At 43.7% G+C, this 72,089-nt stretch overlaps 1 protein-coding gene across 1 annotated transcript; it reads left to right on the forward strand.

The window, feature by feature from the left end:
• Positions 1 to 19,981: 19,981 nt before the first annotated feature.
• LOC135398540 (uncharacterized) lies at positions 19,982 to 22,845 on the forward strand. Its single transcript, XM_064629939.1, has 5 exons — positions 19,982 to 20,186; positions 20,827 to 20,876; positions 21,877 to 21,949; positions 22,033 to 22,198; positions 22,700 to 22,845. Exons 1-5 carry the CDS (start codon positions 19,982 to 19,984, stop codon positions 22,830 to 22,832), a joined length of 627 nt encoding a protein of 208 aa, XP_064486009.1. The 3' UTR covers positions 22,833 to 22,845.
• Positions 22,846 to 72,089: the final 49,244 nt, after the last annotated feature.

Genomic DNA, 72,089 nt, shown 5'->3' on the forward strand with positions numbered 1-72,089 from the left:
CATCAAAAATGTGTGCCATAGAGAACGTACTGTTAAAGTTAAGGCCACCAATTTCATTTACCCGTCTGCCTCGATCTCTAAGGGAATGTAAAGACTGGAAGGCAAATGAATGGAAAAACTGGTAGTTGTTTTATGGTCCACTTGCGCTAAAAGGCTCTCTTCCTGCAAGATATCTCAGGCATTTTGAACTTTTGTCTCAAGCAATATTTACCTTGCTGAAAGAAACCGTCTCAAAGGAGGACATAGATTGTGCTAACGAGCTTCTAGTACGATTTGTGTTCAATGCTCAAGAGCTATACGGCAAAGGATTTATGACATATAACATGCACCAGTTACTGCATCTGCCGAAATGTGTTTCGAAGATGGGTCCACTTTGGGCACATTCTTGCTTCCCTTTCGAGAGTATGAACGGCAGGCTCGTGAGACTGATAAGCGCAGCTAAAGGTGTCCCTCTGCAAATCGTGGAGCGTTACTACCTTCAACAGAAAGTGCAGTATCTACACTACACAAGTCTAATGTCTGATGCTGCAAAGACTGCTTGCGTGAAAATAACGAAAAGTACTGATCCTACCCTGTGTTCAAGTGACTGCATCAGGAAGATATCTTTCCGTAGCCCATCTGTGTTGACACTCACACCACAAGAGACTGCCCTCATAAACGAAAAATTTGGAACTCAACGGTGGACATGCAATGTGTTTGAGAGAGCCACGGCAAATGGGACAACGTTTCATGCAAAGTCCTACACTCGACCAAAAAAAAACCTGCACTTCTATTGTCATTACCACTACGCAAAAGAGGTACGGCAGGATCGCAAAGGTATTGGAAGTTCTGTGTGAAGGAGAAAGAAGCTGCTGGCTTATCGTTGACTTAATAACAGTATCAAGCACCTCACTTTCCCATCTACATGTTGTTCGTGACTGTAGTGCCGGACTGTGTTTACGCAAACCATGTGACGCCAATGTGTGCCTTTTCATGGAGGTTCACGGGATGTATTACATCTCCACCATTCCAAATCAATTGGAAAGTGACTGAGGCACCGTAATTTCACGCATATTAGCCGCGGCTTATGTGCGATTTTTTTTCCTCAGGGGCGCTCTGCGGCTTACCCAGCGGTGCGGGTTATCTGATTACTATTTTTTCCTGGTATTTTCCCCATACCCCACTCTTAACGAAAGGGCCAACAGTGTCTCTGGAAAAGCATTGCCCTGCCGATGCACGAACAGTGCGTAACAGGGATGGGTCCACATTCGAGTAGGTTGATCTTCCCGGTGCATTCCCATTTTCTGGAAGACCACTGAGCCATCATCCATGAAAAACGCCCAATAAGGGCACAATCCGATCTTTGTAGAACCACGGTCTCTCAAGTAGAACTCCAGAGCTGACCTCCTTTGTTGTACACTATGGACCACAGGGGTTATGACCTTCTCTATGGTCTCCTTTGTTGCACAAATCAGTAGTCTCGTATTGCCCACAGCTTACCTGCCAGAAAATTTGCCAAACGTTCCTAAAAAGACGTCCTGCGGCTTATCTGCGGTGCGGCTAATGCGCGTGAAATTACGGTACATCATGGTACATCAAAGTACAGCATGGACACGTCTCAAGGTGTTGTGTTGCAGAGGCTGCATGTAAGAACAAGCAATTGAACCGCTTTTTGAAGAAGCTACATTTGCATAGCCAACAACCTGACCACAAGAAACACAGTCATAGAGCAGAAATTTGGAGCTCAACAGTTGAACACTCCACTGTGTCAGTGTTCTGTAGTCAACCTGCTATGTAGCGCCATAGGCTCGTATGTACCATAAGTTGCACGGCTTGTAGTGTACAATACAGTGTATGATGAAATTGAGACATAAATAAGAATACTCGTACATTTCACATATATAGTGACCTTTTATTGCCAGTAGGCATGTCAATGCACACTGAATTTTAATGTAAAAAGCAGTCGATCAGGTTCACATGCTTGTCGGAGCTGGAAGGTGCACCACATTCTCAGAGATCCTACGAGCTTACATACACTGGTCGGGGGGGACCACCGCCCTAACAAGACGAGTTGAAATCAGGTATAGGGTGAGCCCTGTAGGTTGTACTTTTCCCCTTTGAAGACCCCCCACATCCCCCTCTCCGATCTGACCTCTAAATCCTCCCATGACTTTGGTATGTATGTGATCACATAAACCCCCTTTTGTGTTCTTTCGACCTCGTACAGGTCCCCAGTGAGGGTCCAATGTGCATACCTTTGTGACCCATTTGACCCATTTGAGACCTCACACAAACTCATTCCTGTCTTCGCTGGTGTCACATACAACATCATTCACCATATGTGGGATCCAATCCAACAATATTAAACCTCATATCTGAATCATAATGGATTCTATGTTTTTGTTTTTTTTATAGGGAAAGGCCACTGATTGGCCGGCTGGTTATGCATAATTTCTACAACATCGCAATTTCATTGATCTTATGCCCGGTGTTGTGTGAATCATCTCAAACTGTGGGCGCTATGGGGAGCTGTTGGAGCCTGTCCTTACGTTTCTCGCTTCTCTTTGTTGCGGGCGTTGGGATAACACCTTGTTGGAAATTCCTACTTGACTCCATATGGTATTATGACACCAGGTCCTACATGATGGAGGAACCTACATACAAATAGGATCCCCTTCAATTGTGGGACCTACATGCAAATGCGATCCTACATATAAACAGGATCTGATTTGATTGTGGGACCTACATTGGGATCTACAAGCAAATAGGTTCCTACATACACGCTAAAATGGCGTAATACCAAGTCTCTCGTGGTGATCCTGTATAATTTGTGCACCCTATTGCGCTGTGTATATTAGGAACTATCAAATCATGCAGCTTCTATATTCTTTTATTGATATCGTTCAACATCCCTCTGACATGTTTCTTGAACAATCACATTCTTGTCTGTACAGCGTCTTAGACACCTTTACAGATGATGCTATATGATAGCTCTAAGATATATTTCTTGGAGGCATCTGAAACAATAAAGCGAGTTAGGAAGCGAGTTTTAGCAAGGGATAATACATTATGTGTCACATAAAATGTGCCAAAACTTGTGCACCACGGGTTAACCAGACTTCCCGCATATGCTGTTACGTGGGTCCAAAGACAATTGTTTTTGTTTGCTACCAGCCATATATAACTCAATAAGATCAATTAACTATAGCAACTGGGGCTACAGCAAAGGTGTCAGTAAGACATTACCCGAAGAGGGTGAGAACCCAGGCAGAAATCTGGAATGGGACCATTTCAAAATGGTTTAACGAACTGGTCCCACTCTGGTAATGGTCCCACTCTGGTCCCACTTGCCAAGTGGTCCCATGAGGGACGAGTTCGTTAAACCACTTCATAATGGGACCACTCTGGAGTGGGACCACTTCAAAGTGGTTTATTGGACAGGTCCCACTTTGAGTGTGTCCCACTTAGTGACTGGGACCAGTTGAAAGTGGAACCAGCTTCACGATGGTCCCACTTGAAGTGGAACCAGTGGAATTGATCCAGTGGTCCCCTCTGGCTAAGTGGTCCAGGATCCGGCCACTTAGCAGCTAGGACCACTGAATGCATGACCGAAAATAATGCGTAGAAATGCACATATTTCTCAAGTAAATACCGTTTCTTCTGCTAAAAGCATACACTGAGCAGAAAGAAATAATCAATACATCTCTACATGTTCATACTACGTAGTATAAGTCTGATCACTCACTGTGTCTTGACAAAGCATACGCCTGACTGTGCGATGCACTCACGGACCACACGGAGGTTTCGTTCGTTGGCCACCTCACATCTTGTATTTTCTTAGAAAAGATGACATATGACACTCCTGTTTTCCATGAAGGTCGCGACACCCCCTTCCTCTTCACCGTACGTTCGGAATCTTCTTATCCTGTTTCTCTTCAAGTTCCTCCTAAGTTTCGAAAACGAAACGCCTATTTAATAGTAATCAAAACATCTCGGTCATCACTCATACCTGCAAACATTCGCGACGTGCAGTCCGATTGGCGTTTCACAGTGCGTTTTGCCCCTACGCCGTTTAGCTCTTTCTTGGCGTCAAAACTCTTCCGGGAAATCGACAATGTGTTGCACAGGAACCATTGTCATCGCACTGTCTTACAAAGCCCACTAAAACACACGTAAATACTGCACAGGAGATACACCACCCTTGCGACGGCAACTGAAGACAAAACCAACTTGCTGCGACCCGTCCAAGTTCCAACTGCCATGCCACCTGCCACTCTCACCTCTCGCCCTCTCCTCTCCCTCTCGCCGTTTGAAGTTTGAATTTGTAGCCGCCGTAGCGTCTTCACATTGCATCAGCCTCTGCAGTTACGTTTTCTTTCGTTTTTTCGTTGTCTTTCTTCTAGTTATTTAGCTTAATTTTTGTTGTTGTTGAGATGTATTTTTTTATATTTCTCTGGTACTTAATATGTTATGATATTCACCTCAGATGAGAATGTGCACGAATTGGAGTTACAGGGATACAGCATATATTTGATCGCAGAAGCCGCACCTGGACAAACAGCAATAAAAAGAGATCATGCATGTGCTAAAATAGATCAGAGTAATAGATAAAAAAAAGAACCAGAAGGATATATGGCAAGTGTGAACAAGATGAAATCTCAAAGGGGGAAGCTGGGAAGCTGCCCAACTTGGAGTCTCAAGTGACCATTCTAGGAACAACGTGGTACCTGTGAGGCTCCAGCTGGAACTTCTGGAACCATCTGAGCCCAGAATGGAACCCGCTTAAAGCCAGAGTAGGAACCACACACCACTTTGGCACCCATCTGGGCACAGAATGGAACTCGCTTAAAGCCAGAGTGGGAACCACACACCATTTTGGCACCCATCTGGGCCCAGAATGGAACCCGCTTAAAGCCAGGGTGGGAACACTGCACCACTTTGGGACCCATCTGGGTCCAGAATGGTACCCGCTTAAAGCCAGAATGGGATCACTAATGCCACTCGGGGACCCATCTGGGACCAGAGTGGAACCCGCTTAAAGCCAGAGTGGGACCATTAATACCACTTGGGGACCCATCTGGGACCATTCAACTGCAAATGAAACCACTTGGGGACCATTCGAGAACCAGTCCTGATTTCTGCCTGGGAACAATGCACGTTGAGTTGTATCATCCGCGATTATTACATTCTGTGCATATTCCTTCCACACTAAAAAAAGGAAGATCTGTATCTTTAGAGCACCAGTACCCTGTATCATGGACGCTGAAGCATCACACGAGATATCTTCAACCTGATGTTAAGAGATGATACAGGTTAACCAACAGAGTAAGAGCACACTGAGATTACAGATGGAGAATAAGGCAATAGGTAACAATAGGGTAATAATCGCACTGAGCGGACAATGTTATAGGAACCCACATGCTAGGAACGTAGATGGGTAGAAATCCAGCGAACTGGTAGAGATGTAGGAAGGGAGTTGCCTCAGGACAGAAGCCGTCGATATTTCGAACAGAGACTGTTCTTCTTCTGGGAAGAAGAACAGTCTCTGTTCGAAATATCGGCGGCTTCTGTCCTGAGGCAACTCCCTTCCCACATGCTAGGAAGAATACCAAGCAAAAGGTGCACGAAACATGACACTACTGGCACACAACTAACCTTGAAATGAAATGAAATTTATTTTATCTTTCGAATGGAAAAGGAACAAAAAGCCTAGTGGCTTGACAAGGCTCCTTTCCCAGTGTACAGCAACAGCAACAATTTTACATAGAAGAATATGGTTTAGCCAAAACATTTAAAACATAAATACAGTCAAAAAGGCTGAGAAGTCAGACAGAAATAAATTCATCACACACCTTATCAATAATAAGTCAACTGTGAATTAATTATGGTCTTGAAAATACTGCACTAATTTATACCTACTCATAGTCAAAGGGTTCAGAGATTTACCAATATATTGGTTAAAAACAGAGGCAGACGTGTAACAAAGTGATTGCTTGCCATAATTTGTTCAGCATAGCGGGACAAGCCACCGTTCACGACGTAGTTCATACGGCGGTATATATGTTCTCAAATTGCACAATTTCAAGAAGGCCGTATTGCCATTGCGAATACTCCTTGAGTAAGTTAATGTTAAATTGTAATTGTAAATGTTGGTCATAGAAACTATGCTATAGCGCTTGAATAAATCTGCAGTATGTGAAGAACGGCCGACATTGCAATCAGTCGCAGAGCTCTTTTCTGTAAAGTCAGTAGCTTATGTATATTTCTCTTTGTTGTGGTAGACCATATTAAGGAGCAATAATTGTATCTAGAAGAAAATAGAGAACTATACAGCTGTAGTTTCACCTTTTCTGGTAACGTGTGCCGATGTCTACACAACATTCCATTTACTGCGGCTAGTTTTTTCATAACATGGTCTACATGTGCATTCCAAGTAAGGTACTCGGAGAAAATTACCCCTAATTTTTTAAAGAAACAGACTTTCTCGAGTATCGTATCATTGTAATAAACCATAACATCGTCATCGATTTTCTTGTTTAACGGACGAAATAACATCGTTTTAGTCTTATTTGTGTTAACCTTTAGAGTATTGGAGTCACACCACGTTTTTAGTGTCCGCAATGTCTCATTAGCAAGGAGCTCTAGTTCTGTTTTTGAAGGTCCCGAAAAGAAAAGAGTGGTATCGTCAGCATATATAATGAAATTAATGAAATTCAACTGTACAGAGCTGTGAATAACTGGTGCAATGTTTACTATGTCATTGATATATATATTAAAAAGCAGAGGACCCAAAATGCTGCCTTGGGGAACGCCAGATCTTATGTTACCAAAATCGGATAGAAAGTTATTCAAAACTACGGCCTGTTTTCTAGAAGACAAATAAGACTTTACTAGGTCTAGCGCGATGCCACGGATTCCGTACCAATGTAGTTTTTCAGCCAGGACATCATGGCTTATACAGTCGAAGGCCTTACGTAAGTCAATGTATACCCCGAGAGTTAACATCTTCTTCTCTAGATTCTGTACAATTATTTCTTTTTGTTTTAACAGTGCTATTTCCGTTGACCTATGTTTCCTAAAACCAAACTGTTCGTCAATAATTACACTTATGCTTACTGAAGAATTTCATCAAACGGGTATATATAACCCTCTCAAGGCCCTTTGAAAATACTGGAAGGTACGGATATCGGGCGGTAGTTGGATGGATCATGTTTGTCACCGCTCTTATATATAATGGATCGAAACTCTAGCATTCTTCAACTCATTAGGAAAAACACCACGTTGCAGTGATAGATTGTAAATGTAGGTCAGAACTGGGGCAACTACATCAATAACATACTTAATGGGACGAATTTGTAGACCATCGATGTCGCTGCTTTTTGAGTTTCTGAGTGAGAAATAGTTACTGCACACTTCTACGGCGTCTGTTGGGTGCAAAAAAGCTGAATCGCTTACAGGGTTCCTTAAAAACTCTCGCGCACCAGGTGCTGGATTTTCAGTAACTAAATTAGCAAATAAATTATTAAACCGATTTGCTAGCTATTTCCCAGATAATGTAGCACCATCAACAGTGATTTCAGTGATACTTTGCTGAGATGGCTTTTGGTTCAAAATATCGTTCAAGTTCTTCCACATTAAGTCACTGCGCTTCCATGTATCGCAAAAGAGTTTACAAAAATAGTCCATCTTTGCCTTCCTTAACGCTGCGTTTCCTTTATTCCGAAAGCGTCGAAATTGCTGCAACTTCTCGCTTTCTCCTGTCTTCAAAAAGACTTGGAACATGACATTTTTTTTCCTTTATAAGTTTATGGAGCTCAGATGTTATTCACGGTTCCCTAATTTTCTTAGGGATAACATTACTCACTTCAGGGAAATGTTTTCGGTATACGCTTGAAAATTTGCTGATGAACAAGGAATAAGAAGCACTCACATCATTTTCAGCGTACACTGCGGACCAGTTCTCAGAGCTAATATCCTGCTTGAAGGCACGTAATGACTCCTCAGTATTTTTTTGAAAGCGTATCCCCCTTTGCGTCCGTTTCCTATTTATTTTAGTTTTACATAACAAGTAAACTGGGAGGTGGTCGCTAACATCCGACGTTATAGTACCAGCTAAATTAGCGCATGTTGATACATTTGTCAATATTATATCTATTAGAGTGGAAGAGTATTCAGTAATTCTTGTGGGGAGACTAATAGTGTTGAAGCAATTATAGGATACGAGCATTTGATTAAAGCGATTTCGCAAGGGAGGTGCTGCATTCATGTCTATGTTCAAGTCGCCACCAAGAAACAGGTTATAACCATAGTCCTCCGCAAACGAGAGAATGTTTTTATGAGTGTGAAAAATATAGCTATATTTCTGTTTGGCGGACGGTAAATAACAGAGACCATAGCTTGTTATTTGAAACCGTCAATAGTTCATAATGTTCGGTAATAATCGAAAATTGAGGAATAACTTCGCATTTTCCCAAACTATGAGAAATCTGAATAGACACACCCCCCCCGCGCGTATCGGCTCGGTTTAAAAAGAAATGTTCATAAAGAGGAAGCACAAACATGTCAGAATTTTCATTGTACCATGTCTCAGACAGCAAAATTATATCAAATTCGAAATTCATCACTTCGAACAAGGTAAATAACTCATCACACTTGCAAGCCGCAGAGCGGCAGTTCAAGTTCAACCTTAATTTCAGGAACTGCTACAGCTTTCGGTCTTCCGAGGTACACATACAGAAACAGGTAGTAAGGCATGAAATACAGACACAGCACTGCGGGGCACTAAAACTACGACGAAAGACGATTCCCGAGCGAGAGCCCTCTGGACATGCGTCCGAACGCTTCCTAGATTCCCTCTGGGGGCATTCTAAGCTCCAAGGGCGCCACCTGTAACGGCTCTTCCCGCGCTATATCTAGAAAGCAGAAAGTCGCGCGTATGGGCGACCACAGCCATTGGAAAGAGGACGTTTTCCCCTTTAAAATAAGTCTTCAATCACATTCCTACGCAAACAAACAACCGATATCGAAAAAAATGTCCCCAGCCCCGTGTATAACGAGCCGCTGTTGCCATGTTGTCCTCACTCGAGAACGGAGAGGGATAGAAAGATGCCGCAAGTTTCTAGGCGTTCGGCGTTCGGAGTGCAGGAATTCGTGAATAGGTGATTCAGATCTCCCGCAGAGTTCAAACCTATAAACTGGGACGAAGATTGCAGAAGGAGAGTCAGCCTAAGGAATTTCGGGATTAACGCCATAACCTGCAGTAAATAGACGGGGGTGCGAATTGAAAAGTTGTAGCGCAAAGAACGAAGCACCCGCATCCAAAATTTCCAGTAAATTGGACGTTAGGTAAGCGAGTTACGGCACTAAAGGAAGGGCACTTACGGAAGCGTCTGCGAGTGGCGTCACACAGACTCGCTGGCGCCAGCGCCAGAGCCCTCCAGCTCCATAGCCCATATCTGGAGAACGCAAGGTCGCGCGCTGACGGGATTAAAGCGGTTGGAGAGAGCAAGTCGAGAGCTTCAAAACTATGTGAAATACGACTCTGTAGCTGCAACGGAAACGGTTTTAGGAAAAAAACCGCCGTCAGTCCCATGTATTGGGAGGAGTGTACACACGGAAACCGCTAGCTCGAGAACCACAAGACTTGGACAGCTGTAGTAAATTTTGCCACGTTCACCCAGTTGAGGCGAGTACACTCCAGCAAGGTGAACATTGTCCGACGCGGACTTCCATCGAAAAAAAGGGATCGCTCTGGTTCACACTTCGCAAAATAAACTTCCAGAATAAACTCCTCAAAATAAATCACGAAAAAATCCACGGTGTCAAGATAAAACCGTATAAATCAACTTTTGCGATACAAACGCTTCAGATTCAAACTTTCAAAATAAATCGTCTCTGATTGGGCGACAGGGTAGAAATCTGGGGTAGTTGGTACATAGCCATGAGTGAAAACTTGCAGCCAAAGAGAGGACGGAGACACAACAACACAACAGCGGGAACTGCAGACTCTCAACTAAAGGATTTATTAACAATACGTCAGTTAAAAGCCGCAAGAAAGTATGACACAGATAGTGATAAAGGTAAGGATAGCGTGCTCCAACAAAGCTAGTCTCCTGCAAGATACTCGATCTTGACTGGCAAGAGGGACAAAGAAGTCTGACTAACACACTTATCACCCAGAAAGGAGATCAGGGAGGCCTCCACAATCTCTCGAACATTCTTTTAAAACATTTTTTTGGACGTTGTGTTAATACTCGGCTTCTAGAACACAGATGCATGGTCGATGCCTCCACCCCTTCCAGGCACCTTGCGGTGCACTGTCGCACGTGCAAATGTAAACCGCTGTTCGAAGCTACAACCATTTGTGCTCGCTTCAAAGAAAAGAATGTTCGAGAGATTGTGGAGGCCTCCCTTATCTCACCTCTGGGTGATAAGTGTGTCAATCAGACTTCTTTGTCCCTCTTGCCACTCGAGATCGAGTATCTTGCAGGAGACTAGCTTTGTTGGAGCACGCTATCCTTACCTTTATCACTATCTGTGTCATACTTTCTTGCGCCTTTTAACTGACGTATTGTTAATAAATCCTTTAGTTGAGAGTCCGCAGTTCTCGCTGTTGTGTTGTTGTGTGTCCGTCCTCTCTTTGGCTGCAAGTTTTTACTCATGGTCGACAGGCACGGCAGCCTCAGAGCAGCGAAGGCTTTTGGCTCCCGCGTCTGAAAATAGTTCCCCGCAGGGTTTGGCCGTTTGACTCTTTGCGGTGGGCTGGGAACGAGAGTACCGAGTGTGGACGAATCGTTTGCTGTATTTTTCGCCGGCTATCAGGATTCTGTTGACACTGCAGTTAGTGCTTTGTTCTGCCGCTCGAATTTGATCAAATTTGTCAAATTTGAGTATGTCGAACTCTGAATTCGTGTCGTAAGTTACCAAATCAGTTCCCAGTGTTGGTTCCAGCTATGGTGGACACCTGCTATCCCCAAGAACACACACGGTCCTCAGGATGTCCCCACAGTGTCATTGTGTCCTCGTCCTTCGAGGTGTATCCCCAGAACGTCCTGAGGAAGACACTCAGGGACTGTCAGTGAAGAGTCATTCAGGTACGTCCTGTACCCGTCCCTGTGTGTAGATAGCGGGACCAGAAATATTACTTTGTTTAGTTTCACTGCTCAGACTCCCTGAACACATTTGTTTTGTTTTTAGGCCGGTCCTTGGACCGGATTGACATTTTTCTGAAACAAAGGGTGGTCCAGCGTAAAATTCTCTGTCTCCGAAAAGGATGACTGTCTACGATACATGGAGCATTTCTCGTGGAAAGGACAGAAATGCGCGATTCTGTCGCACTGTTTTTGACTTCCAAAAGTCCTACCTGAATGTGTCAAAACAAAAGGGGTAAGAAACATAGACTTTGCCGTGATTCAGAGCTCATACTTCAATCAATTCTTCGCTTGGCGTATTTTTTTTTTTTTTTTGCGTAATCGAAAGAAACGTGGACAGCTCACCTTTCGTTTTGTGTTGCAGGCGACGGTCGACGTAACCTTCACACAGAGGGTCGCATAATAAGCAACAAATAGTATCTGTTTTCGCTTCGGAAGAGAATTCTAGTACCTTTCGGAGTGGGTTGTTCTACGTCTTTTATATTTCACTCTGCTTCCTTTTTAAACCGCTGCGCTTATTGTCCGCTGTAGAATGCGCTAGGAACGAACAGCCGGACTTTATTGCGGCAGTTAACCAATATGAATGGAATCCGTATGCAACTGTTTTCTATGCATGTGCAATAAAAAAAACGTTGATTGCGGTTGAATGTGTCAGCACATAAAAATAAAATAAAAATAAAAAGAATGGTTCATCCTAGAAGTGCTCTGGCGCTGTTCTAAAGTTGTCCTCACGTAGCGTCTGTAGATGCTCTGAGGATACCGTGAGGACGCTATATTAGTGCCCAAATGACATGTTGAGGATGATTTGAGGATCAGATTCACCCTCCTGTAGATGTCACCCCGTCCATGCATGATGCACGATCGACGAAAAAGCCTGATACCGGTACCTTGTGGATGTTTTGTGTTTGTCCGTCTGTTGTGTTCCAGCCTCAGAATCGTGAAATCGGAACCTGCCTGTGTACTTTTCTTCGTGTGGTTTTCCTTGTGAGCCTACGTTCTGATAAATGCAAGGAACAGGTACAGGACAGACTCTCGAAATGCCTTTCTGCAAATAAGCCGCACATGAATGTGACGAAACCGTTTGCTTGTTTGCAAGTAAAAACTATTTTCTCTCGGCTGAATAACTTAAGTAAGCACAGATGGCTTCATTTTTTGAAACCAGCATGCGGTAATCTCAAAGTGTAACGAAATATGATTCTAATTTCAGTAACATCCACATTGATAGTAGTATGGACTGGACACAGACTGCCGCCAACGCTACAAGGCTTCTGGACACGTTTAATTAGCAATTCGAGCTAATTGGGACCCCCCACATTAATCAGCATCATCCAATGAGTCATCACACTAATTGGGGAGCATCTAACTCGTGTCCAGACCACCCTGTGCGTTGGCGGCAACCTGTGTCCATAAAAAAGAAAAAAATAGATAGGGATAGAGTGAAGAGAAGGAGCTTAGTTGAACATCAACGACGCCATCTTGAAGAAAGTGGTCCGGAAACGCCGCTGACCATCGCTGGGCGACGGAGCACAGAGGCAGGTTGCAAAGCATCGCAGCTATGACCACCAGTTCCGGACATCCTGTGACGTCATCATGACATGTTTGGGCAGGTTAGGACAGCTCTGCACATGCGAAGAGAAAAACATTTGTAATACAGAGGCTGGGAAAGCAAGAGTAAATATGCTAACCATCAATAGGCTAACAACAAATCAATCCACCACAACAGGAGCGCAGATTGATGCGACTGCTCCACCCAACAGCCAGGCACAGAACTGACTTATAATGCTTTTTTCTCTTCTATAAAGTTACACATAAGCAGGCCCCCCCTAGCGGTTACTTTGTCAACTAATTTCATGGCAAAATTATTAAGAATCACACCAGCACTACTCTCATTCCCAAGGCAGAAGAAGATAGAAAATGGCGGGGATGCCCGGACAACAGCAACCAGCGCCCGACATGCACGGGCATGAAAATCGCAAACAAAGGGGGGACAAAGTTATCACGTGCGAACGAATTAGTTACACAACAAATCACCACAACAGGAGCGCAGACCGATGCGACTGCTCCATCCGACAGCAAGGCACAAACTGAGCCGCACGGAGACTGCGGAGCAACCGAGGACATGTCTGCACTCCACGAGATCCAGCAAGCAAGTGACTGAGGCGCCGCACCGCGGCCTCTACGCCTGCGCGCGCGCTCTTTGAGCCCTCTGTGGCGACCACCTGCGAGAGGCTAAGAGAAAAGTGCATTCCTGCGCCCTCTTTTTGCATTGCTCATTGATCGTGACGTCATCCCATTGTCCCAATGCTACACCGCTTTTTTTTTTTCGCACCGACGACACAACTGGACAAGGTCAATCTGCAATGACGCCATGGCATGACGTCATCATGCACCTGCGTGGCTCAAGGACGCGTACGCTCTAGACAGGGGACCTATTATTTATTGAATCACTATCCCAAGATCATTTCCTTTATTCTACTATAATGATTGCATAGGTTTTTCGATCGATTTTCACCCCAAAGGCTCATCATGGTCATTAGAATCACATCACCAGTAAACTACCACTGCTCTTTTAAAATAATAAGTGAGTCCATTCAACATCATCACCAGGCTTATGTAATACATGATTCTTTCTATGCTCATACATTCGTTGTCTGAGGCTACACCTGCGAGCAAAACGGCGCGAAAGCCTGGTGGCAAAGTTCTATTCGCGCTCGACCGAGTACTAGACAGCACGCCTTTACGGGAACATGATTGCATTCCTATACTACATTAATGATTATTGCATTGCAGTTGACTATCACAAAAAGTCCGTACTACGCTCAATTATAATTTAGGATTATTAGGCATGCAAATGATTGTTGCATTGCAGTTTAGAAAAACTACTAGAAAGCTATAATTTTAGGAGCCTATTAAAATTCTACTTTCTATGAAGACTATAATTGCTGTGTTACTTGGATCGCTATTAATCAAGCGCTCCAATTTTTTCTCTCTTCCCATTTCAGCCTTGTCATGCAGTGAAGCAGACTCACATCCAAAATAATTAATTTACACTGAGGGTGCTGTGCTTCAGGAATTCCTATCCTGCGCTCAGATGCAAGCGTTTCTGCACGAATACCTATAACAGCTTACTTCTTCAACATACCGAGCTCCTAACAACATCTAACAAACAAGCAGAGAAACCCACTTCTCAGCTGTACCATGCGACTTTCTTCTGCACAAAAGCAGTGATTTGAGGAAAGAGCAGCAAAAGTTGCGCGCACTTTTGCTTGACTTCAAAAACTGAAGCATATGCTAATAAACTAAAAAAATACACTCATGTCTGGTATCAGATAATTCTTGCATAATGCCACATACACAGTCGCATTGCCCTTGCGTAAAGAAAGCACAGGACAGGAATGCACGAATATCCTTAGGTAAGCAGGGAAAAGGCTTAAGTCGAACCGCTCAGGAATAATCCGAGAATCACCGCTTATCGCTACGCGGCTAGCACAACATGACATCAACAAGATATTAGCGAAGGGTAAAAATTGCAGCATGAAAGACACTACTGAACAAGTTCAGACATGCGACATCGAATACAAAATAGTGCTCATCGGGGAAAACGCCTAAGCCTGCGTCAGAAAATCATAGAGCATACACAACTTCATTTTTCTATTTCGCGTAAACTATACGCTGTCTGCTTGGAAAACGACGCACACATTTTCTTAGGGAGCAGAGAAATATAGGAATTTCTACTCCGTGCTCAGATTCCAGCATTTCTACTCCAAAACCCATGACTGGGAAATTAAGCACTGCTTACTTCACCAAGATATCGAACACCCAACAAAATCAAACAAACAACCCCACTTCCACTGATAGAACACCTTTCAGCTTTCACCAGGAGGCTTTCTTCTGCGTAAAAGTAGAAAAAATAAGAAAACAGCAGGGAAAAATTACACGCACTTTTGCTCGCATAGCTATAAGAGAAAAAAATAAAATAACGAGGCACACGCTAATAAACTGTGACAAAGACACCCATTTCTGCTATCAGATAATTATTGCATAATGCTAAATACTCATTTGCATTGTCCCCGTCTGAAGAAAGCATATAAAAAAGACACAATTTATCTTAGGCGAGCAGGGAAAGTCACTTCTACTCGGACAGCTTAATACCATAAAGTCTGAATTTTTGCAAAGAAAACAAAGCTTGAACAGCGCTACGAACGTGACAGATATATACTAACAAACAAACAACAACAGCACCGGCGTCGGGCACTCATAAAATACCCTGCACAAAACAAAGACTTCACCAGGTTCGCGAGGCAATTCCATTAAAAACGCTCGTCCTATCCTACAGATAGCAATGCAAACGCGACTAATACCCTTATTTTTTAAACTACTATTTCACGCAATAGTACATATATGTATCACTCGTGTCACACGAAAAGGCAAACGCTTACTTGTCAAGTGGGGTCCCTGGTTCAGAAAAGCGCGCGCGCACACACAGACACACACTCACATTTTCACTTACAAACACAATGTCTATTCACAGCCACATAACTTCATATTATTCCTCACGTCAATAATTATCCAACCAGCGTCAAAACGGGGGGAACGCACATATGCGAATGCAAAACAATAGATCTTCGTTCCGTATGTAATAAATCAATAAATAAATAGGATATCACCAGTCGACCGTCGCAAAGCAAAAAAGAAACACAGCACCGCAGGAATGCATGTTCGCTATACTTCCGCCAAGAGAACGGTGCCGTGCTTCTGCGCAGCGATCATTATACAGGAGTGAATTCACTTCTTTTTCCTTTTATTTCATTGCACCCATATATTTTGCAAGAATGGTAGATATGAACATCATTCGCTACACACTGTAGCTCTCATCATTTTTAAACCAAACCACTTAACATGTGTTCATATGCCTTCACTAAATAGGTGAGCCGATAATGACTCAAAATAAAATCAAATAAAATAATCATTCCACCATCGCTGGCAGCAAGTTTGAGTACCCAACAGAGCAGTGCGCTCCCATCAACACGCCTTGGGCTGGCCTTACACACACACCCGAAGCATTTTTGAATACATTCTGCTGTCGCCGGAATAAAAGATTTATCGCGAGGGTACTACAATGTCAGCTCTCTTGCTGTTTAAGTGATAAAACAGTGCGCCCGCACCGCGCCCCACGCGAGCCGCGCGCGGGCCCGTTCTCGCGGTTTGGACTCGCGACGCACGCGATTCCCCGTGCAAGCGCAACGCGGGCCCGTTCTCTAGGTTTGGACGCGCGAAGCGCGCGATCCGTCACCCCGAGTGAGCGCACTGTTTTATCTCTTAAACATTAAGAGAGCTGACATTGTAGTACCCTCGCGATAAATCTTTTGTTCCGGCGACAGCAGAATGTATTCAAAAACGCTTCGGGTGTGTGTGTAAGGCCAGCCCAAGACGTGTTGATAGGAGCGCACTGCTCTGTTGGGTACCCAAACTTGCAGCCAGCGATGGCAGAATGATTATTCTATTTGATTTTATTTTGAGTCATTATCGGCTCAGCTATTTAGTGAAGGCCTATGAACACATGTTAAGTGGTTTGGTTTAAAAATGATGAGAGCTACAATGTGTAGCGAATGATGTTCACATTTACCCGTTCTGCTCTATATTATTCTTGCAAAATATATGGGTACAAGGAAATAAAAGGAAAACGAAGTGAATTCACTCCTGTATAATGATGGCTGCGCAGAAGCACGGCACCGTTTTCTTGGTGGATGTATAGCGAACATGCATTCCTGCGATGCTGTGTTTCTTTTTTGCTCCTATTACCGGAACGAAGACCTATTGTTTTGCGTTCGCATATGTGCGTTCCCCCCGTTTTGACGCTGGTTGGATAATTATTGACGTGAGGAATAATATGAATGTATGTGGCTGTGAATAGACTGTGTTTATGAGTGTGAAAATGTGAGTGTGTGTCTGTGTGTGTGCGCGCACGCTTTCCTGCACCAGGGACCCACTCAGAATGTAGGTGAGGGGAAAAAGTCAACATCCAGGTAGAGGAGGAGAAAGCCGCTCGGCAGAGGAGAGTTCATGAGAATGGAATTTGTTTGTTTTTTGTTATATATTGTTGAGTGTCAGTATTCACTTTGCTTGATATGTTGGTGGAGTAAGCTGTATGCACTTATAAGTATTTGTGCAGAAATGCTGGTATGTGAGCGTGGAGGAAAATTCCAATAAAGCACCTCTCCTTGTGCATTCCTGAGCTGATACGTTTGTGTGTGCGTGCTTTTTTCCTGGTTTGCGACGTCATCATGGCATGTTGGGGCTCGTGTTAGCCGCGTAGCGATGTCCCGTGACTCCGCTATTATTCCTGAGGTCTTAAGCCTTTTCCCTTCTCGCTTAAAGGGATTTGTGTGCCCTTGCCAGCAGGTTCTGAATATGCTATAGGAGAGGGGCTGTCCTTGAAATGATGAGATCTTTTCACTTTCCAGATGACTTCAGGTATGTGAAAACAATCATAAGTGTTGACAAAGCTGTTATGGAGCAGGGACTGCAACTAATCTGTAGAACTGGGCAGAACAGTAGAATGCAAGATTTGTTCAAAGTGTGCTATAGCGTCATATAGATGGGATATGAATGAGGTGATGAAACATTTTTCTTGTGTAAGAACAAATACACCTGTAGGTTCTCAAAATAGAAAAGCAGAGTGTCGACTTTTGTAGGAGACAGCCACAAAGGCATCTTTTTTTTTAGCTTCCTAGACGACCTCAACTGACGAACAAGCTGCAGCACATTATGGTGACATGTAACATGGCAACATGAGCAACAATAAGGCAGGTGACATGTCAACAGGTTGCAAACTGCTGTTCCATCTTGCACGTTTGTCATGCACATATAGGTATTTTTGAATTTTTTAAACATCTTCACATCTTTTATATTCAACGTGCTGGACAACTAGTGTGCAACACCAGATATCGAGTCGAAATCTGAGCCAGTATGGGGTCATGAACGGACCGGTGCAACGTGAGCAACAATAAGACAGATGACATGTCAACAGGTTGCAAACCGCTGTTCCATCTTGCACGCTTGTCATGCACTTATTGACAGAGATACATTTAGAAGAGACCCAAGTGCGGTGGGCGAATCTAGGACCGCTCAGAACTATTCTGATTGTGTCGCATCATTGCAGGATAGTGGATGTGATCACTACATGGGTGTAAAATATGATTCCTCCTTCAATGACATTGAACATTTTCATGTTATTGGAGCGTTACCCCCATGCATAGCACATGATCTGTTTGAAGGAATTATTAGTTATGACCTGGCACTCTACCTTCAGCACATTGCCAAGAACTACCTTCCACTATGCGTTCTAAACAAAAGAATCAAGGAGTTACCACTGAGTACTCATGATGCAGCTGAGAGACCACCTCCCTTAAAACCAGGCTTTTCGAAGCTTTGTGGTCATGCAGCAGAAAACTGGTGCCTCATCCGTTGTATGCCCCTGCTTGTTGGTCATATTGTTCATGTATCTGACCCTGTGTGGCAACTTTGCTTGCTCCTAAGAGAGATTGTTGAATATGTGTGTTCCCGTACTATCTCAGTGGCACAAATTGAATACATGAAGGAACAGATTGAGCTGTATATTGAAACTTTTGCAGACATTTTTCCCAATAGTAACTTGAAGCCAAAGCACCACTTCCTTTGCCACTATCCTCAACTTTTCCTGAAATTTGGTCCCCTCATTAGTATGTGGACAATGCGTTTTGAAAGTAAACATGCATATTCAAAACGCGTGGCTCTCATAACTTCAAGAATCTGACGAAGTCACTTTGCATAAAACACGAGCTGTTACAAGCCTATCTTGCAGCTGGAACAATCTTTCCACCACGGATTGTTGTGGGAGCTCCAGCTCCAAATGAGCCCACGTTCTCATATGAAATTATTAGTACTTGTGAGAAAGAACTGTGTGGATCACGATGGCAGCTTTTGTGCAAGGTGGAATACTGTGGTACAATGTGCAATAGGGGTATGTTTGTTACACTGTGCAGACTAGAGGGTAAAATCTAGTTTGCTAAAATTGAGGCTGCTGCCGTTGTAGGCGAAAATGATGTGTATCTTATTGTGATGCCCGTCCAGTGTGCTTTTCTGAGTGACTTGGGCATCTATGACATTTTAAGCGTCACATCTGGTTCACAACTGCAATGTGTTCAGATATCAACGTTACTTGACTTCTATCCTCTGGTTCAGTACAAGTTTGTTGATAAAAGAGCCTTAGTTTTGAAGCATGCTACATTTGAAAACTTCTAAGGAATGTCATGATCTGTGTGCCGCTTCACCCTTTCTTAGGGAGTAATACCAATTAGATTAGGTGCAAAGTGTTGGACTCCAATGTTTTTGCATATTTCTCTTTGCAGTTGCTTTTCCAATCTTTTACGTACACCCACATTCTGTGGCTTCTGTCATCCTTAATGTGGCTTCTCCATCCAATGATTTATTGCTGCTGCTGTTATGCGGCTTAAGTTGTATACGTTTTTCAGACGCAGGTTACCATTGCTTATGGAACTTAGAATGCAGTGAATTGTAAATGTTTTTTGTTTATGGAATAAACATGTTTGAACAAAAAAGTATGAAGAAAAAGTTAACCTTACACAGTGATCAAAGAATGCTTGATAAATGTTCAAGTTACCAATGCACATGCTTTGCACGAAAGACAGGGCGTACTATACAAGTCACACCGTTCAACAAACCAGTATGTTTATAGTAGAGCACCTAATTGCGCAGAGTAAGGATATTGTTCAACCATTTGATACCGTTCAATGCTGGCATGCTGTACAACAAATGGAAAAAGAAAAGACAATTATATATTTTTTCAGGAAATGGAATCCCTGTCTTCAGAGATTATTGTTGCTGTCCGTCATATCCTTCCGGACTTGCACGAGAATGAAGCTAGAGCTCTATACCAACGCCTCGTCGAGCTTGGTGTAAAGACCCTTGAGGATTTGAATTATGTGGAGCACACAGAGCTGAAAGGCGTACTCAATGTGGTCAACAGCAGGAAACTCTTGAGACTCTGGAATTCTGGTAAATATAAACACACACGCATATATATATACGTTAAAGAGGGTGAGATATCGGACTGCTGTGAAGCTGAATAAAAGTAAATTGATAAAACGTGGGCAACAGATTATGGGAAGTTAACAAAAGCTAGTTAGTTAGAAAAGTTAACAAAATAAAAAAATAAAAATAAAGAAATAAACAAAATAAACAAAAGCTAGTTTATTGAGTGAATAATTTAACACAGAAGCTCCAACATATTATGAGGCGTATAAAAAGCCGTCTACGTTTCAACAGTGACACTGTCTTCAGCAGGATAAAAGTGTTAGAAATGTAGCACGTGGCTTTAGTAGGCTGTTGAAGTGACGTCATGGTGGGTTGAAGTACGCCACATGGCAGTAATGATGTCCTTATTCTTTATCTTGAGCAGTTGGCTTTTATATAGGCATACCCCATTAAATATTCTGAGGAATAGTATGAAGGCCATATTTTTTTTTTTTACAATTTTATATTTTCCATCTATCAGCAGGATACTTCACCTGCTGTGGTATTTTCTTGATCAGTTAAATATCCTACTATTGTGATAAGCAGCTAAAGTTTGACAACCTCCATTTAATTCGAGCATGCTTCTGTTTTCTCACCCTGTGTTTCTTACACCCCTCTGCAGAGCCGCCATTTGAGCCACAAAATCATCGTGAAGGTCAACAGAACTACCTGGTAAAAGAACAAGCAAGCACGTCTATCGGCAACACACCAGTGCAATGTATGGCACATTTTAACTGGGAAGAGAACTTTAAAATTCCATTTTCCCGAGCACGGCCATAGCTTCTTTCAGCTTTGGAGACAAAGTCGCCATTAAAAAAAGTGACTTGCTGGATTTCGTCAGAGTAGCCTGTGCAGAAATTCAACAGTTCGTGCAACACCCCGGTAGAAAGAGCCTCGCTGTTGTAGCTAAACGGATAGTATTGACATACCCTGATTCTTTGCTCGACCGCATTGATGGTACCATTGTAGGCACAGGGTATGACAGCCCTTTGAAAAGGCTTGAAAACTGGATATACAACCAAAATAGGGAAAAGGTGCAGACAGATGAAGAGAACACACAAAACCCACACAATTTGAAAAAACGGCGCTGCCAGGGCCAACTGACAGATTCTCATGGCTGCATAGCATGGAATCCGGGTGTTCCGGAGGGGGAAGACGTGACACATTTGGAAGCCGCACAACTTAAGCTGCAAAATATGGCTGACAACTTGACATGCGACATTAACGAAGTACAAATATTGATGAAGAGAACATACTGCCTCCAGCGCAGAGATATTATAAAAATCTCAGAAACACCAGTTCTGCACCTGCAAATGAAGTGGCCTTGGCTCTTTATCACAAAGTGCTTTTATGACCATTTTGATCAGCTCACTGGGTTGAACTGCACTGAAACACTAAAGTCCACATTCGAAGAGAAAGGCGAATTAATTCTGCGGTTTCTTGCGGAGTCTGACCGAGCACCTGTAAAAGAACACCTGCAAAGTGCAAAAAGAGCTTACCTATCGAATGGCACAGGCTACGCAAAGCTTATTGGACTCCTTGGAGGTTTGGCAGCGTATTTTAGTGAGGACTTAAAATGCATTGTTCTTCAGGAATGTGTGAATTTTTTTAGGGTTCTCTGAAGTCACTGGTGTGCAGGTCATATATTACTTTACATTTTTATCCCTTGAAGGTCTCCCACACTTTGGACGATCCTCAAAGTCAGGTTTCTGAGCTGCCAATCACACCAGTTATTATCTCATGTGGTGCGTCCAGTAGCTTCACTCTGTTGGGGCATGTTTTTTACTAGCACCTCCATATTGCTACAGTTGACCTCTTGCTTTTGCAGGGACTCTGTTTCACGCATCATCTTTCAAGTTGCTGGTCGACAAGCAGATCATCATCTCAGATATTATCAACTTCTTTGATGCTGTCTGCCATCTTGTGGCAGCATACTTTATATTTGGGGTTCAGTACCCTCAGGAGGCTGAGGCAACGTTTGAGTTCTTGCAGCGGTAAGGCCGAACACTTTCCTAAAATGTATTTTCCTTCCTGCGTCATTAAACTGATTCAATGTTACGTACAGGCTTGCTGCTGCCTCTCCAAGGTGGCACTGCTGTCTAATGTGAATTGATAAATGCTTTCTTGGTGAGCAAATTAGAGCTAAGAATGAGCTGCGGATGTTTGAATGTGAATAGTGCTTTTATGTGACTTACCCCTCTTTCTAGGAATTTAATTAACCTTAATGCTGCAAGAGCCTAATGTTTTAATGCTTCAATCTACTCTTATGTGTGTTTTGTTGTGCCCTGTAGGCTAGACAAAGACGAAAGCAAGCTGATGCACGGTATTTGATGTTGGCGGCAACATTTGCTTGAGGATAAGGAGACACACAAGGATAAGTGAGTTTACATTGTGTGGTGTTTTCTGTGTCTCCTCGTCCTCAAAGAAAAGCTGCTGTCAACTTCACTGTGTTTCTTGAAAGCACAAACATATACAAGGTCTTCAAATATTTCTAGATGCATGTTTCGGATCAATCCTCCAAGCACAATCCAAAAGAAACGGAAAGGACCGAAAGGATCTATCCTAAAAGTGGTGTCACTAATAAGCAACCTCAAAGAATATGAAAACTCAAAGTGGGCCACCTTCTGAAGAGTTACCAAGAGAGTCACCAGACAGGTTTTTGTTTTCATGTGGCGAAGGCTATTTTCTTTATATGTGTAATGAACCTATTCAGCGTATCACAATAAAAGCTCCAGCATGGACACGTATTTGAATGCTGCCTGACTCCACTCATCTCTTCTCTCCATGGGTTCCTACTTAGGCAAAAGCTGAATAACGTGCAGCCAGAAAATTGGCGATACAGTGTAAGGGATTCTGGCTTTGTAGGGAAAATTAATAGTAATACGTTTATTCGGGAGCTCAGGGGAGCCGGTCCAGCCGTGGCAAGAGCGAGAGCCAGCCGAAGAACAAGAATGCGCGCCCCTGCTCCCACGCGCAGGCGACCCTTCACTTCTTCCCGTGACAATAGTATTCAAATAAAAAGTAAAAAGAAATAGTAATTGTCATAATATTGTTTGTAACTGCAATAGTCAATGTAAAAAAAATACGTACTCAGTGTAATTTTACACAAAAGGTTTTCTTTTTAAAGCTTCATTGGTATAAACCAATTTACAAAATTGATGTAGTATAACATAATCTCTGTTACTTTTACAGACTAAATTGCTAGTAGGACTTACTCCTTTTCTGTTATTTTACTGACATCGTCTGGGTTATGTTTTCCTATACTTTTTCCGTAAAATAACAGAGAAACTTCTTAGAGTGTAGTGTGCAACACCAGATATCGAGTCGAAATCTGAGCCAGTATGAGGTCATGAACGCACCGGTGCAACGTGAGCAACAATAAGGCAGATGACACGTCAACAGGTTGCAAACCGCTGTTCCATCTTGCACATTTGTCATGCACATCTAGGTATTTTTGAATTTTTTTAAACATCTTCACATCTTTTTGTATTCAACGTGCTTGCCAACTAGTGTGCAACACCAGATATCGAGTCGAAATCTGAGCCAGTATGGGGTCATGAACGCACCGGTGCAACATGAGCAACAATAAGGCAGATAGCATGCCAACAGGTTGCAAACCGCTGTCTCATCTTGCACGTTTGTCATTCACATCTAGGTATTTTTGAATTTTTTTAAACATTTCCACATCTCTTATATTCAACGTGCTGGACAACTAGCGTGCAACACCAGATATGCTTAAGAAATTTTAATAAGATGTTTAAGAAATTTCAAAAATAACTAGATGAGCATATGACAAATATGCAAGATCGAACAGCAGTTTGCAACTTGTTGACATGCCGTCTGCCTTATTGTTGCTCATGTTACACCGGTTTGCTCATGACCCCATACTGGCTCAGATTTTGATTTCATATCAGGTGTTGCACACTAGATGTCCAGCACGTTGAATACAAACGATACGGAAATGTTTGAGAAATTTCAAAAATATCAAGGTCTGCATGACCTACTGACATGACAGTTGCAACTGCAATAATCTTCATGCTTTCCTTGCAAATGTGTTTGATTGCACATATCTGCATTTCTGTAGGTAACTATTGTTACCAGAGGCAAACCCAAGACCCGTTTCTGTTCTTTTTTTTTTCTTTCTGTGTGTGTGTACATGGGGTCGATGTGGAAGAACTTGCTTTGGATAACATGCACTACGTTAACATTTCTTCATACCTTGTCATACTGGCATTTAGGAATCACAGATGGTATTGTAGAAGGTATCATGTTTATTGAGACTTGTTTGACCATAATCACTCACTTTCCAATATAGCAGATGACTGTTTACATTGGAATTGCCAAAACGCTTAACTGAATGCCTATTACAGTGACCACCACAGAAAAGAAGGCACTAAAAATTTACTGATATCCACCCAGTGATTCTGCAGCCAAAGGTGCTTACAATATATCTTACAGCACTGTAGTGTGCTAAATTGCTTATACTGCAGTATTACTAACCGCTAATTAAATTTAAACCAGTATGTGAGAATGATATACTGAAGTGAATAAATACATAAAGCAAATAGGAACAACTTTCCTCCACTCTTGTCTGAACATATGCAGCATCACCAAAATAATATTGTGCAAGTCTGGAGCCTGCTAATATACGTGCTCGAGTCGCAAAAGTGTTATTAGGCAATTAAAAGGAAAGTATCCAAGCCTAATATATACACGACGGGATGCACACAGCCGTTTGTGAACGGACTGGCTCGCTAAAGCGCTTTAAAATACAAAGTGTAGCAACACGGGAAGAACAGTGTGGCGTAATTTATCGTGCACGTCCTTTTGTTTATATTATTTTATTTATATTGTCGTATGTCGTATGCGTGCCGTACACCCCAATCTCACAGCATAGCAATTGAGCTCTCAAACAACAACCATCAGTTGAACAATAAACGGAGTGAGATTAATATTTAAACTCGCTCAAAGACTGGTACACAACGCTGGACCCAAAACCCCTTGCCGCCGACGCCGCGTATCGCGGTCACGAGGCCATAACGGGTAAAGTTTACGATAAATTTCCGGCAAATTAGCATTCTTGAAGGAGCCAGATTATTTATGCTGCATGGGGATTAGCTTCACATAAAAATATCAAGCTGATCTATATTCATTGTTTAACCAAGCGTTTGAGAATATCAAGCACTTGCAAAAAATGACAGTTTGTGTTCAGATAGTATATTCACATATAGGTCGTCTAAAAGAAATCTTCCCTTATTTGTATAACCAATCCTCTCCTATAACATATTGAAAATCTACGGTTTCTCTTAAAAATAAACAAACAAATTTGTCGCCATAATGTGCTGCAGCTTGTTCGTCAGTTGAGGTCGTCTAGGCAGCAAATAAAAAAAAAAGATGCCTTTGTGGCTGTCTCCTGTGAAAATCGACACTCTGCTTTTCCATTTTGAGAACCTACAGGTGTATTTGTTCTTACGCAAGAAAAATGTTTCGTCAGCTCATTCAGATCCCATCTGTATGACGCTATAGCACACTTTGAACAAATCTTGCATTCTACTGTTCTGCCCAGTTGTACAGATTAGTTGCAGTCCCTGCTTCATACAGCTTTGTCAACATTCATGATTGTTTTCACATACCTGAAATCACCTGGAAAGTGAACAGATCTCATCATTTCAAGGACAGACCCTCTCTTATAGCACTAATCCTAGATCTAAACACTCATCTACTTATTACCATCTTGGAATCCGGTTACAATAATGACATCAAACGGAAAAACCGAGAATCCTATTTCATTTCAAAATTCGAAACTTTGCAACCGCACGGCATCAACGTGTTTGGCGGATCGTGTGAAAAACTGTGAATTTCAAAATGCTGCGTATCCTCAATCCCTCGCCCTTGAGCCGTAATTCCCCGAACATCTAAGGGTATTTTTGTGCTTTGTACCTAACTTGCTGCTGTGTCCATTCATATGTTTTGCTACATCATCTGTATGTCTGCCTGAACTTGTCTAGCCACCTCCTTTGTAGAACATTTATTTGTATTCTTCTCAACCTTCGCCCTCTACTCTTTTGCGACTTGGGTTTGATATATTCTTGACTATGTGTAACAGGTCCTCAAACCTGAAGAAGTGCAGCCTACTCCACGAAAGTCTCGGTTTTCGCAAATTAAATTTTTAATGCCCTCAACCGTTTTCTCTTTACTTGTGAATCGTTATCGCCGGAAACTTGAACAATGTTTTTTCACGTTCTACGAAGCAGATGTATGTCAACATTGCAAAGATGAAGGAAAGAAGGTATTTGAAAATGCCTCACTCAATTTACTACTTTTGATAGGTTACACCTCGACGGGTGTTCTTTATCCTAAAATGATTTTATTGCCAAATCCACGAGAATGACCATCACCACATTAACAAGTTTCAACTGTATACAAAGTAACAACAAACATGTGCTTACTTTTTCTGCAATCAAGATTTGAATTACATCATTGAGTTCCAGGCTTCAGTGAGAAATCGTAACTGCTAGTGACGTAACATGTGATGCCAGTGTCGTTCACACCACCCCATGTTATTCCATGAGCAGTTAGCATCAGAATCAATGAGCTTGCATCGATGCACTTATGAAGGGTAATTTCACGTGTGCTGATAAACATACTGCAGTGCTAATTTAAAATGTAGTTCATGGCTGTGGAGCACGCTCATATTCAGTATGCCATGTGAACTAGAAGAGCATTTTCTGGCATAAACATCAAATGAGTGAACACCCAAAAAATGTAGGCACTGTTTACATGCATTTGACAACCTGTATTTTTATTACCGAGAGGCTCTCTTCGTAGCAAGAGGGCAAGGGTGCTGGCAATGCGGCACATGTTCATAAAATGTAGAACCAGAGACACAGAAAAAAATTGACAGCATATCATGATCTCAATCATGCCATTGTGTCCGTGTTTCTCTGTCTCCTGTTCTACATTTGTTAATATTTTTGTGTAGATGCTGGATTTTAGCCCAACAGCAGGGGTCAGCACTTAGAGAACGTCCAGAACATGCAAGGCATACATTTCCTGATTCTCCGCATTCCTCATTCAAATAACGTTGAAGAAGTAACAGTGCGAAGAAACTATACAACAGTGAAGCTGGCTTCAGTACACTACAATATGTCACATGTAACAATATATAGTATACCTAGGGTTCTTCGTTTTCGGGTTAAATCCGATTTTTCACGATAGTTCCCCCCCGAACAAGTTTTCCAGAATTCGGGTAAAACCCGATGTCTACCCGAAATCCTTGCGGTCCTTCAACTTGTCGTTCTAGGTAAATCGTCGAAAAAGTGGATCTATCAGCAAAGAGACCTTTTTGTGACAACCTATTTGTCCTCCTTTTATAATCCCCTCCAAAAGGGGTCAAAGACGAGCTTTTGTAGAGCTCGCGCAAGTGTTTGAATAGCAGTGTCATTCACTGCCCCAGTTCCGAGTGGAAATATAAAGATTCTTGTTTCTCGTCCCAGTGTCACAGCAGTGGCTTGTTTCATATTCCTTTTGTTTCACCCGAAAATTCCCCGATGACATATCAAACAGAGATCGTAGCGCCCGATTTCTCCCGAATTCTCGTGTGTAAATAGCACCCGATTCCCCCCCCCGAATTTGAAAAATCATAAAACCCGAAAAGGAAGAACCCTAAGTATGCCTCAGTGTTTCCCGAACCGTGTCAGGACACCCATTGAGGCCGCGATAGCCCAAGCGGGGCCCAAGAGAAAGCAGATGAAGTGAGCGCAATATGCGACAAAACCAAGGAAACTATCTCGCTACAACTGCATTATATTGAAGTAGCTTAACAAAAATGCAAGTTCAGTTCAGCGCACAATCAGTCGGGAACCAAGCTAACTCGCAGCAATGCTTTCAATCAAGTGTGTCGCAGCACCCCTCACTGTATCATGACGAGACCCTGAACCTACATCAGTCACTTGCGCGCAGTAGTATAACATTCATATTATATGTATCAGGGCAGAGTTCAAGCTCCCTAAACAAGAGCGCGCGCGCACAGACACACATGCACAGACGAAGAAAGACATCAGCTGTCGCACACACAGCCATCCCGAAAGCTATGCCCGTCTTCGTTGATGCACCCACGAATCCACAGGAAGACTGCCGAAGCTCTCCCACTCGCATTAAGTACGTGTACCTTGAACTGCAAACAGTTCAAGTTTCAGTTTGATGCACGCTCCACAAAACGAGAACAGGGGCCCTACCCTCGTCAAAACTAATCGACCTCGATTACTTTACATCACAAGATGCAGAGCGGGGCTGCCACGAAATACTCCGCCCTTAAATCCCGCCCGTTTCAATGGAAATTTATACTTAGTTTTCCTTCGCAGCTTCTCGGCCCTAATATCGGACAGTGACCCTACGTCATTTTGACGTAACAATGACGTAAAAGATTAGTTTCAAAGCTGAAAAGTAATGTAGCGAAAGAGGGTCGATTACCTTGAGCGGCGATGGGTTTCGTGATGGATCCGCATGTGCATTTACGTTTATTGCGTTGTATAAAGTCTGTATGTGCTCGTCACAACAAAAAATCCATATCTTTCTTCGTTTTTGTTTAATAATGATAGAAAAGCACCGCGTAACACCGTTTCTCGGCGCCGATCGCGGCATCGTATGCGTGAAAGTGGCGGGCTTTTCGAAGCGTCGTCAGAGCCGTACGTCGTACAATCAATGTTATTACAACGTAGCGGTGTGCACACAAAAAACTCATCGATCAAAGTTCACTGATGTTTGTTGAGTAAAACTATCAACGCTCATTTCCGGTATCATTACCACCCCCACAGCTCACGAGCAAAAGAAGCATATTGAAATGCAAATTATCATTTCGCATATCGAGCACACGAACACACAGAAAAAATATAAAGAAAAGCTCATAAATAAAGCTCAAGATTTAAAGCACGAACCGATTTCTCATAAACGCGTTTACGGCTCGCGCCACACTGTGCGTTCGACCCTTTGCAATGATCCTTTGCGCTTTTATCGTTTTGTTGCCTGCCATCAGCGCCATCTCACGGGCACATACCGAATTATAAATGCCAAGTACAATCACGGTGTCACACAAACATTGCCGTCCTGCACACCTGTACGTTAAGAAAAATGACAAACAGCAAAGAAGGAAACTACGAGCGTGCTTTTCCGCGCATTTTCCACGAAATTCAGTTTTACGCCGGTAGAGTTTTCTGTTTCCGACACCAAAGAACCGAAGCAACAAGGGCAGATCACAGGTGTGGCATTCGGATTCTCAGGAGGAAACACCGATAAGGCGGGTCGCTTTCCAAGATAACACGTGGGGCGATTGGTTGATAGAAGGTGTCAACCACTTTTAATATTCACGCCTTTTTCGATTGTGCACCAATGACAGAAGAAATTTAAAGTAATCGAGGTAGATTACTTTGACCAGGATAGGGCCCCAGCTGATTGCCGATTTCATGAGCGTGGCCATGCGAGCCGAGAAGGACAGTTCAACGTTCAACAGACAATTTTAGCTGAGTTCGAAGGTGGCGCTAGTCTTCGGTGACACAATTTCCAGAGTGAACCGACCTCGAACAGCTCAGATAGCGCAACACTTTGTTATTCTTTCTCTTTTTAGTATTATATATTATTATTTTTGTTTCATTTCCAACTCTAATTCCAATTCCAGCTCAACGCTCAACCGGTCAGCGCGCTGACACTAATGCAACGTAGAGTCAATAAATAGCTGGTATAAAAACAGCGGTTCAATTTCACAGCGTGTAGCAAAGGAACGGAGAACTCTCGCTTCCCTAAGGAGAAGAGTACTTGAAGTATATTTGTGTTCTTAGTACTGCAAGCACTGCCCATCACCTGCACTCAGCGCTGACTATATCATTGACCGTGCTGATACACGTAGAACGATGTGAGAGTTGCTGAGCTTTCAACCTGATAATATTATTTTTGGCGCCAGTGTATCTCGCCGTTTACGTGCTGCAGAATCAGGCCTGAGAACACTCTTCCAAAGTTTATATATTGTATCGCGGCAGCCTTCTGATGCATGGGCACCGTCACGCGGGGTAACTTCAGCAAGTAAACATTTCCGTTACAACACAGTCATCAAATTATGATTCCTTTTCTTCTATCTACGTTCCAGAAAAATATGGAAAATATGGTTTCTGAGCCAAGACAATATAGTTGCGAGCGCACTTGACATACAGAGGTATATACAGATCCCGTACCGTGAAGACCACCACCGATAACGTGGTTCACACTGTTTCGGTTTTGGTCCATTTGCATGTCAAAATTGAGGGAGAGATAGTTTGATACACGTGCGTGTTTCAAAATTTTTAGACGTGGTGTGGCTTTTAACTAGGACAGTCTCCCATACCGGTATCTGGCTTTTGTTCAAGACGTCCTAATTAAAGAGTGAATTAATGAATTTAGGTAATTAGTCATTGTAGTCTTTCTTGGAAAAGATACGCGCCTGACCGTAGAACTCAACTGTGAAAATGACGTGCTCTCGTGGCTTTTTTACAAAAATTTGTCCAAGTTGAAACACACACACACAAAATAAACAGGAACGTGCTACAAAGGCATACTTCGTGGTCGTAGCCCTTTTTACTACAGAATTTTTGTAATAAAAAAACTAGAACTACCTGTACATGAGTTTCGCATCTACGCGTATGGAGCAAAACCTTATCTGCAAGGTATTTTTACATTCTTATTTCCATAATTCACTCTTAAGATGTAAATTTTTTTAATGAAGCCGTTTTTCTTACTTTCGAGAAACAGAAAGAGCAGAATTGCTGGCAATCTTTCTTCATGTTCATTTTAGATATGAGATGAATCCTTCATATCTGCATGCTTCAAATTATTATCCACAGAGGTAACATTTGTTTGTAGTGCACCGTTTCAGGTTTTCAATTACGGAGACAACTCGCTCGCACTATTCTACTTTCCTTATTATATCCGTAGGGGCGTCGGAACTCCTTCACGGTAAGGGGGAGCGAGCCCTAACCTAACCTAACCTAACCTGGAGGAGAGCACTGCGGAACATGGAGCTAGATATTGAGAAGTACGGCATATACAAAATAGGATCCACTAGCAATGACTCGTCCAAGTGATCTGATGACGGTGGACGTTGTTATGCAGATGGGGAAGGCCATCTCGCGTTCTTGATTACCTAGAGGCGAAAAAAGGTCGTACTAGAGCAGCAGAAACTTAAATGCTTGTTGATGGTTTCACTAAAGGCGGTAAGACAAACTTATAGAAGTGAGCGAGCGATGTCGTGTTTCCTCATTTTTTCTAAATTCATGTTATCGTCAAAAGTACATTGATTTCTTCGGCAAGTGGTGTTTATTGCTGCACTATACGCTCTGTCGATTATTCTAGCCATGGCTGTGGCAAATACAGCCAGATAAGCTTCACGAGTCATCAAACGTACCAGCGAACTCCTTGCTGCAGGATAAGAGCTTCTACTGAAGGCTTCCCTGCGCTGACCAAAACAAGGCAGTGTCTTTTGCTGGAGAGCAAATCTGCGTTTACATGCACCATATAAGCAAGGCTGCTCCACGGCATGTCACTGCTCTCCGCGTAGTAGGTATGCACATACAGTGTCACGTAGATAATAGTACTTGTTCGAGTGAATTTCGTTTTTTACTCGTCTTTTACGTACTACTTTTTAAACCGGTGTTCATTTTCATTCTGCGGTAAAAGAGCTGAAATGAAATCTGTCTCGGATGAGACTTGCGGACAAAAGATGGGGTGGCGGGACCCTCATAGCGAAAGTTCGGGGGGGGGGGGGACAGAGCCACCGTGAAAACTCGAGGGGAGGTTCGGCCAGAGAGAGGCCATCGGAATTTAGCAGCCTTTCTGAACCCTGATGTGAATTACAGGCCCAAATAATGACAAATGAGCAAGGAAGCATCCGCGCTGCTCACTTTTTGGCGTTATACGACGTTTGAAGTGCAAATTGTTGCGCCCAACACTGGCGCCACCTTCGCGTTCACCTAAAATTGCTCCTGTGTTGAACATTGAACTGTCCTTCTCGGCTCGCATGGCCGCGCCCATGAAATCAGCAATCAGCTGTTCTCGTTTTCTGGAGTGTACACCAAACTGTTTACAGCTCAAGGTACAGGTACTTAATGCGAGTGGGAAAGCCTCTGCAGTCTTCCTGTGGATTCGTGGATGCATCAACGAAGATGGGCATAGCTATCGGGATGTCTGTGTGTGCGACAGCTGATATCTTTCTTCGTCTGTGCATGTGTGTGTGCGCGCGATCTTGTTTAGGATGCTTGAATTCTGCCCTGACACATATACAATAATATATGTAAATGTTATACTACTGTGCGCAAGTGACGTATGCTGTAGGTTCGGGGGTATCGTCATGATCGTCGGGGGTCAGCGCGGCTAGATGGCGCCGAGTACAGACGCATGTGTTGTATGCTCCTCTTCTTTCTATGGTCGTCAGCAAAATCTTACATGTTCCGGACCATGTGGGAGACGATTTCATTGCAAGTGTATTAACGTCACACATTCGGATTATGACTTGCTTTGGAAGAACGACGTCTGTTTGTACAAATGCACTCGATGTACAAAACGTGCCTCCAACGAACAATCTACAGCTTCAGCTCCGAACACACATGCTGCTACGCCCCTTGATTCTTCCACTGTATCTCCCAGTTCAACGCCTCCGAAGGATAATGCAGCAAACGCGGAACATACGAACTCCTTGCCTGAGCAAAAAGGTATTGTTACTATATCTGACGAATGCTTTACTTCGCTGGTTGGGAAAATTGACTCTCTTATAAACGAGGTTTCGGAACTGAAAGCAGAGAAGTCTAAACTACTAAATGCGCTTCAGTCTCTTCAAAAGGATAGCCAATTTCTTCGTATTGAACTGGCCAAAATGAAGGCAGAAATTATGGGCGGCTTCGAAAGCCTCCAGCAGCCTCGAGCAGCGTATCTTGAAAATTCGATGGGTACCTATTCTACCGTGCTACGAAAGAAAAAGACCGCACCTCCCTCGTCGGGCCCAACAGTTCGAGGCACATTCCCTTGCGACGCTCATGTAGAGGTTACCTCCGTTTCGGAACTGGGAGGGCATCCTGTGCTCGGTAACTCCTCTGTGAAATAGACGCGTGGATCCACCAATTCTGGAGACCATCCATCTGCTCCAGGTGTACAGCAAACTTCTGTTTCTACTACTGTGTCTCGTGACAGTGCACTGTCTTCCGTGGTGCACAACACGGATGACGACGGATTCACTATTGTGCAGAATCGCAAAAGGCGGCCGCCAGTGACCCTGGGTACAGCTATATCTTCGGCACTAAGGATCGCCCCTCTCCCAGCAAAGCAAAATGCACTTTTTGTCTCCAGGCTCGACGCAAGTACTACTGTCGACGAAGTCTCCAACTCAGTGAGTGATGTTCTGCAGAGTTCGCCATTCCGTTGCATTAAGCTGCAAACTCGTCGGGATTCATATTCTTCATTTTGCATAGTAACAGACAGTGCTAAGTTCCACCTCATTAACAATCAAGAAGTGTGGCCAAAAGGATGTTTGTTCCGCCCATTTCTCGGTAAAATTCCTGACACCGAAAATCTAGTCACTGTCGCTGCTGACAATCGTTGTGAGCAAAACGCATGACGGGAGACACAACTTTTTCTGTGTTTTACCAAAACGTGCGTGGTCTCCGCACAAAATCAACTGAATTTTTGGCAAACGTCTCGTTAAACAATCACGATGTAATTTGTCTTACGGAGACTTGGCTGAATCCGGATTTTAAAGGGATAGTCGCATCCGGGAGCATGTTCCGGAACTATTATGGTCATGTTCCCTGTTGTTCATAATGTACACCGGCAAATTTTCTCCGCACAAATCCCCTTGGTTGACTCAGAAACGATTTTTAAATGTTCGCGCTTCCGGCGCGCACGGCAATCCCCGCAAGGCGCCGACACTGGATGACGTCACCCGGATAAACCAACCATCAGGAGGCGCTCCTTCCCGCCGCAGATTCATACCCTAGTTACACTAGCGCTCTCAACCACGGTTGAGTCGACCACGGTTGAAGTCAACCGTGGTTGAGAGTGTTACACTGCAGCGCCAACCGTGGTTGACTGCACAACCACGGTTGAGTTTCGACTGAGCTCCTCAACCACGGTCGGGTCAACTGAAAAGCAAGATGGCGGACTCCACTTCAGCTACTGTAGTGTCGTCGGAAGCAATAAGTGAGCTGCCGTGCAGTAAAAAACACTTCGTTTGGTCAGATGCCATGACGATGCACTTGATAAACCCCTGGGAAGACAATGTAGCCGTATCGGGGACCAAAGAGGCCAGAAAAGAAACGCCGCCGATTACGACCGCGTCGAGACAGCTACTGCGGTTTTCGTCGAGAAGCAAGTGTGGGTTAAAATAGAAAACCTGGCGATGGAATACACGTAGGAAACTCACTTGGTTCATTTCTTGTTTCTGCTTGCTTTGTTGTGTATATCATAGCTACTTACGCCTATTTTATCCAGCTACCACAACATGCTGGTAGATTCCGTGCGATCAGTGGCGTTTTCGTCGCATTCCTGCGAGCGCGTATGATGTACATGCTGTTTGGCGACCTTTTAGATGTTTCATATTATTTGGCACAACTGATGACATGTCATACTCGAATTTCCAGCTTCACATATGAAAACTACAGCCACACTGCACGGTTTCGCACTGCTACAAAGCGACTACTCCAGAAACAGTGATGTCATGATTGGTGAGCATAACCACAGCTGCAATCTGAATCTGTGTGCTGATATGATCTGTGGAACTCTGCATCTGACTGATCTGCTTCAGGATGATGAGGGGATATGGAAATGAGGTGTGTACGTCCTCTTCGCTGGAATATGTGTTGCAGTTAGTATATCACTGCTTGTTCTGAACTCTTGTGAACCTAGCATGTGCTTAAAACATGTAATAGTTTGTAAAAGCATTATTAAGTACTAAAAAATAAAAGAGCAACAATTTTGAAGTCACTAAAATGATAAATATGGATGAGCATTTACTAAGCTGGAAATCAGTGCCAGTGCTGGCAATGCTGCATGTAATCATATGCATATTACTACTAAGCATAGCAAGGCAACTAGCGGGTGGGGATCCATAGTCAGGAGATTTATGTGCAACAAGAAAAGACAACAACAGTAGCTTGTGTGTATTGTATGTAATTTGTTATGCTATTTATCCCCTGTGTACGTGTATGTGATGCACTATAAGCATGCTATGTTGGAAGTAGTCCCGATAAACTTCGAAGGAGTGACAAAACAAATAAAAAAAACTGCAGAGGAAACATCGAGGCATCTTCCTCAGTAATATGTCGTCTCACTGCATGCTTCACACATTCTTGTGTATCTTCAAGGTACCAATTGTACATGAACAGCCAGATGGAAACCATTGTTGCAGCATCCCAGCCTGAAGAACAAACAACTGAGCAACAAGAGAAAAGTTTGGAACCTGCACAGACCTCACAGAGAAAGTAGCCCAAAAACCAGACTGTGATGATGCAGGTCCTGGAGCTCTAAAAAGCTGTGGAAATGAGAGCTACAAAAGCTGAAAAAAGGAACGAAGGTTTCAAAGAAAAGTACTGAGGCTGCAGGAAGGAGTTAGCAGAATGCAACATGAAATGCTTCGATAAGCAAATTAAACTGGTGCAAGCGAGATGGTGTACTGTGTAAAGAGCTAACATTTCCTTCAGTTCATATTGTGTGTTCCTCAAACTCAAGGAAATGTTTCCTCCTTCAAAGAAATGTTTCCTTCGATGCAGACTTATTTTCAATCATCGCCACCACAATAATTTTCTTTTTTCCATAACAGAGAAATCTTGCACACGTAGTTTGTTTTTTTAGCTTTATAACAGTGCATTCTCCTTGGAAAGCCTCATTAAATGTATATGTGTAATGTATTGTGTCAGTGATTCTCGGCTTTTGTTACTTAAGCTGAGAAAGGGCCATTGCGTGAAAAGAAAACACGCAAGAAAACATAGGCATATTACCGTAGTTATAAAATCTACATATAAGGAAACATGACAGTAAAATTATCCACTTTAGTGAAATGTACTTGCCCGCAATAAATATGCTGTCATAGTGTTGTAAAACGTTGTTTGATTGATTGAGATTTTAAAAAATATGGAGGTGTTTGGGTCAGCTACTGCAGAACTCGTGAATAGAAAACAGTAGAAAAACCAACCTCAAGATGACGAAGAGGCAAAAAAGAAAAACCATGCAAAACAAACAAACAAAAAACAAACAAGGTCCACCTGATGGATGTGTCCAGTAAATGAAATAAGAGTTCAAATGAACATAGACTGTAAAATGTCATTTGTGTTGCTTTCTTCATTTTTTTTTATAATGTCGACATTTGTTTCTTATGATGGACAGTTTTTGCTTGCTAAAGTTGCAGCTAAGTGCAAGCACAGACATGACCGAACCTCATACAACAGGACACACAGTTGCCCTTGGCTGCAACTTTAACAAGTACACGTACACAACCACCCAACTCGTAGAGCTAGGGTGAGTTTTCTTGACGAGGGAGGGCAATCGTCGATGTTATTGAAGCATGATGGGCGCTTTCAGCAGCTCTCATTTAAAATAATTATTATTTGCTACAGCAAAAATTTTCAATACTGCACCGTTTTGCTATGCTAATCAATCTAATTGGTTTATGGGCATTTTAATAATTTACTTCACAAGCAAATGCTTAGCGTTTAAGCAGGGTTTGTTTACTGCTGAGATGTCCTTTGGTGGAGACAATTGGTGTTGGCCTTTTCGAGGCCCTTTTTTTTAGGGTGACGCGCTAGATGTCGACTTCATGAAAGCGTTGCTCCATCAATGTGCAATGTGATGGCATCCTGCACACATGCCCCACCTTCAGTGGAAACTGGTGTCGAATGTTGTGGCATTTCCCTGACATGATGGCGGTAGTCCTGCATTCAGTCCTGCACTGTGATTCATGCCTTTGCACATGTTATGTAGAATGCAACCTCTAATTATCATGGTTATCATGTCACAGTTATTGCTGTCGCATTCAATCCCCTTTAGAAGGATGCAGAGTTGTGCTATTCACTCTCCTAAAGGCATTTTCAACCACGTGTCTTGCATCTGACACTGACAGTCAAGCATTAAACTGCCGTCAGAGTATAGCTTCATCATATACGGTTGCAAACGAAACGCTTGGTCACATAGTATGACTAGACCCACGATGAACCCTTGCATTGTCTCTATGTTCCAGCCCTTGTAGTTGTAATAGTCTGAGCCTTGGTTATTTGAGAGCACATCTCACTGTGGCATCCGTCCAGAATCTTGAGAGAGTCCTGTTATTCCGTCAAACCGACGTAGGTGGCTCTGCTTGTGTTGTGAGCTTCACAAACTGAGATTTGTCCAATCACTAAGTAAAAACTCCCAGTACACATAATTCACAAAATACCTGCTGACACCAAAAAGGCTGTTCTGCAGATGCTAATAGGCGATAAAGGGCACCTGCCACTCTTTTGCAAAGGCACAGCCTGCCTCCTGTCCGTGTCTCGCCTAGCTATGCTTTGGCAAACGCCCACCATGTACCTGAAGGTTGCACAGGTGACGCGATAGTCCCGTTTCGGTTTAAAGAACTCGTCAGCGAGGTTGGGCAGTGTGGTTTCGGACCAAGACGCTGGCCGTCGATAGAGGTATGCGCAGTTGATTCTCCCTTGTGCACAATCGCAGGGCTGTTGCTGTCAGAATTTTCACCTGTTGCCGTGCTGGTTTCCGCTTTCGTCGCTTATCTATCGCGCGCGCACAACATCCAGCTCACACTCTGTTTTCCTCAGTCGAGACTGGAAGTAGGGGAGGTACAGAAAAACATTTCTGACCCTCTCTCGCACCACGTCCTTCTTCGGTTTGCTCAAACACATCGCTTGTCCAACAGAACGTACACGCACAGTACAGACACGGCAGCACAAGAAATATTTACACGAAATATGTAGAACTCAACGAGGACAATGACATGTACAACAAAATAAAAGACTAAATAACGCGGATAAGAAAAATGCACGGCGACGCACGAAAGAGCAGAAGTACAGCAGAAGCAATCGTGCGAATTAGTGTTGTGAACATATTTCGCGATTCTGCTAAAATATAAATTTGGAAATGCGAAACAGTAGTAAAAATGTCGAGTTGCGTACGAAATCCTTCCAATACACAGTAACACACATTCTTGGGGCATTATACACCTCTGGAAAGCGTCCAAAGCGTTATCTTTTTCTGACGACGTAATATTTAAAATTGTCATGTGTTTCGGGGGTTCTCTGTTTGCTCATCAGGCGACGCTGCTAGCGCTTCTCTCAACTGAGCTCACAGAAGCCCGTGTAACTGATTTCGTTGCTCAGTTCACTCAACCGTGGTTGAGCCATTCGACTGCAGTCGACTCAACCGTGGTTGAGAAAGCTAGTATAACTAGGGTATCAGTGTGTGTCTGAGCGTGCGGCTGACCCTTTTTCTTGTTGTCTTGTCGCGTTTGCTTTGAAGTACTTTGAACCACAGAGTGTGCCATATGATTTCACGCCGTTGACGTGCGATGTCACAGCCAGGAAACCGGTGTTACGTGCCCGGGTGCACAAAGACTTATTATGCGAATCCCGAGATTACATTTCACCGACCTCGCAATGGCGAAACGAAACGAAAGTGGGAGGCAGCGATCGCCAGCCACTACTCTCGTGTGACCCAAGGATTGAATGTTTCACGCGTCTGTTCCTGTCATTTCGCCGACGACGCCTATTTTAATGAAAATGTATTGCAAGTTCGGCTCGGGCTACGGCAGAAACAGAAGCGGCTGAAGATTGACGCCGTGCCTACCATATTCGATCAGGAACAAGGGCAGGAACCAGTAACGGAGGTAAGTGACAATCTTGCGTGGTCACAGCTACGCTGCGATGAAAAATATCAGTTGTCACAGTAAACACCATCGCGAACACCTGGCCTCGCCGCCAATTGTAACGTCACAGTCACACCGGCTACTAATGTACACAAATTATTACGATGATTGCAGCATCCTGACGCAACAGTACGCGTACTCTCGAGAAAAAAGATTGGTGTGTTGTTGCTGTGCTAATTGTCGCCTGTATTATGCAGGAGTAACGTAACACTCCCACATGACAGCGTTATTGTAATGTTATTGCAGGTAGTGGATGTCTCTACAGTTCATAGTGTAAGCCTGATGGCAGCATTCAGGGATGTGAAAACATCGCAATCTGTGTTTGGCTACGTCCGAGACACTTGCATCAGTATTCTACTGCAGCCTTGTTGCTAATTTCTGGCTCTATTTCAGGCAGCAGCAGCCACGTCAACGGAATCAACTGGATTTTGTATGTTTTGTCAAGCCACGAAAATATTGCAATTCTTTTTGCACGTCCCACAAAATAATGGATATGTACGAGCCCTGAAAATGTCGAGTTCTGTGAAAGGAATCTTGTGTGATGCGGCTGCCAGTGTTTATAACGTAATGTCGACAGGAAAATAACTGTGCCAGTGAAATAGGGGCCGCAAAGGGGAAGATTTATTCGCATAGTCATTTTTATGTTTGTTATTGTACCCGCTAGGCCCACAACGTATTCTTTTTAGTGTTAACACTCAAGGCCATATTTTAGATGCAGAGGTCATGGCTGAAGCAAGTGCTGGGGACCCACTTCCCACTTCACGGCGCATCTCACAAGGGGGTTGTCATCCCCTGATTCCAGGAAGAGGAAAACAATGGCTCAGACTTGCATAGCATATTAGTACACCAGATATCGATCTGCCAACATGAACCCTCCTAACATCCCTGTGGCAGCATACCTGTAACCACCCAGACTGCACACCACATTAATTTAGAGCCACAGCACAACATAATAAAATAGCTTAGGTTTATTTACCTCCCACACATAATGGGAGGCAAATAAACCTAAGCTATTTTGTTATTCCCACTCCATCATACTCCACTGTACAATAAATCGATACAATTATAGGGTCATTCTTTATTCCCGTCACTACACCGCATTGACAATCTGCACAGGGTTCAAAATATTCCCACCTCGGCACTAACTTAGTGCAGTACAGTCTGGATTTCATGCCAGAGCTAATACCGCCACGTGTAGTAGTTTTGGCTGTACAGACGGGTAGACAGTCTGTTGACTGCAACTGGAGATACAGTGTGAGAAGACAAAACATCCCCCACACTGCAATGACGAAAAGATGAAAATTGCTGCAAGACGAAAATTTTGCTGACATAGGCACACTTCGTGTAAGTGAGCCCTTGGTCATCCCCCTTGCCTCCCATCAGAGGTTTTCGAGGATACTATAGGTGTGTGGTGTACGGATAGGTTTATCCGTACACCACACACACATATAGTATTCTCGAAAACCTCTGATGGGAGGCAAGGAGGATGACCAAGGGCTCACTTACACGAAGTGTGCCTATGTCAGCAACATTTTCGTCTTGCCACTACATGTCTCCAGTTCCAGCCATCAGTATGCACCAGCTTGTCTCTCTTTCCAAGACACCCTTGTTTCGATGGTCCTAACGCTGATGGCCTTGATAAGACGTAGACGGGAACTCCCTCCTGATTGCTCGGACAACGCATCCAGGAACCTGTCGTCGGTTCCTTGGACCAAGGTATCCCCAGACCCATCTTGTGAATGACGAGTATGCTGTGAACCTCAGGCAGCTGGAAAAGACAATACCACATGACATTTCTTTTCGTTTAGCATCATATCTTGTGGACATTTGCATACCTGCCAAATCTCCAGCAGTGTTGGGAAGACAATGGCCAGAACAGAAGAACAGACACTATCCCAACCTTGGAGTTCAAAGCCTGTGCATTCATTCCTTAGTTCCAGGGTCTCCCGCATTTTGAATGTGGAAGGTTGACAGGTGTGCAACATAGTACAACAGAAAAATGTCGGCCTCTTTCAGGATGAGCCCGATTCCAACTGCTAACTCCCTCCCAAACCAGCTTCCCTCCAATTTCGGCAAAATCCAATTTCTCCCAAAATATGTTACTCTTACATTCTTCAGTAACATGCTTCCCCCCTTTCATTGGCACCTCAAATGCTTCTGTTTTCAGACTTGTAAGACTTTCCTTCGGAGTTTAAAATTTCCACTGGATTCAATCAGGGTTTTGTGTTGCCAATCAGGGCATGGATAACTGGCATAATTGAGAGCATGTCGAGACTAGCGGAGGCGGCTGTGTTGCTTCACTTTTCCTAATGGAATTGTTGGACCAGGATTCTCTGGATCGTTCCACGGCTGTCGTCCACGCTTATGATTTATGGGGGACAAACTTGTGTAGACCAAAAAGCTGCTGAGAATAGTTGCCCTTTTGTATACAGCCCTTGTCCACTTTAGGTGCGACAATTTGCATAACCAACAACCCCCGACTAGCACCCGAGTTTACCCTTCCGAATCTTGATGGGGGGGGGGGATCATTTAAACCGAAAAATTCATTACGGTCGTAATCATACAGCAAACAAGAGAGCACTGCAGCAGGCTTACCTGTGGTCCTGGGGATTGAGTCGCCTAAAATGTTGATCGTAGCGGCAGAATTCAGGCGCGTACACCACTAGAAGCGCTCTACGGAGGCAGATGTCCCTGAGTAATGGGGGTTGTGTTGTACACTGCACGGCGGCACTGTTGCACATTTCTACGACCCTGGCAACAGAATGGCAACACAGGCGCTCGTCGGGCTCCTGTGGGTCGCAGACTCCACACAGACACCTGCCGATTTCAACATTCTAAACTGTTTCGCACATCCGACGGCAACCATGCAAAGAGAACGTCAGCTAAAAATGTCATCCCGCTGGTTAGCCGCAGCCACATTTCGTGGATGGTCGGCGGATTCCAGAGGCATTGGGTCCGTAGAGTATGGGTCATCATCCAGCATTAACTCGTCGCCGCTACCGCTAACATGTTCGCCAGAATCCCCCCAGACAGAGAAATATCACTCTCGTTTTCCGACTCCATGTTTGCTCCCTTCGCTTCGCGATCGCCAAACAGGCGGGCAGCTCGCATTTGCCCAGGACGCACGCTGATTGGCCTTATCCGTGTGACGTTTGCTCCCACTTTTAGAGAGCGAGGGCGCAAGGACTCCAGTTTCTTTTTCATCGGATTGCGCAAAAAGTACGCCGCGGATCAAAATGGTATTCTCGGGCCCACTTCAGTGGTCGGCAAGGAATTAGAATTCGCATTAGTTTCGAAATTGACCTCGGAGAATGCGACTGTCCCTTTAAGTCTAGATAATATTTCCCATCAAGTTATAACGTTTTTCGGCAGGATCGTCAGTATCATCTTATGGACGCAAATTTTGGGGGCGGTGTTCTTATTGCTGTTAAGAAAACTCACTCTGGTTTGTAAAGAAAGCGTGTGGGTTGAAATCTGTACAAGAGATCAACCAAATCTGATAGTAGGTTGTTGCTACTTTGCACCAAATGTAATAGCCATGATTTTGTCTGTCAACTGGAGGATCTCAGCAAATGCCTAGACACCTTTACATATCGTGTGTTGTGCCTCCGGGATTTTAACGTACCCAACATTGACTGGACTGGTTCACGTCGTGTCTCACTTTCTGACGATAGATCTATGTCCAAGGCGGACTCTGTTCTTTTTCTGATGTCTTTCCTGTCTTTAAGACAGCTGAATACATTCCAAAATGATGCAGGACACGTATTAGATCTGGCCCTCACAAACTGCGACGTAGAAAGTATCGAAACTGTCAGAGAACCTTTAGTGAGGGAGGGCGTGTGGCATGTTCCTTTTTTGTTATCCTTGTGCCTTACTTCAACGCCGTATAGTAGATTTGATAAAATCACTTACAAGTTCGCCAAAGGCGATTACCTTGGCATGTATCGATATTTTGAATGTTTGGACTGGTCTGCAGTTCTTGAAGCATCCGATGCAGACATTGCTGTCGAATTGTTCACCTCTGCTGTTAAAAAAGGTATTGATGTCTATGTCCCTAAGAGTTGTGCGAAGAAACAAAATTATCCCTTTTGGTTTTCTGCCGAACTTCGGCGTGCGCTACGTAAAAAACTGAAGTTCCATCGTCGTTTCTCAGCATTTCGAGATGTTGATTCGTACTCAATATACAGCGCACATAAAAAACAAGCGAATGCTTTGTATCGTCGTGATAAAATGCGTTACCTTGATTCTGTTCAAAATAACTTAGTTCGTAACCCGCGAGAGTTTTGTCGCTATACGAAGGAACTAGGTTCCAACCGCAAAAGTATCACACATGTTAATGATCCTTCGGGAAATAGGAGGGATTTGCCTCCTGACATTTCCAACGCTTTTGCGGATCATTTTTGTTCGGTTTACGCCTCACAAGAGGCAAGTTACCCATGCACACCTATTTCAATAACTGATGATTACCTTCATGTACCTTTCACTGATTCCTCTGAAGTGCTGACTGCAATCCAGATGCCTAAGTCGAAAATGTCCTTAGCCATCGACAGTATACCTTCTTTCATTATCAAGGGCTGTGCTGTGCTTTTTGTGGTTCCCCTGACACATGTCTTTAACTTATCGTTATCGACATGCCGATTCCCTAAACTTTGGAAGAATGCCATTGTTATTCCTGTATATAAGTCTGGGAACAAATGTGATGTTAAAAACTACCGTCCAGTATCACTGTTATCTGCATTTGCCAAGGTTTTCGAAATAACTCTGTGTAACCGCCTCACGCATTATTTTAAACGCAAAATCGTACCGCATCAGCATGGTTTTATCAGAGGCAGGTCCACTGAATCTAACTTGGTTTGCTTTTTGAATGATGTATGTCCTGTATTTGAGAAAGGAGGTCAGGTTGAATGTGTCTATTTTGATTGTTCAAAGGCCTTCGATCTAGTTTTGCACCATGCCCTTGTGTCAAAGTTAAATTGTTATGGTGTTAGTGATCCTCTCTGTTCATTTTTCTTAGGCTATCTTACACAAAGAAAGAGCTTCGTACGTGTGTCTGGCTGTTTGTCGCAACCATATTACGCTGTATGGGGTTCCCCAGGGCTCAATACTTGGGCCTCTTTTGTTTAACGTATTTATTAAAGCTCAGCTACGCCGATTTTCGAGAGTTACAGAATGGACTGGTACTCACACGATGTGTTCATAAGGAAACACTGATTTTGTATGCAAAATAGTTATCCCAAACTCCTCGCGGTTTTCCGAAAAAGTAAATTTTTAGTTTCACTGACATCCCGTCTTGTGGCCCGCAAACCCTGTGCCGACGACACATTCGTGGTCTGCCCGCGCTCCGGCTTGGCATGACTTTTGGCTTGGTTTCTTCCGCAAAGCCGGCCAGTTTCTTCTGCCGAGCCGTCTGCTGCGCAGATTCACATTGGGGAAGTGATAAGCAGTTCGCTATTAGGGAGCCAGTATATTTCTGGACTTCACTAAACCCACGAGGAACGTGAGTTTTGCTTCCTTCGACTGCAAAGCATTTGCTAGGCCAGTACAGACTTCCTGGTGTGATTCATGTTCTGTGCTGCGTGCCGAGAATGCGTGAGCGTTTTGCTCCGGTCTGCAAGAACACTTCAGCATCAGTTCCAATGTTCCAAACCACAATTTTCCGAAAGGCGAAAGAGAAATCTATTGACTGCAACAATCGGTTGCAACTCCGGCTAGGTGCCACCTTCGAAAGCAGCGATTTGATCTGTTCATCTGGCTCATACGAATGTTACGGAAGCAATGCGCAACTTGTTTCACAAGAAGCCGAAGATGTCTCGTCCGGGATGCTGTGCCAACCTTATCTGCAGCAGGAGATTGCAGGGGCAGGACTAGGCAGCAGATAAAGGTAAGACGCGTAATGTAAGACAAGTCAGTCAGGCGGTGCAAATTGCATCACGTAGAGGAGAAAAATACGCTATCTGTCAGTTACTGATTCATCCTTTACAGATTACGCCCCAGCGGGTGTATTCTCAGTACAGATTTGGAATTGCCTTATTTGTTAAATGATTTCGCAGGCATTCTGGCACCACCAAAAAGCTTGCACTCCACGTCTCAACTATCACCGTCTGGGTTTCAAGCTGAAGGCTGTCACCAGTGCCAACCAGACGCCCCTTCAAAGTTCATCTGTTTTTGTTGACGGAACAGTGACACCTGGTACTGAGACATTTCATTTTCTGATTAATCAAGGGCATTCCATCACTTGTGCTCGAGTTCTTGTGTTCGAGTTCTTGTGTTCGTATACCCTTGCTGTTGCTCGCTAGCTTAGAGCAACCATGCCTGAGGTGCCAGCGCTTTCAGAGTACATTTAAGCAGTATCATCGTATCATATCCACGGCAGCACATCTTGTGTATTTTGAGTAAGGTATAAATTAACAATGTTGGCTCAGCTGTTGTATTTTGGTCACAAATAAGGTGTTCTTCCAGAGCGCTCAAGGGCAGTTCAAGCAGTTTCATGTGTGCAACAGTCAGTGGCGTAGCCAGACCTCCATGGTAGGGGGGGCTCATACGAAAACTCGCCCCCCTCATACTTTGAAAGCCATTCAAGAGTGCCCTCGCTCATACTTTGAAAACCATTCAAGAGTGCTTCTTAGATAGACGCCATGAACTGCAAGAACTTTCGCGATCGTCACAGTGGTTCCCCCCCCCCCATATATTATGTTCTCGGATTTGCACGATTTGTGTGGGTCGGTCCGTGGCAGGTAGGGGGGGCTCGAGCCCCCCCTAGCCCCCCCGTGGCTACGCCACTGGCAACAGTACATACTTTTTCTCAGGTGAAGTAAAGTAAATCTGTGCGCCGTGGTGTTCTGGCAGTGCAGCAGAAGCTTGTGTTGCATTCAAGTGGTATCATGTATACAAAAACTTGTTTTATGCCTTTCTGTAGCTGCTGTACTAATATTGTGAGTACAGAGACATTCCTGTAGAACATATCGGAGCATCTTGTGTGCTATTTTTTGTATCATCTGCAGCAGTATATTGATAATGTTAATTATTCGATGACTTCAGCTAACATTTACATTCTTACTTCCAGGTAAACCTCTCACGCAGATGCCCTGCCCCTAGGTATGCATAGTTCAAGATTGTACCGAAACATTCCACCTGGAGCATTATTCTTCAATTGGCAGTGGCATTACTATCACAACACACCACATACTGCATGTCTATGGTGCGTGTACAATGCATCAAACCTATTCTCAGGTACAGGCCAGCTGGTACGCAATTACGACATAAAACAACTGACACAGAGACCGTAAAGTCATGCCTTTTCCTCCGCGTTTCGGGTTTCATGTTATTATCCCCACATGCAGCTCAATTCGCCTGTGCTGTGCAGCATGAGCAAAAGCATACATTGTTTCTGGTCACATGACACGGAACATAAATACAGTGAAACCTTCCTATGTTGGACACCCGCGGTGCAGCCGAAGCGTCTCCTACTTATAGAGATGTCCGAGTTACAGAATATGACGGCAACAAAAAATGGAAGAGATCACAGCTGTGAGAAATGTCCCCCTTCTTCAATTTAAGGTCCTTAGGGGTACCTGGTGGTGGTGCCTGGTAGTGGTACCTCTACCCACTCTTCACTGATAATTGTTACTGATTTTAGTATATTCAATTCCGTTCAAATTCTACTCAATGGCATTACCTCTGGAGCTTTTCGAGCAGCAAGGACTTGTCTCTGAAGCGACAGCCCACTTCTCATAGCTTTGGTGCAGTGCTCGTTCAAAGGCTAAAGACAAACTGAAGACAAGTGCTCATATAAAGAATTACAATGTAGACTGACAGAACTTGTTTTTGGACTCTAAAAACTAAAGCAACAAAATGCTGAGACCAGTATAAGGGAAAAGAGGGGCAAAAGTCAAGGCCACTGGCTCATTTTGGGTCTTTTTGGTGCAAAGATAGGCAGATATTGAGGTAATTTGGCGAGGGTTTTGTCCGGCTTTGCAGCGAAAACCCTATCCTACTTCCAAGATAGGGAGGTGTCTGACATAGAGAATTTCGTCCCCATGTAGTTTCAATGGGAGCCTGCCCGTGCAATGAAATCATGGGGAGTTGTCTGAGGTAGGGAGGTGTCCGACTTTGGAGGTTTTACTGTAGTATAGAGCATTCTACATCATGTAATCTAACAGTTGTTCACGTTTGGATATTTTAACCATGGAATTTACCCAGCATGCACCATACCATGTCCAAACACGAACAACTGCTAAATAGCAGCATGTACTGTTTCCGTATAGCACTTATGGCTTGCGTCCTGCGATCGGAAACAGTGGTGTCTTTTTCTGCTGCAACCAGTAAACTACAGTAAAGGTTTAGAAATACTGTGTCATACCATAAAGCACTATGGGAAATGGCAGTTTGAAAAACTGGAGAAGACTGTCGTTAGAATGGGGGACATGTTCTACGGTGAAATTTTTTACAGTGTGTGCTGTACCACGTAATGCACTGCAGGCCTACCACAGTATGGTAACGCTCTGAATACTGATTTGCTCAAAAAAGGAATGTGTGCGTTTCTTGTACTAACTTCCCCTTATGCAAGGTTGTAGAAAAATGTTTTCAGCGAATGGGGAGGGAGAGGACATCATTCTGGAGTCTCGTTGACCTACAATGTGTCGCGTGTGAAGGTCATTTTGAAGAGTGTAGGTGGTACAAGACTGTGTTCCCACATTCTTGGCAGTGTTGACTAATAACCATAATAAAGTAGAGGGTACATTTGTTGCTCCATATACTTGTGTCATGGCAAAGTATGTAGAGATACATCTGTCTCAACATGCAGGTGACAAAACTGCTTTTTATGCTTAAACTATGACAAATAGTTCTCTGTTTAGCACCACTAACCATGTGCCGGCCTCCGTGACATGTCTGAGACATTCCAAAGTGATTAACATGTTCCATAGATGTGTGCGATGCTGAAGATGACTGTGTACCTTCTATGGATTCTTGATTCAAGAAAAGTACTGTGTGATTTGCTAACAGCGCCTGGCTGTACCTTCACAATTCTACATAAAAATATGTAAAGTTTCTGGAAGGAAACATCATGAAGGTCCATAGCGAAAAACCCTGAAACGAGGAATAGGAAGGGACATACACAATGTCTCAACATATGTCCCTTGTATCTCCTCTTCAGGTCTCGCCATCATGGACACTATCACCAGCTCGCTTGCTGTTGAACCGTTCTTTCAACGATAAGGGTCACTTTCATGGACTGGATGGCAGCCAACACGCTGTCAATAAAAAGGATAATGGAAGAAGCTCAATATGATCCTTAGGCTGTGCATGGTCATTGCTTTCTGACAAATGGTGACTTAGAATTTCAGGACAGTGCCTGCAGTGGTAGTATTCTTGTGTTCTCACCCTTGACTAGAGCACTGCACGGGCCCGGGCCCCCGACCCGGCCCGGGCCCGACCCGGCCCGCGGGCCGGGCTGGGCTTGTTATTGGCTGTGTGCTCCGGGCCGGGCCGAGCCCGGGCCGACAAAATACGCCAGCACCGCGGGCCGGGCCGGGCCCGGGCCGTTAAAATACGCCACCACCGCGGGCCGGGCCGGGCCCGGGCCGACAAATATGTTCCGGAGAGTCAGGCCCGGCCGGGCCACGCAGCTAATTCCACACATTGGAGACGCATTAGTTCATATCATCATGCGCTTGCGTCATTCCTGTGCATATTTTGCAAAGACAAGCAAAGGGTACTGCATTATGCATATGATTCGACCCTCTAGAACATTCTCCAAGCCACTTTACATTGCTCCTCACTTCTCACATATTTCACAATCACTTTGGCAAAGCTTGGTGAGAGGCATAGGGACTGGGAGAAGCAGTTTGTCGACAGCATGCTCTATCTCCGCAAAATCTTGACAGTGTAACGATAACGCCCCGTGCGTTCTGGATTTAATTTGGTCTCGTGCGGTTACGGTGTTAAACCGCCATCACTTGTATGTTTGTCTTCTCTCCTTATAAATTTACTTATAAATTTGTTTGATAATCGCCAGAAACGCGTACGTCGCGGCTGGAAATACTAGGCCGGGATCTACTCGCCGGGTCACCGGGCCGGGCTCTATTTGCTTAGACGCCGGGCCGGGCCGGGCTCTAGTCACTGGGTCACCGGGCCGGGCCGGGCAGGGCCGCATAAAAATATGAAGGTCCGGGCCCGGGTCGGGCCGGGCCATTTTTCGATGCGCCCGGGCCGGGTCGGGCCCGGAAAAGTCGGCCCGTGCAGTGCTCTACCCTTGACGCCCATTGTGTGTCATCGGTCACCTGTAATCTGCTAATATGCACATAGCTAAAACAAAGTATATTTGTACTTCTTTGAATACAGTTGGAACAGCACATTGTTTTTTACATGTTCTTTGGAAAATATAAATAAAAAATTCTCCACTCTGCAAGTCTCCTGTCAGCTCTACAGAGCAGCTTCGAATTTCACTAGCAGCCACGTGTGAAACCTAGACCAAACTAGTGGTGAAGGTTCATATAGGTCATAGATAGATACTATTATTATTATTAGATCATAGGCCAGGCTTAGGTCCTGGTTGGTAGCAACGCATTTGAATCTTATTAAAAATTGGTGCAGGATGTGACCAACATAACTAAATACACCAACTGACTCTCACAAATTTTGTGGTGTTATACTTTTGAAACAACATTAATATGCTGCAGTGGTCTTTTCTCCTTTGTTCCTTTTAACCTAGAAATATTAGGTCTTCGGCATCACCAGCCTTAGTTGCTGAGCATGCAGTTATTTACGTCGAGCACTGCAGTTTCATGTTTGTTTCTCTGGACAAGCAAGCCCGCCCATTTTGATAAGTGTCTTTCAGCTTTGACAGGGCATTTGTGGACAAGGAAAACATTTGGACGATTGTGTATTTTGCTATGAAGTGCACCGTACAAGGCAGAGGACACCATCAACCATTTCCACCAAGGTTATTAAATTTGTGATAAAAACATATACCTTTTGTCACTGACTAATTTGGTGGCAAAGTTACTTGAGTGGCAGTTGGGCAATTTTAAGCACACGTTTAAAAAAAATAGGATATGGGAAGTGCTGACAGGTTGAACATGTGGAGTACCCAATATAATAATTAGGGGTTTACGTCGCGAGACAACTGAGTGTGGAATACACAGCACAGTCTAGTGTTCCTTATTCTGGCAATGTTAGCACGGTTCAAGAAGTGGGAAATGTTGCACTACCCTTAATAACATCTGCTGGGCCCAGCAAACAGGATACACATACCCTGATCTGAAGACACTATGCCTAACTCAAAAGCAATATCAGATCGACCCGTACGTGTTTATTTGCGAAACTATTATGAATGAAATATGGCCTGTGTATTATAGAACAATGCGCACACTCAAGTAGACATGCAAAAAATACGTATAAGGGCTCTCGACCTACATGTCGCGATGCGCTCTACGAGATAAACAACACACTACAAAACTACATCCAACACTTTTTGTGCGGGGCAACTCTAATGAGCACTTTCATATAACCGACGAATGGTTCAACGAATGCAGTTCGAGTGGTAATGATACATTCCTACGTCGTACATTGCAGTCGCGCTATGATGCTGCACAATATATGTATCTCGTGTAACAAGCCTGGCAATCGCACGATGTGCATGGGCAGAAATACTGCCTTCTTTCTTTGAAGACCAGTCCTCTGCAGGTATATGCTCAAACGATCACCAGGTCTCACGTTGTTGCTCAATCGCTCCCATTCCTGCACTTGTAGTAAAAGCAGCAAACGGGTTGACGTGAATGGCAGCTGAACGGTTGAACTGCGAAGTTCTCGAGCACATAATCACAATTTCACGCCGAAAATGATGTTGAGGTGAGTTCGCGGTTGTTGTTTCCATCGTTCAATAGTCCTCGGGATTACCTCGGACGAAACGCTCATCGTAGCCGGCGGCTATAACTGGATTTCCTCGCAAACGGGAGAAGACGCCAGGGAAGTCAGAGAAAGCCTCAGCTTTAATCCAATCAGACGCACGATTCTCTATCTACGTAGATGGAGCAGGTTTATCCCATCTACGTCAAAAAAATGGCTGCGCCCATGGCTTGTTTTTGTTTCTTTGATGAATTAATTTTCGTAATAGGAAGACAAAATTTAGAAACGAAGGTGCGTTTCGGGGGTAGTTGGATGTGCTCGTTCTGAATATCACAACCGTTTCAACACATCGGGAAATCGGCGTAGCTGACCTTTAACGACTTATGTTTTAACTTAAATTTTGCGAAGATACTGCTGTACGCTGATGATATTAAGCTTTACATGCCTATAACTTCGATAAATGATTGCCTTATTCTTCAAAGTGAAATTAACAAGGTAAAATTATGGTGTGGACAAAACGGAGTAATTTTAAACGCATCGAAAACATGTGTAACGTCTTTTACCAGGAAACGTCCTTCCGTTGGTTTCTTGTATATGCTGGGGGATACCCCTTTGAAGAGATCACTTGTAACTCGCAACCTGGGTGTTTTCGTAGACAATAAGTTGAAATTTGTAGAACACGTTAACTATATTATTAGCACATCTTACTCTGTGCTGGGATTCATTTCAGGGGTCACGCGTGGATTCAGCGATCCTCATTGTCTCATCAGATTATATCGTTCTTCAGTCTTGCCAAAGCTAGAGTACTGCTCTGTTGTATGGAATTGTATTGGAAATGTTTTGGCATCGACCATAGAAAAATGTACAACGCCGAATTTACTTTGATAGATACCTCGGAAGACGATATTTTTATGAGTATAACAGAATACTGAGTCATTGCAATTTAGAAACGTTGGTTGCGAGACGCAAAAGTCGAGACATTATATTTTTGTGCAAATGCGTTCATGCCATTTTGGATAGCCATTGTTTTATCGAGTCAATTAGTTTTCATGCACCAATGAGAACTTTCCGCCAGTGTCGCGTTTTTAATGTTCCGAGATTGAGCTCACTAAGTCCTCTGGCCCGTGTGCAGCGTCTTTATAATAATGAAAATTGACATTTTTGATTGTACAATGTTTTACTAATTCATGTTCCACTGTTTTGTACTAACCATTGTACCATATTAGAAGGCCATCGCGCTGTTTATGGACAAGCTAATAAAACTATAATAATAATAAAAATAATGATACAGTGAGAAATAATGCGACGGACCTGATGCAAAGCATTTCTGCACGTTGGCTCGGTTCCCGAGTGTTTGTTCGCTGAACTGAAGTGGCATTTTTGTAAAACAACTGCAATATACTGCAGTTGTAGCGAGACAGTTTCCTTGGTTTTGTCGCATATTGCGTTCACTTTATCTGCGTTCTCTTTTCCCCAAGTGGTGTATCCCTCGCCTGGACTATTGTGGCCTCCCTAAGGTTCATGTGTCAGTTTTGGAAACACTGAGGCATACTAATATTGTTACATGTGACACATTGTAGTGTACTCAAGCCAGCTTCACTGTTTGACTGATAATTTGCACGGTTACTTCTTTAATATTATTTGAATAACTTTTATCTGATACTGTACCATTAAATAGGACAGAAATCTATTATGGTTTATAGTTATTTTTTCTTTGAGATGTTCCCACACTAATCTTGGTGACAAGTTCTCTCTCATTAAATTCCTTTTGAGTTGTATTTCAGACTGCTTACGGCATAATGTGAGAATGAGAAAATGTATGCTTCTCATGGTCTGAGCATCCTCTACAGCAACTGCTGTTGGGCTAAAAATCCAGAAACTACACACGAAAAAAATATTAACAAATGTAGAACTGACGACACAGAAAAACCGACACGACAAAATGATTGGGACTGTGTTATGCTATAATTTGTGTGTGTGTGTGTCTCTGGTTCTGCATTTTTGTGCACGTGTGCCATGTTGCCGGCGTCCTTGCCCTCTTGTCGCAAAAAAAGCCTCAGACATAAAAATGCAGGTTGTGAGAGGCATATAAACACTGCTTTACATTGCTAACATGTCTATCACAAGACATGTGAAAGGATTGCCAAATTAAAATTTAATAATACAAAAATGAGGCTGAAATACATAATTCCAATAGAAGGGAGAGTAAACATTGAAATAACAGGTAAATGTAAAGTACTGAAGTGTTGGCATTCTTCTGATGTGTATGATATACTGTTCTATTTAACCCATGACATATATGTTGTCAAACATTGTAACCAGGGATCGGAACCGAAACTGAACCCGAACCGAAAACCACTAAAAACCCGTATTTTTCGCTGAACCGGAACTGAACAGAACCTACAGAACCTAAATAAAGTTAGGCGGTTACCGGTTCGCGAAACGGTTCAGACGTACTCGTATGTGCGTTGTGAGAGATCCAAAGTACGATTTACGCATTTGCGTGGCGTTGCCAAACAAATTCGAAACCGAAACTGAACAAAACAAAACTGCAACCTAAGTGTGCGAGGTATTTCCTCCTTGCAGCTATTGCGTTCATTCAGTTGTTACTTTTGAGGTCTTCCTCTTGGTAGTTGGAGGCTACCTTGTACGCGATTTTCGTCGTCCAACAACCCCAGGTTTTCATTTTCAGCTGTGAAAATAACGGCCAGTCCCTGAGCAGGATGTAACATGTTGTATACGATGAGTGAACGTAGAGGGTACAGTATTGCTACCGTAACGTTACACCTGAAATGCAGATCTGTAACGCACGGTGTTGCCAGTGATTTATCCAGACCCCCCTACACCCCTAACACCCCCCAAATGTTCAGTGACACCCCCTAACTTTTTCACCTGTGTGCCCCCTACAGGGGGTGTACTTGCGATTTCAGCTTTAGACACTCTGCACTCTGCTCAAAATTCACTTTCCTGAACCGGTTCAAACCGATATTTAATGCTGCTGCGGAGCTGAACCTGAACCGAATCAATATGCCTGAACCTGAACCCTAACCGAAAAAAATAACGGTTCCGATCCCTGATTGTAACTTCTGGCATTCAACATCAAGGTGCTATACCTATTCAAACTAAGCGACTCGTCTTTACACGGACACGTGGCACACCATTTTGGCATATCTCTGGCACCGTGGTATATCTCTGCTTGTTCGATATATCAAGCGAATACTGTGCCAAAATTGTGTTATCTATATGACATGCTGCATCTGCTGAGATATGTTACGGGAGAAATACTCCTCAAGCGATTAATGGAAGTGCATACGAGTACATATGCTTTGCAAACAAGTTGTTCCAAAGTATAATTATGTTCGTGTTCATTTGGCAAAGCATTATCATAACAAAGTGATGAAAGAAACTAGTGAGAAATGCAAAGCCGCAAGCACTGTTGCATGGCCATGTTCACAATGGGCAATGACGCGTTTCACTTTCCGTACCGCGGACCGACTATGCTCAATGAGTGGTTTGCAGTGTTTATGATTGATGTAAGTCATGGCAACTACCGATGAACTTTGCAGAGTGTGCAATGATGTATTTTGTGAACAAGACAAACCTCAATATATTCCCATGTAATTTTGGTCCTACAATTAATTGAGTTGAGGGTTTCAGGTATTTAGGTGTGCACCTCTCTTCTGATATTTAGTAGAAATCACACATTAGTTACGCATCTTCTAAGGCTCTTAAAAAAATTGTCTTCTTGAAGTGGACACGAAAACTACCTTTCGCAGACAGTACGCTGCTGGCATACAAAACCCTTGTACAAAGTGCCCTGGAAACGGTTTGGAAATGGTACAAATGACATCACACTGTTCATCATAAAAACAAATGACACCAAACTGTTCAACAGCGCCACCAATTTGGTACAGTTGAGCTACGCTCAAAGCTGGGGGGGGGGGGGGACGAGTTCGCGTCTAAAAGGCACGGTCTTGAGGGGATTACGGTTGTCTCTGAAAGGGCACGTGACTTTCGGTCCTACTTTTCTTTCAAGAGGCGGCAGCGAACAAGTGCCCATTCGTGGAACTCAGCCCTCCCCATCCGATTTCTTTCGGTTTCAGTCTGTCTACCAGCGTCATGATGACATTTATATTCTATTAAGTTTCTTACGTGCTGTCCGGGACATGTATGTAGATAGGTATGCCAATAAATTTTTATTATTAACCTTTTTTGTAGTTTGAATCCCTTGATAAACCATTGCACAGCACCAGAACACAAAGGCTACATTATGACCCAGTTTCACCAACCTTTTCAGCATCTGAACTAAAATGAACGGTCATTAAACTCTCTGCTTCACTAAGGGAGTTATTATTACTGAAACATTCACCACATCACCGATGGAAAAAAAGAAGTGTATGTTAAGTTCAAGAATTGGCAACCCTTGATCTTGGTTCCGTTAACCAGAGTTGGTGAAACCGGGCCTGTGGAAGTCACCGAAACATTCATCACATCACAAACCAAAGTTTGTAAAAAGTATTGAGTGCTAGCACGAAGTTTTGGCAATTGTAAATAGCATTTCAACTGCTCCCTATGTAGCTGCAGCATAATTACAACTAACTCAGAAAAAGTAGCACAAAATTTGATGGTACTCTACTCTATCTTCCTCTGCATGGTACTAAAAATTGCGTTGGTTCCAAGTCCTCATCCTCTTGGCCCAGATTCTGTAGCAGATTTATCAGCCATTTGTGTTCCTATTTGTGGTATTGTGGCAAACTAGCCACTTCACCCACATACCAGCATTCCTAGGTTACACATAACATGTAGTTATAAGAGTGGTTTAAACCACCTCGCAGAAGTTGCAGATGGTGTTCAGTAACGTTATAAGAAATGGAGTTAATCGTTCCAACATCAACTTTATTTTGTGATGGACAAGGAGTTTCATCGCCTGGGGCGATACTCTACCCCATAGCTGCTTCTGGTGTGATGAAGGAAATAATGTCCCATGGAGTCCAAAATTATCAAAAGAGCTTTGAGGGAAGGCATTCGTGGGCTCGATTTAGCCATATGCCAAGCAATTTTAGAGAGAGGGCCAGGAGTTCAGATTATTGAGAGATCCGAAAATGGCAGTTTGGAAAGCTCGGCAGTGTGGGCAATGACGAAGAATAGACTCTGGGTCTTCTACAGCACTGCAATGACAGCATCTGAAAGAGTCAACTTGCCTCAGGTGGTAATGACACTGAGCTGCAAATGCCCCATTTAGTCACAGTCCATGAGTCACAGTGCACCATCTTGGCGAGAAGTGTTTTGTGGCATCCAGAAACCAAGCTCTGGGTCAACATTGCTCAGTATAGATGGGAGGAAAATGTCAGTTGTCCATTGACAGGAAGACAATTTGTACAATCCATTGATCTGTTGGTCGACGAGATCTGCCTTCTACATGACCACTAACAGTCCTTTGCTATCTTTCACTGTGATTTAATTAAACACCTCCCTCATGTGACGGTATTCCCGGCACAGTTTTACCTTGCTGAACCACTTTTCGCGGCTCTTATCAAACATAACATTGGCGGTTCTTCGTCGGCTGAGGCCGAGACAAGCAAGAGACGTTTACATGATGTTGACGTTATTACCGTCGTGACAAATGGTCCACACAGAAGTTTTGCGGTACGTTTTATATGTTGCTCATCCTGGACATTTTTCACTACCCGATTTCCTGTCCAAAACAACTACGACTGCATCAATGTCACTTCACCCATGAATTCCTTCATGAGTTGCACGCGCGTGTTAGCACACCAAGTCGTTACACGTCTGAAAAATACCTGACGAAATCGGCAGAAGAAACATATGCTTTATTAGAGCTTGCAGTGATTATCCTTTTTATGCAGCACATCCCGCAACACCATACGGCTCCGTCGTTACTCCATTTTTCTCAGATAGCCTCGTCCCCAATGGTAGCCGAACGGCCGAACTGCTGAAGAGTTGTTTTCCTAGTATTCATACGCGCAGTTATTTACGCCTGTAACTTAATTAAATTAATGAATAATTGAGAGATACATACTGAATACGACACAGAATTGCATAGAAACTCGTTATGCTGGAGTGTGACCCTTTTAAACAATGATTTTCTCAAGTGAAGCCGTGCTTAACACTGGACTGCGTAGACCCAATGTGATTTATTTTGACAGCGTCAATTTCAAAGGGATAGATTTTGGAGGGTGGATTTCTTAGCGTGGATTTCAAAAGTTTTATTATTAAGAGTGGGTAACAGGGTACACGCCAGAAAAGGGCCCCAAAGTTTAGAAAAACAGAGTTGCGAACGCGTCTCTGCCCACAACCCTCGAACCGCTAAAGACCGGCCCATGGTTTCATTTGACCGATCGTAGAGCGATTCAAGTCCCACTAGGACGGAAAGTCTGGCGTCGACCTGACTAACGGGGTGGAGGTTACGGAGCTCCGAATGTATCGGAAGTGCAGATGGAGGCCTCGAATTTCCAAGTATCTCGACTACATTTAGGATTTCTTACCAGGCTTGAGCGTGCACGTGAAGGGCAAGGAATGGGAAATCCGTCACAACAAACCGCATCCTCATAGGACCGTTTTAGTCCTAGATACTAGACCGAGAACCCCATCGGCACCGCGATGTCGCCCGATGGGGTTCAACCGCCACCTCGATCGGTTGCGCACTGCTCAGTCGAAATCTGTGCTTAAATAGCACTCAAAGGAATGCACGCATCATTGTATGCTTGATGTTTCGTTGACTAGTAATGGACATACTCTATGCATGTTCCATAAATGAATGCAACCAGTCCAATCAGTTCTTTTCAACCTAAAAAATATATTCATTTGCAGTGGTTCAATAGAATTCGCACTTGATAACCTGCCGTATGTGTGCGCGTTGGCAAACATGATTGAATATGACTAGTTCGTCGTGGGCCCCAGTTTTGAAGCAAATATATATGAAATAAAGTAATGTTTGTTGCTGTGTTAATACATCAACTACATATCTCAAAATAATTCCCCACGCCCTCCCCACACGAAACCAAACAGGTCATATAAGATCTCCCATAGCTCCTTTTTGATGCCTTGTAGGATCCTACACGTCCCCTACGTTGCCGGATATCCTACAACTCTCCTACATTGCCGAATATGGGACAAGTAGGACACCACAACTCTCCTACATAGCCCAATATGAGACATGTAGGATCCCACAACTTTCCCACATGAAACAAAATAGGACATAAAGAATCCTACATCAATTTGTATAGGATAAATAGGATCCCATACAACACACACAGTCTTAAAGAAAATGTTTCGTAATGCCAGAAAAATATGACATATTAGCATATAGCGCACACGTTTTCCCTATTACAACGCTCAGTAGCACTGCTCACACTGTCACTTGCGAGACTTTCACGCAAGGTAGGAAGAACATGTTCTTTGAGTGGAAGTCGAAATTCATTTCCGCATCATAGCAAAATTTAAGCTACACCATATGTATGCGTGTGTAGAAAAAGGGCCTAATCTGGCTATCCATCTCACTGACACGCATGCATTTCCCATTTCTTACCCTCCTATAGAGAGTCAATAAATTGCAATACGGTCTAAATTTTCTTTTACCGGTACATTGTGGTATGTAGATGTCATTGCACAAAATACTAAAAAATCCCCTTATTGCATACAGTGGTTCAATTAGCCTCCAGAACATGCGTTTCTCCCAGAGCACACAAAAATGTGGAGCTACTCGAAACCAATGCAAGACACTTAGTTATCCCTGTTATTCCAAAGTCTCTGTGTTCTCCAGCACTCTTAACTTCAACAAAATGAAGGGAAGGGCTGTTGCAAATAGTGTTAAGTACACTGCGCCTTGTATACTTCAACGGAGAGCAGTGGCGTCGGAACTATTTTTGCACTGGGGGAGCGAAAAAAAATGCTATCATCATCATCATCATTTATTTTCCTTGAGGGCTCATGCAGGCAATACAGGGGTGGTACACACAGGCTTCTCGACAAGATGCACAAAAGGGCCCACACAACCACCGATGTCCTGAAATGGTCAGAATATCTTTGTCGGAATGTGACGTAAATAGGATGTCATTTGCGATGTCCGTTGGGACAACAAAACCGTACATCGTGTAGATATCCTGCAGTCATCCTGTGGCTCATGTCTCATGTCAAATCAGAAGTTGCGATTGAAATCATGTGGTATGAATTCCCAAAGTATGTGGTGGGTGTAGTTCTCTCCCGACTTGCATGCCACATTAATAATACAATGTACGTATTGTATAGCAAAACGGCAAAATAGCTAGGCTTTAGTGACATGCTACACAAATATTTTAATAATTAGCCCAATACTCATTTTGTTTCTGATTACTTGATTTAATGTTTTTTGTGGATATCTTGGATGATTCATTCTTACTGGCATGGAGCACGGAGTCTTGCCTCAATCTGACCTCACTAATGAATGATTTCACACTAATTGTGTGTCGTCCCAAACAGCACAGAAAAGGATATCTACAACAGCATATTAAAATGGTTAATGTCAAGTGCCACTGTGGTTGCACAGTCCTTTGGCAAATTCCACTGCAAGATTTGTGCAGAAACGTTTGAGCAGACAAGTCGAAGTTACACGGGGATTGAAGCATTTCCCGTCACTCTCTCTTGGCGTATTGTGTGTGACGAGACAAAACAGTAGATTTCATAAGACTCTTAATCGCAGTTAGAGAGCTCGGGTATCAAGTCACTTCAATTTCCCACTACCTTAGAGGGAATTCAAATACTGCAGTTATTGCCCTTTGTTTGGTTTCTGTCTCTTCAACACATTATTTAGGAAATTGTCCAAAGTCCGCAAACGTGTGCAAATAATTCATGCTCAAACATAAAAATAAATAAATAAAATAATAAAACAAAGAAATTAATGAATTAAATAATAAAACAAATAAATAAAATAATAAAATAAATATATTCCAAAAGTTTACAAAGTTGTGCAGACAACTCCAAATACCTGAGTATTGCAAAAACTGATTGTGCAATACGATAGTTCCTGGCTTTAGTTACGTTGCGATACGTGAGCTTTCCCGGTCTTTCAAACCGAAACTTAACTATAGCCACAGTGCTCTCATCGTCAAATGCGACCAAGCAGCATCGGCATCAACTCGGAGTATGTTTTTAACTTGGAAACTTTTGTTGGCGTAGCGTCTACGCAGCCTGGTGAATTGTGTTTGCTCCTGTCCTTAAACTCTTCCGAACGTATAAGAATGTGAACGTCTTTTCATCTGTGTAGTGAGGTGCTTCCTTATGCATTTTGTTCCTGAAGCTTTGCAGAAGCTCTATTACGGCAAAGGGGAAGGGGCGTGTGTAGAACACAAGTCGCAAGTTCCGAACCAGCAGGTGACCAGATATTTATCTATAGTTATCTGAACTGCATTCATGATGTGTACTCGTGCTCCACTCGAATCTCTCAAATCTCTAGTATTACCAACGTGATCTTGCCATGTTTATCAGATAATATTATCATTATATCAGATTATATTATATCAGATTATCAATAATGCATGATATGCCTATGTTCTGTGTAAACACTTACAACATACTGATTTGCATCGCATGGTTTCGGTTCGGCTCTAGTGATCCCTGGAAGAGAAGCATTGCGGTACTAGTCAACTATTTCTATCAGTCAATTTAACTACGTATGCAGAAGCATATCAAACTAGGCGTCATATAATTACATGAGCTTATGTCTGGAGCCTGAAGGTTTCGGGAAATACTTTTTTCCAAATTCGGAGGTGAAAAATCGGAGAAATAACCATATGCTCTAAATTCATGCGAATTCTGGGTAGAAATCTTCCTTTATGCTAAAGTTCAGGAGAAATCTGACTCTATTACTCAAACAAACTGTGCAGGTTTCATAGAAATGGTGAAGTAATTGTGTTTGCTGCCAAACAAGCTACTGTGCATCTTTTCAGTTTGTTTTCTTCGGTTTATTTTTCAGTAAGTTTCGGTGAGGGCAATTTTCTTTGTAAAAACCTAATTTCATCCTAACAGGCAACCTTCAATTTGGGTTGTAAATTCTGAGAATTAGCAGGTTAAACCCTTTCAGGCTCTACTCGTGTTGATACAGTATATGCAGGAAACATCATCAGACCGCAGGGACACCGCCATTCTTCCGCATAAGAGATGAAAAGTCTCAATTATGTGTTGTGTTAAGTCAGTGGTAATCTTTTTCTGTAAGTGTGATGAGCTTTTGGAACATTTCCTGCTTTCAGGTTCAAGAGCTTGATCAGCTTGGCGGTAGTGAAGTAAACAATCTACACGAAAGGTACTCGAGTACCTTCTGACGAACTGCGTTGCTGCAGAGTTCAGCTGGGTTGTTCAAAAGGGCAAGCGGAAGTTTGTGTGGCAAATCTGTTTCACTACAATTGCCTACTTAAACAATGCATCCAATATTCCTTGGTGGCAGTTACTGTTTATACTACATGTCAGCTCTACCATGTGATATATTCGTGTTAGGATGCGAGCAATTTTCACATTTTTGGTGTACCAAAGTGCCTGGGCTAGCTCGCATCTATATGCCCTTTATGGTGCTGGTAACTTAATTAACCACCTCCGTTACTGAGGATGCTCACCCACTTTGATGAAACACCAGTTCCTAGATCAGCTGCTCATTCCAAGAACTGATGTTAACTTGATACATTGTTAGCTAGCTCATTGCCAGGTGATATACAGATGGTTTTTTTTTAGTGGGAGTACAGAATATTCAATAAAATGTCTTGTCACAGTGAACAGGCTTGTGTGATGGAACAGCTTGCATTATAAGATCTAAACACAGCATACGGCGCAGGGGGGCATACTGCATTAACGTTCTGGAATGTCCAGAAAAACATCCTGAGATGCCTAGAAAAATATCCTGAAAATGTCATAAAGGAAGCCACCAGGATTGCCCAAATCAAGTCCCAGGCTGTTGCAATGGAAGTACGAATGATGTCCAATAGTATGTCATCCGGACAATCCGGGATATCTTACGGACATCTGATTGTCCAGTTGGTGACATCATATAGACATCCTCAGGATGTGCCTTGGTTGTGTGGGGGATCTCTGCTCCTCACAATCAAAATCGCCACACAGGCTACCCGACAAAGTGCACAAAAGTGATCTCTGCATCTTAAAATCACAATCGCCGGGCTACCCAACAAGGTGCACAAATCCTTAAACTCAAAATTACCGCACAGGCTACCTAACTAAACAACTTTTACGTCAGTCTCGTCAACTTCACTTAGCTAGGGGTGGGAAGTCCGAAGATTCCTCGAAGAGGCCTGAGACGTCTTCTTGTCGGCGGGGTGTCTTCTGGCATTTTCCTCGACGTCACACCGTGGCAAACAACACTTGCACACGTCACAAAAATAATCTAACTGAACGGTGCAGCAACCTGCAGTTGACACTTCAGACCGGTCGTCGGGGCATACCGCTATTACTGCCGCCGCCACTATTCCCAAACTTCCCGGCGGGAATACTGCTACTATATCCCCCTCGCGTTTACATTCTTCCGTCTTCCAGACCAACCACGGGACGAGTCTCTCAAGCTCATCCAACAATCCCTTATAAAACCTCCTTATAAACTTCACGGAACATCCCTCTTTTCTTGGGCGGGAAAGAGTCACGACTCCACTGTCACAAAACCGCACTATGGCCGCTTTACGTAAAAAAACAAACAAAATAAACAATAATTTACTTCCTTTCCAAATGTCAGGGTGCAAAGACAATTCCCAGGTCTGGGGGCCAAAAGATTCTGGGCGAAAACACGTGGCATCGGCTTACCGTGGACGGTCCGAACGACCCGAAAATGCCATGCCTGGTCTCGCCATATAGGGGGTCGAGAACTACCCGGAGGACGCACACCCGGACTGTGCCTCCAACGCGTCTGACAAAACATCTGGAAGCAATAACTTTGGGGATCCCGAAGCTGTCATGGCCAACTGAACCAGTTCCTGTTGCAACAACTCTTCTCTAACGTAACTCGCAACTAAACGAAAATTCGCACAAGAACTTGTCGCCCTGTGGTAGTGCCCTTTGACTGGGGGAGCCGTGCTACCTCATCTGTAAATGAGGGGGAGCCGTCGCTCCCCCTGCTCCCCCTGTTCCGGCGCCCCTGACGGAGAGAACGACCTCCCTGGTACATGCACATGTTGAATGTGCCAACGAACATTTGGCAACTATGTTCTGTACGCGACGAAAGATGTCCCCTACTAAAATGAAAGAGTTCACCCTCCGTGATCTGTCCAGTGTTGCAGTACATATGGTAAACACGCCAAAAGACATTTTCTTGTAGTGTGTGCCATCAACACTGCAGATACCTTTTCCATATAGTGTAATGCTGCCATTTCGCAGGTGCTTCATCCGCAAATTGTACCCCTTACACAAAGTGGTAAACATTTCTTGGATGCTTTTGTCCTTACACATTGATTGTTGCCAAAGTCTGGGAATCATTTGGATCAGGCAAAATTTGTCCACAATTTGTCTTTCGGGATATCTGGTCCCGTTCATCATTTTGCAAAGTTTTCCATTCATGTCCTCGAAGGGGAACATGGGGTATGCCCACAGTGGACCCCACTCTCTTACCGTGTCAACGAGATGAAGGAGCAAGTGAGAGTTATAGCTCATGTTCTTTTTACCGTACAATTCTTCATGCCCCTTTACAAACTTCAACATCTCCAGCTTGATCACGTTCAACATTTCGAAACTGATGGATGTGCCCAACAAGTAGTGCATCATTTCAACAAATGACAGCCAGCGTCTGTAGTGCTGCATAGGGATGTAACCTGGTAACACTACTGGAGAGTAGAAGAGCAGCCAATTGCGCCACTCTGCCGACTTCCAGTACTTTACATCCTTCAATGACCTTGGCAGTCTGGACAATTCCCACACAGGCTGTAGACTCATCAGTTTCTGATCCGCTTCAGCAAGGTTATGACGAAGGTGAAAGCCACGACTCCTTTTTGATTTCAACCAAAGAAGTGTTGTGGCTTTCACGAAACCAGAACAGACAGCATGCATATAATCCACAACAAAGCCAGAACAAAATGTGAAGTAAGCTAGGAATGTTAGGACACTTGTTCCTTTCACTCCACGGCTTACATTTCGCTCTTTTGTTCTGGCTTTGTGAGCATGCTTCATAAATGTCTCATATATGCGTTGTTTGTGGAGAGATGTGAGCAGTGGCGTCGGAACTATTTTTGCACTGGGGGAGCGAAAAAAAATGCTATCATCATCATCATCATTTATTTTCCTTGAGGGCTCATGCAGGCAATACAGGGGTGGTACACACAGGCTTCTCGACAAGATGCACAAAAGGGATCTCTGCTCCTCACAATCAAAATCGCCACACAGGCTACCCGACAAATTGCACAAAAGTGATCTCTGCTTCTTAAAATCACAATCGCCGGGCTACCCAACAAGGTGCACAAATCCTTAAACTCAAAATTACCTCACAGGCTACCTAACTAAACAACTTTTACGTCAGTCTCGTCAACTTCAGTTAGCTAGGGGTGGGAAGTCCGAAGATTCCTCGAAGAGGCCTGAGACGTCTTCTTGTCGGCGGGGTGTCTTCTGGCATTTTCCTCGACGTCACACCGTGGCAAACAACACTTGCACACGTCACAAAAATAATCTAACTGCACGGTGCAGCAACCTGCAGTTGACACTTCAGACCGGTCGTCGGGGCATACCGCTATTACTGCCGCCGCCACTATTCCCAAACTTCCCGGCGGGAATACTGCTACTATATCCCCCTCGCGTTTACATTCTTCCGTCTTCCAGACCGACCACGGGACGAGTCTCTCAAGCTCATCCAACAATCCCTTATAAAACCTCCTTATAAACTTCACGGAACATCCCTCTTTTCTTGGGCGGGAAAGAGTCACGACGCCACTGTCACAAAACCGCACTATGGCCGCTTTATGTAAAAAAACAAACAAAAAAACAATAATTTACTTCCTTTCCAAATGTCAGGGTGCAAAGACAATTCCCAGGTCTGGGGGCCAAAAGATTCTGGGCGAAAACACGTGGCATCGGCTTACCGTGGACGGTCCGAACGACCCGAAAATGCCATGCCTGGTCTCGCCATATAGGGTGTCGAGAACTACCCGGAGGACGCACACCCGGACTGTGCCTCCAACGCGTCTGACAAAACATCTGGAAGCAATAACTTTGGGGATCCCGAAGCTGTCATGGCCAACTGAACCAGTTCCTGTTGCAACAACTCTTCTCTAACGTAACTCGCAACTAAACGAAAATTCGCACAATAACTTGTCGCCCTGTGGTAGTGCCCTTTGACTGGGGGAGCCGTGCTACCTCATCTGTGAATGAGGGGGAGCCGTCGCTCCCCCTGCTCCGGCGCCCCTGGAGCAGCGCGCATGGCGGGAAATGCTGTGCAAAACGACAGCGACTGCGCATGCACCAGTGCGACGCAGATCGGAGACTATAGCAAATCACTGTTGTTTTGCATAGCATTTCCCGGCACGCCCTCCTAGAGTGCGCGCTGCTCCCTGGGACTTTTTCAAATGGCCTATTACCTCGCTTTTTGTAATTCGTATATTCACTCCGGAAGCAGGCACACTGTCTGTAATCACAATCAGGAAAATAATTGCATGATGCTGCAAAGCTTGTGACATGATATGGGCTGCTTTTTACTTTTACAGGTCAACATAGGGGAGGGCGTCTTGGTAGACAAGGCGGTGCTCGACCGTCTCCATGCGCACTGCAGAGGTGCTCCCGCCAAGTTCGCAAGGAGCCTTCTTCGACATCTCTTCAGCCCCGAGGAACTTCGGGGCAAATCACTCTTTGGTAGAGGCAGTAATGCCCGGAAAGACATGCCAACAAAGGACGCGCTAGATCCTGTGAGGGTCAATGCTACTATTGGTATGTAAGGCGAGTGACTTGTTCTTTCAGAATGGAACTGTGCGGACAGAATTTTTATACTTAAACTGTAGCCCGTTTACTGCATTCATGCGGCTTTTGTTTTTCTTTCAGGCTATGTCTGTGGAAAATTTGACGCCGCTGTGATCCAAGTAAAAAACTGCTTGTCCTCCATGTTATGTATGGAAATAAATTGAACATATGCCACATATAATTGTTGCCACATATAATTCTTGTGCACACAGTCATGACACCCCTCACTGCAGACATTCATGAATAAGTGTCATTTCAATGTAAAGAACCCGGTGGCCAGTTGAGTGTCATCAGAAACTCATTAGAAGTGAAACAGCATTGACACATCATATGTCATCAGAAATTTAACAGAAAGTCAATTCGGAAAATCAACAGAAATTCTGATGTCTGGCCTCATCAGAAACACGGTAGCCAATTTTCAATTGAAAGTCATCAGAAACACATCAAAGAAATTCAACAGAAAGTCTATTGACTGTGATGTGAAAACTCAGTGACTTTTAAACAGAAACTCATAAGAAATTTTTGTAAGGGTCGAGATACATGGGCCTCTTGCAATTCACCGCAGCGTTGTATTAGTTGTATCACCGTCACCCATGGAAAGTATCTGGTGGTTGCCTAGCGTTGCAATTATATTTACACAAGTGCGTTGAGAAGCGCAGCTGTGATATTTGGAAGATGTCACCCTTTGTTGCTCGATTTGTTTGTACGAATTATCGATGTAAAAGACTGGGTGCCCTAATGTTTTGCCTTGTATGAAGGCAGCTTCGAGCTTTCAAGCGATTCTGATTTACTTAGTCTATAGACGCGACGGCCAGGCCGTATTTCCTTCCGTCACAGGACTTATTGTTTCACGGAAGAATTTGTGTTTTATAAGGTACCCATGGCCAGAACGTCGTAAACGTGAACAGTTAGCATTAACAACAACATTCATACAGAAACTAAACTGTAGCGTATTATGCACATCGTATTTATTTCTGATAACTGCTTGTTGTTTAACACATTTATTGTTCAACCAGGTTTACATTACCATGTAATACATCCATAATTAACCCCGAGACTGCGGGACACAAACTAACAACACGAACTCGCCTGCTTCATTGCCACCTTATACCACCACCTGATGTCACCAGTTGATGTACCTGGAAAGAGGCAAAAGCCCCAGTAGTCACGTAGCATGCCCTATATTTGGCAGTTCCAGGAAAAAGAAACATAAGTAATTGGTACTATGTCAAAAGAACTGCTTTTTGGTCTACTGGAAGAAATCTGCCTTCTTCGTACAAGAACTGTCCAATTTGCCACCTGAACAGAGCATCCTTAGCTGCGCATGCTCAACCGAGCATGTGGTCCCATTTGTATATGTGTCAAGGACGAGGAAACCAGGCTTAAACAGCTGAAATGTCGGCGTATAGCTCAAATAGTACGATAACAAAAATACACAAGAGCTAAAACTGCTACGTGCTCCGATTTATAACAGTAAGACCTGGCCTACAACCTTATGCATGTGGGACCAGGATCAAGGGGAGCTAAAACACAAATACAACCGTCAGTGATCAGCCATACTACGCAAGTACTAATTGTGCAGTGTTTCATGAAAGTAGATATGTTCAGCAATGGCAGACACACACAGGATACGATTTTTTTAGCACATATACATGTACACATTGTTTGCTACACATGCATAATTTTTAGGCATATGCAAGCACAAGATGTATTCTGTTTTACACTGCCGCACAGCTCATCCAACAACTGTATTGGCACCAATGCTATCAGAAAATAAGGGGGGATATATTTATTAGACCAAAGGAAAAAAACGGGTAAGGTCAGCCAAACGCGACGTCAGCTTGGCATTCCACAATGAAAAAATGTGAAAGAAGAATAAACTAAATAAAAAAGGAAATAATTAGGGAATAAAGGATAAACTAACAAACGGTGAAAGAAGGATAAGATAGATTAAAGACAAAGATAACAAAAAAAAAGAAAAGGTGACTAACAAACGATGAAAGAATGATTAGATGGATTACAGAAGATTACTTTGAAAGAAAGGCATCAGGTTAATGCGTTGAGGGTGAGAGTGGGGCACTGAAGTATGAAACAACAAGAACAACTTTACTTCACTGAAGAATGAGATTGCGCGACTGCAGTTCACAGACTGTTCATAACCGTGTATTCACACGAGCACCTTTTCTGACTGCGCAGCGACTGAAGGAGGAGAAGGAGGTATCAGCGTAATCACCCAATCATCCAACCATTCGGTCGCGGGCGGGGCTTATCGTAGAGCAGAATCTAGGAAGCGCGCACGTTCTTATCTTATTTTTGGCGAGATATGAAAGAGCCTTGTGCAACATCACTGCGCTCGGCAGCTCCGTCCGTCAGAAAGAACCACGCGGATAGTTTGTTCGCGGGGCACAGAATCTGACGACTGACGCCCCAAGCAGCACAATGTACTGAAAGTCGAGTGCAACAGGGGTGGACGGTATGTGTCTTATCGATCTTCTTTAGTTTCACGAGTGTGTTCAAGGCCTTTCACCTACCCGTCCACCCCTATTGCACTCGACTTTCAGTACATTGTGCTGCCTGGGCCGCAGAGCCTTCCGGGAGGACGAAAAAAAAAAGCCACCTTCTGTTGCTAACGTGGCAAGCTCTTTTGTTTTTATCTAATACACCTGGTAGAGCAACACTCGATTATGTACATCATGCACTCATGATCATGGGGATGTATGTACATCAAAGCACTCTTTGGGTCGCCATATTCACGGCGTAGTCGTTGTATCAGTTAAGAACGCATTAATTATTAATAACGAGTTGGCTGTATGCACGCTAAAACATATCACACCTTTTTGAGTGTAAAGTTGGAGTTTGATAACCCACACCAAATTCGATGTAAAGTCAGTAGGGTGTAATCTACACCCTTTAGAAGGGTGTAAATTGAAATATTTCTTACACCCCTTGTGGCGTAAAGTTGGTGTTTGATAACTTACACCAGTCCTGGTGTAAAAGCAGTGGGTTGTAAGAAATTACACCCTTTAGATGCATGGACCGATGGTTATCTGTGCTTCAACTGCAAGGGTGGGTACAGTCAAGAGCCATCAGAGGAAGCTGTGTTGCATAGCAGGCTACCATTATGCGTGCATCCACCAGAGGACGACAACCATGCGTCTGGTAGAAGTAAAATGCAGCATGCATTTTGAATATAATAATTTATTCCTGACTATTCAGGCATGGACACAAAGTTTAAACAGATACTTTCTGTCTAAACATGACACTGAGAGTATCTGACTAGACACAGCTTGTACAGGAAGCATGGGTCATTTTCTCATCAAAAATCACTTTGCATGAGCTAAAAGTTAAACGCAGCAGTCAGCTGGGATATGTTCATATTGGTACGTATTAATATGCACGTTAAAGGGCGATCCATTGTCATAGTAAAATGTGTCACTACTGGTATGCTATTGCTTCACATTTTTTATTTCAGCTCCACACGCAGTAACATTATGGGTAAGCTGTATGACTCACTCCTTTCATTGTGTGCGCAAGCGGCCCTGTATGGAGTCTTGTATCATTGTAATGAGTTTGAGAAACTGCAATGCATAGCTTACAGGAGTGCTGAAAAGTGATTGCATTTTTCTTTTTTTTTTTAGTACTGTTTCTTTCTTTTCTTCTGTTCTTAGCATGAACTTTTAGTTATAATGATACTTCATTTATTTCCATTTTAAGCGAGAAGTTCGCTGTCGTTACCCTAATTACACTCTGTAAGGACCTAGTGCAAACAAATTTCATAAATGAATGAGTAGTGGTGTACAGGTTCGGTCAAAAACGTGCGAGCAGCGTCAAATGGAAATGGAAACCGGAAATGGGCACTTTCACTCAGGGGCGGATGGCTGACATTGGCCTCGAATGTGCATGGAAAGCAGCCTTATCGCAAGTGGTAACAGCCACCGGCCCCCCTCTGATCAAGTGGACGTCCCTGTTTCGCAGGATGTCGCTCCGCAGACGGTTGACGCCGCTGGTGCGTTTCCCAAACTTTTGTCTCAGCCGGTACACCATTTTTACACCAAGATAGGTGTTGCTATTTTGACTGTGGGGTGTAAGCTGTACAGTACACCATCTTTGCTTCTGCTTTTGGCTGTAAGGTGTAAATTGCTAAATACACCCCTTCAACACCTAAATGGGCGTAAATATTCTTAGTGTGTGCTCGCATTCCAAACCAAAAGGTATCGGCTCAGGATGCTGGTAGTTTCGTTTAAAAACGAGAAAATGTGTGAGCAGTATGTCGCACGCCAGGTAAGCCAAAGGGGCTCAAAATGTAATCCACGAGCCGGCCACTGCGGAGGTCGCGCATGTTCATAGTTGTCTCGTATCATAAATTAACCGTGTAATGCTATAATATTTTAGGGCTGTAATTACACAAGCTTACAGGTAGCACCCTGTGTTCACAATCACGTCTTGCAGTGCGCTCGCGGGAGGCCACTGTGTGCATACATTGTGTCCTGACAAGAATCAACGAGGACGAACAGTTGTAATAAACGGAGCCAGTTTTCCTCGGTTTCACTATTTTTGCGTGTTTGCCATCCATCGCGGTCACAAAGTTTGGGAACTGCCACAGCGCTTCAAAGTAACGTGTTTTAAATCTGGATAAAGCTAGTGCTAAAAATGCAACATATTGACGAACTTACGTTATAGCGTCTCACTTTGCCATAGCATTATTTCGTAATTATTCACTGGGGAAGCTCCTTATACAACGCGATATGCAAAAAGTGCGAATTCGCAAATTTCGTTTTGTCCCATGTATGGATGGGACGGTAAAAGATCAGGAAAGATCATAAGGGTTGTTTGAGTGGGAGAGGATCATTTCCAAGAGAGGTTCTTCGCCCGTTCTAATTGAACTATCAACGGTGCGGGTTCATGGTGGTGAACTCTACCTCGCTATGCCACCGGTATTATCGATGAACGTTTTACTGCAATGAGTAGTGTACGAAGGCAGTAGACACAAAAACATGGCCTGTCCAACGCCTAAAGCAATGGGGCCAATGAAACGCAGGAATTAGAAGCTCCCAGAGGAGGGGAACGTACCTGAACCATCCCATTTCTGCACTCTAAAAACTGAACTTCAGGGCATTGCAGGCTATGCTCCAACCATGGCCACGAGCGATAGGATCATCGCTTCTAATTCGAAGAGAGAGGAGGGCAAACGGTTTTTTGTGTCACTTATCATATAATCGAATTGACACAAGGGAGTGGGGTTATGGCAGGATCGGCTCGCCGCTGTTTTCCACACAGAGGTGGGCGTCGTCACGACTTTAGCAAAAAGAAGAAAAGAAGCAAGCCGGATGGAGGATAGAGGTGCGTAGAGGATGCATGAGTTCGTCGGGGGGAGCAAACTGTTAGATGGGTCTCGGAGCAAGACCTACCTTCTGCAAAAAGAGGACAAGGTTTCTTGCTTTAGCAGAACGTGCGGCAGAAATACCACACACACACACCACTGAGACAAAAAAGTGTACGCTCTACTGTGTCTTCCAATCAGAAGTGAGCCAGGGCTATTATTGGGGGCAATGGTTGGCGCAGAGTGTGCTATGCGATGAAGCTGTTTTTACTGTGTTCTAAAGGTACGACCTTTACGCCACAGCCGTCCCTGCTGTAGATCACACTCATCACCGTCACACTGATGCGGCGTCACGGTAGAAAACGAAGACACACAGCCTTCATAGCACTCTCTCCTACACTCTTTCCCGCTCAGTCTTATTTACGAACGCTTCATGCATTTAGAGGCACGTTTAAGCGCACATAACTCGAAGGAACCTGTTGCAGATGGATTACGGAAAAACGATCACTGGCTAGTATAATGTCCCGCATATTCATCTCTATACTCTCCATATGTGCTTTGCTATGCGGAGCAGAATGTATTCAAAGGCGGCCGCATCCATTCTCAAAACCTTGCGGTAGGCACATGGGTCCTCGTCTCGTAGCTCCCGTAGGCTATTTTGCAGACCGTGCTCTCTCCGATTCTCTCGTCCATATCTTCCTTAACCACTTCTTTTCATGGCAGCATTCACTATCGTCAATGAGAACAGCAAAAGCCACCAATTTTCGCTTTCTGTCGTCCATGGCGTACCAAGCGCCGTGCACATAAAATTAACCGTGTATTCACACGAGCGCCTTTTCTGACTGCGTAGCGACTGAAGGAGGAGAAGGAGGTAGCA

The sequence above is a fragment of the Ornithodoros turicata genome, chromosome 6 (genome assembly GCF_037126465.1).
Source record: "Ornithodoros turicata isolate Travis chromosome 6, ASM3712646v1, whole genome shotgun sequence".
Lineage (NCBI taxonomy): Eukaryota > Metazoa > Arthropoda > Arachnida > Ixodida > Argasidae > Ornithodoros > Ornithodoros turicata.

What these genes read in the sequence shown, in the direction of transcription:
- LOC135398540 (XM_064629939.1), top strand. Translation starts at nt 19,982, where the DNA reads ATGGAATCCCTGTCTTCAGAGATTATTGTTGCTGTCCGTCATATCCTT. An exon ending in ACCAGTTATTATCTCATGTG is followed by an intron (nt 21,950 to 22,032) that starts GTGCGTCCAGTA and finishes TTGCTTTTGCAG; the next exon opens with GGACTCTGTTTCACGCATCA. An exon ending in ACGTTTGAGTTCTTGCAGCG is followed by an intron (nt 22,199 to 22,699) that starts GTAAGGCCGAAC and finishes AAATATTTCTAG; the next exon opens with ATGCATGTTTCGGATCAATC.